Genomic DNA, 72,089 nt, shown 5'->3' on the forward strand with positions numbered 1-72,089 from the left:
ATTGTTAGGAATTAGGGGATACTCTTGCGGAGGATTTTATTAGGTTGATAGATGTTAGAACTGAGTTTTTGATGCATTAAAAACAACAAGATTACTATTACCCCAATCAGAGACATAAGCCAAGTCAGACATTAAGTATGCCATAGCCTCATCCGTTGCTTGTTGAAGTATCTGCTGAGATGGGCATTGTGGGAAGCGAATGGAAATGTGAGGGTTGATTCATCACCATATCAGTGGATAGGATTCGATGTACAGCTTAGACAGTCATTGGTGAATAGAAGGAAGAGAGTCATTGGACAGAACCCAGAGGAACACCACTACTGATAGCTCTAGGAGAAGATCGATGGCAGTGTACAACGGCAGCTAAAGAACGACCAGAAAGGATACTGGAGATGAAGGCATAGATAGAAAGATTGAAACCGTGAGAGGGCAGTTTAAAAATTAAAGATTTATGGCAAACTTGATCGAAAGCATTTGAGATGTTAAGTGCAACGACAAAACGTTTGCCAGACTCCTAAAGGATGACCAGGAGTCTGAAAGGTAGGTGTGAAGATCGCCAGTGGGGCGTCCCTGGGGAACCCATACTGATGACCGGAAAGAAGGTTGTGATGGGAAAAATGCTTGAAGAATATTTTGTTAAAAAAAGATTCAAGGACTTTTGAAACACAGGATGTTAAAGCAAATAGGCAACAGCTAGACTGGGAATGGTTACCCTTCATTGGGTGAGGCTGAATGACAGCAAACATCTGTTAAGAAGAAAAGGAACAAGTTGATCGACAAAGGGGAAAGAGTTTGCTCAAGTAGGGGATAATCAGAGAAGCACAGTTCTTGAGGACAACAGGAGGGACCCCATCAGGCCCGTGTGCCTTGTTCGTATTAAGGCCAGGGAAGGCAGAAAATGCATAAAGTGAAGAAACTCCATGGGGGAATCAGATGGGGGAAGTGATGGAGAAACAGCACAGAAACCATCCAAGGAAGAATTGGAAAAGAAAGTCTGAGTCGAGTTGTCTCATCAATAGAAGAAATAGCTGCAGAGCCATTTGGATGGAAAGGAGGAGGGTAGGATGATGAGGTAGAACTGTTAGAATGGTTGAAGGAAAGATGCCAGAAGGAGTGGGAGGAGTTTGAGCGGGAAAGTTCAGAGCATTTAATATGAATAAAATTATTTTTTTAGCAGAAGGAAGAACAAACTTAGCACGATTCTGGACAGAAACAAAAAAGTTATGAGATTCAGGGGTGGGTTGGCCCCGGTACCTTTTGTAGGCCATCTCTTTGTTGTGGACAGCATTCAGAGTAGCAGGGGTAGGCAGCCCCGCCCAGGGAAGTACTATCATCAAGGTAATGGGAGACTCAGGGAATAGCCTTTTTTTGTGTGTGTGTGCGAGGAAGAAGGAACCAAAGACCATGAGCCCGCAGTAACAGTTCCCTCCAAGAGAAAAACAAAATACAAGAGAGAGCCAAATTCAAGATCCATTCATTTCATTTCGAGATGCCTGGACACACTGTGTTTGAAAGACTGGAGATCATAGGCAGCAGGAAATACAGACAGAGGGAGACAGTTCCAGAGCTGACCTGTTGCATAAATTAAGGACTGGGAGTAATGGTTAACTCTTGCATTAAAGAGTTGGACAGAAAAGGGATGAGAGTTTGCTGCTAGGCGGGTGCTACGCGCCTGTCGTAGAGGTGGAGGAATGCATGCAGACAGTTCAGAGGAGCAGTGACCATTAAAGCAGCGATAGAAAAGAGATAAAGATGCAACAGTGCGGCGAAGAGACAGAGGTTGAAGGGAGTCAGTAAGGGGAGGAGAGTTAATGAGACGAAAAGCCTTTGACTCCACCCTATTGAGAAGAGCTGTATGTGGGGAGCCTTCCCACACATGAGAGTTGTACTCCACACAGGGGCGGATAAAACCCCTGTATAGAGTCAACAATTGTGCAGGGGTAAAGAAAGAACAGAGTCGGCTTAGCACACCCAATCTCTTGGAAGCAGATTTTACGGGAGATGTACTATGATCTTTCCAAGATAAGTTCCGAGTAAATGAAACCCCAAACATGTTCAAGGATGATGCAGGATTAAGCTGAATATCATTAAACATTAGTGGGTATACCTGTGGAAGATTTTGACGGGTTGATAGGTGTAAGAACTGAGTCTTAGATGCATTAAAAACAACAAGATTATTTTACCCCAGTCAGAGATACGAGCCAAGTCAGACATTAGGTGTGCCATAGCCTCATCCCTTGTTTGTTGAAGTAACTGCTGAGATGGGCGTTGCGGAAACCGAATGGAGAGGTGAAGGGTGGAGTCATCAGCGTATGAGTGGATAGGGTTAGATGTACAGCTTAGAAGGTCATTGATGAATAAAAGGAAGAGAGTTGGTGATAGGACAGAGCCCTGAGGAACACCACTGTTGATAGATCTAGGAGACGAACGATGGCTGTCTACAACAGCGGCTATAGAACGACCAGAAAGAAAGCTAGCAATGAAGGCAAAGATAGAAGGATAGAAACCGTAAGAGGGCAGTTTGGAAATTAAAGATTTATGCCAGACTCGATCGAAAGCCTTTGAGATGTGAAGTGCAATGGCAAAGCTTTTGCCAAAGTCCCGAAAGAAGGATGACCAAGAGTCTGAAAGGTAGGTGAAAAGATCACCAGTGGAGAATCCCCGACAGAACCCTTACTGACGATCAGAAAGAAGATTGTGATAGGAAAGATGCTTTAAAATTTTTCTATTGAGAACTGACTCGAAAAGTTTTGAAATACAGGACGTTAAAGCAATTGGACGATAGTTGGAGGGTTGGGAGTGGTCACCCTTCTTTGGGACTGACTGAATGAGAGCAAACTTCCAGCAAGAAGGAAAGGTACAAGTTGACAGACAAAGGCGAAAGAGTTTGCCTAGGCAGGGTGTGAGCACAGAAGCACAGTTTTGAGAACAACAGGATGGACTCCATCATGCCCATATGCCTTGTTAGTATTAAGGCCAGTGATGGCAGAAAATACATCAGCTGAAGAAATTTTAATGCCAGCCATGAGGAAGTCAGAGGCGTGAAGTAATGGAGGAACAGCACCGGATTCCTAGGCCTTGGTAGCTGGTTACACATCTTTTTGCCTTACATATCAGAGGGCATCAGGCTGCCCTCCTTACACAAGACACACATCCACATTATATCACATTGCCTTAAACTAGCTATCCTCTCTCCATAAAACACCAATCTTGTCATTACATATCATACGCATCCCACAACACATCCCTGCTCCCCCTTCCCATAAAAAGAATCATGGTTGCTGCAATACTGGGAATTAGTGCAGCGGTTTCTCGGATGACCACTACCGGCAGGGCTGGGTCGTTTGCACAGGGCCCTCCTGGTCGTCATCAAGCAACTGTGCCACCTTCAGTTTTGTGGCACCCCAAAACTGCTCATCAGTGCAGTAAATTTTTCTTCTGCATTAATAGGGGACTTCACTCCAACATCAACTGTGTTCACAATTTCCTCCAGTTTGAATCCCCAGATCTGCTATTTTTGACAAAGACTCAAGTAAGCTCCACCTCTGATTTACCTAGATTCAATTTTCCTGGTTATATCTTGATTTCAAATTTCAGAGCCAGGGAAGGTGTATGTTGCCTTGCTAAATCAGAAATTGCCCTGGAAGAGATTACTAAATTTAACTGTCCTTTTTTTTTTTTTTTTTACTGTTCTATATATAAATTAAATTCTTTGGGTAAAATTGAGTATTTTTGTTGTGTTTATCATTCCCCTAATGACCCTCCAGAGCCGAGTTTATTTGACTCTCTGTCTTCACAACTAAGTCTCCTCAACATTAATACTGCATCAGAAATTACTATCCTGCGTGATTTTAATGTCCATAATGTTGAATGGCTCACTTATTCAGCCAGAACTGATGACTGGTCTTGAATACGAGCTATATGCATACTCATTTAATCTCAGCCAGTTAGTCATTCAACCTACCCATGTACCAGACAACCCGATCAAAATCCCCACCTATTGGAATTGTTTCTAACAACCAATTCAGATAATTATAATGTCAAATTGAAGTCCCCTCCCGGATCCTCTGATCATTGTCTGATACAAACCACCAAATCAACACCTACCACCCCCTCCTACCATGAACCTGTCTTGGTGACTAAATGGCACTACGACAGGGCAGACTGGGAGGGTCTCTGAAATTTTTTCATGGATGTTTCTTGGACCTACTTTTTCTTTCAAGATGCAGACTTCTCATTGGGCCATATACAGGATCTCATTAAAGTCAGCATGGAAACATTCATTCCCCATCATAGTTACAGAAAAAGATGTAATTCACCTATGTGGTTTGACCACAGTTGTGCTAGAGTAAGAGAACATAAAACAATAGCCTATAGCATTTGTACAAGGACCAACACTAAAGAAGCCTTTAACTATTATAGAAATATCAGAAACCATGCCAAATGTATTATTAATCTTTCTAAATCAAACGTTTTTCATAGACAAGCCAACAAACCACTAAACAACCCAAATTATAACTAAATTTTTTGGTCTACCCTTAATTCATTTAAATCTAACTTCACTACCACCTCCTTCATTCCACCGTTACAATTCCCCAGTGGAAATCTAGTAAGTGACTCACGTGGAAAAGCCAATCTTGTTGATATTTTTTTCAACAAACTCAACCCTAGATACAGAAAATCACAGTATTCCTGTACTTCATTCTGATTCCCCTCATATACCTTCTTTCAAGATTCACACAAGATACGTACAGGCTGTATTAAAGAATCTCTTAGTAGACAAAGCTACTGGTCCAGATGAAATTCCTTCAATAGTACTTAAAAACTGCTCCCCAGTGTTGGCTCCTGTATTGGCAAATTTTTTCTGCTTATGCATCTGTACCTCAAGTTTTCCAGCTTCTTGGAAAGAAGCAAATATCCATCTTGTTCCTAAAAAGGGGGCCACTTCTGATCCAACAAACTATAGACCAATTGCTATAACTTCCGATCTCGGTAAAGTATTTGAGACATTAATAAACAAACACACAGTCAAGCACCTGGAAATCAGTAAGTTCATCAATGATGGGCAGTATGGATTTAGACAAGAACGTTCAACTGTAGACATTCTTTGCCTTCTTACCCATCAAATTAACAAAACAATATACCAACATGATGAAACACACACAATAGCACGTGATATTTCAAAAGCATTTGGCAGAGTATGGCACCAGGCCATATTGTCTAAGGTATCACACTATGGACTTGCATCACTGGTTCCTCTAATTTCTTCTTACCTTCATAATAGAAAAATACAGGTCATGGTAGATGGAATTTTTTCCCAATTTCATTCCATAAATGCTGGTGTACCTCAGGGATCAGTTGTGGCCCCAACCCTCTTTCTTTTTCATACAAATGACCCCCTATCTGTCACTCACAACCCAATACACTCTTATGCTGATGACTCGACACTTCATACTTCTTTCACATTTAGTACCTCCTTTACACAATCTGATATCATAAATTCCCAAATAAACACAGCAGTTTCACTGAACCAGGACCTTTCTAAAATTAATCAATGAGGACAAAGAAATCTGGTCCCGATGCTCAGAAAACAAAGTACATTAATTTCTCCAACAGAAAGAATCCCTCAGACTCCCACATAATTTTAAATGATGTCAGAGTTCCCATATCCACTACAATTGATGTCCTAGGTGTCACACGAAACACCAACCTAAGCTGGACAGCTTATGTTAAATCCTTTGCTAAAAATCTTTCTACCTATCTATCTATTGCCAGACGCCTCAATCCCGTACAGGATGGCCACAAACAAATCGCCTCTACGTCGCCCTGTCCCCCCCATTTCACTGTCCCGCTCCCAACTCACACCCACCTCTCTCATATACCTCTCCACTCCATCCCTCCATCTCATCCTCGGCCTCCCCCTCCCTCTCCCCCCTCAACCTCACTCACATACACTTTCTTCATCAGTTTCTTACCCTCCATCTTCTGCACATGGCCAAACCACCGCAGTGTGTTCTTCCTAACGCTTTCTATCACATCCACATCCACACCACAACACTCATTTATATCCTCATTTGTCAGCCTGTCTCTCCATGTAACTTCACAGGCTTCTCTGAAATAACTCATTTCCACTGTTCTCACTCTTGACTTGTGTCCTTCCAACAACGTCCAAGCTTCACTTCCGTATGTTAGAACTGGTATCAGAATACTGTCATGTAGAAACTTTTTCACTTCCATGCTCACTTCCCTGTTTCTTATCACTGCTTTAAAAAAAAAAAAAAAAAAAAAAAAAAAAAACAGCATCCTTTCTTCCATGTTGTACCCTTTCAAGCACTTCACCCTCCAAACTACCATCCTTACTCATTACACTCCCCAGATACATAAACGTACTCACATTTTCCATTTCCTTACCATCCAACCTCACTGTACATTCACTGACTTCACCACTCTCAAAGACGATCACCTTACTCTTCCCTACATTCACCTTTAGATTTCGTTTCCTACACACTCTCCCAAACTCATCCACCAAGCCTTGTAGCTCTCCTTCGTCTTCACTTAATAACACAGTATCATCTGCAAACAACAGTACAGGAAGTTTCCAAACACTGCTCTCTCTCACTAGGGCCACTCCAACATCCACTGCCCTACTTTGTATCTCTTTATTACCCCATCCATGTACAGATTGAACAACCATGGAGACATGACACATCCCTGTTTTTAACCCAACCTTCAAAGAGAAAAACTCACTCAGTTCACCATTCACAAACACTGCAGCCTTAGCACCATCATACATACTCTTCACAGCATTCAACAACTTCCCATCTACTCGATATATTCTTAATACCTTCCACAATCCTTGCCTATCCACCCTGTCATATGCTTTCTCCAAATCCATGAAGGCTGCATGCAACTTCTTTCCCTTCTCTAGAAGCATTTCCACTAAAGATCTAAGAATGAATATCTGATCTACACAACCTCTTCCCTTCCTAATGCCTCCCTGTTCTTCTCCAACTAATTCCTCTGTTATTTCCCTAACTCTGTCAATAAGTATCCTACCATACACTTTTCCTATTACACTATCTATCTATCTATATACCTAGGCTGCTTCCCCCAAGGAAAGGGGGACAAATGCCCCTATGATTATTACACACTTCTTTTTCCCCTTTTCCTTTGTACAAGGGAATAATAATACCTGACTTCCAATCCTCTGTGACTCTACCTTCCTCCCAGGCCAATCTGCACATCTTCCACATCCATTCTACTACTATCTCTCCCCCATACTTCAACATTTCACAACACACTCCATCAACTCCTGGATCTTTCTCCGGTTTGACTTTCTTCATTCCTTCCACAACTTCTATCCTACTGATTTCTTCCTGTCTTCTCCTCTCCCTCCTTCTGTCAGCCATTCCCCAGCCACTTATACTCGCATTAGTTCCATTCTCTATGTTCAGCAATTCCTTAACCCGCCCCATCCCGACGTTTTTGGACCTTTTTTTTCTTGGCTCAAACATCCGCTTTTGGTGAGAAACATCGAAAATTCATAGATAAATCGCTCACCTGAGGTTTAAAATACGCGAATTAGGTACGAGTACTTCCTTACCTGACTGGGTTTTCTAACAGACGACATCAAAGAAAACGAGTTCTATGGGAGGGTAACTATTTTATCCACTCATAAACAGTATTTATTTATTTACTTGGTACGAATTTATATGTAGTACAAGAGTATATTGATTTTCAAACAGTAATATAGGCATTATAAGCATTGTTTCACTCACTAACTCATCACCATGCATGACCTTTTTTTTCCCACATTACCTGATCATCATTTCTGACTGTTTCTTCCTCTAATGCTATGTAAACTTTGTCCTCCACATTGTCATTGATTGGGGAATTACTCTGGCCCTGAATGTCTTTATTGGCCAGGTCACTGGTAACAGGTGAATTGCCGAGACAGTGGCGTGCAGGGGGGGGGGAGAGGTTATGCGGTGTAAGGCATTGTTCCTGCTTGGCATCTCGTAGAGGAATAGAGGAAGGTGTCCTGTGTATACGTGCCAAATATCACTCGCGAAATCACTCGCGAAAATTGAAAATTGTGCAAATTAGGGACCTTGCAATCTTGCCGGGTTAATTCACGTCACCGCGATGGCGCGGGTTAAAGTGTTCTATCCATCTGCTCACTTTTTCTCCCTTCTCCACTATTAATCTACCATTTTTATCTTTCACTCCCCTACTAACTTCGCTGCCACCCTGTCTTACTCTCTTCACCTCTTTCCAGGACATTCTCTTACAGTCCCTCCACTTCACACTCAAAATCCTTCCAAATTCCTCATCCACTCTCTTCTTACTCTCCCTTGCTAATCTTTTCACCTCTCTCTTCCTTTCTACATATAACTCTCTCTTCCGCCTCTCAACTTTTTCCATGCCCGTATTTCTCATCCATTCATTGTATGCTTTCTTCATTTGTGCCACAGCCTGTCTCACCTCTTCATTCCACCATGCTGTTCCTTGCACCCCCTTCTGTCTTCTTTTTACCCCACATACCACATCACATGCTGCACATATTCCTTCTGTGAATATCTTGCACACACCTTCCACGCCCCCATCTGCTCCAGTTCATATATACCCAATCGTTCCTCCACTTCTCTCTTATATTCTGCCTTTTTCTCATCCTCTTGTAACCTTTCCTCTCTCCTTGCAGCTCCTTCCTCCCATCCTACCCTTCTTCTATTTCTCCATCTTACTTGGATCTTGATTCTGGCCACCACCAAGTAGTGGTCAGAAAGTCCACTCCTCCATCCTCTATAAGCTCTTGCATCCATCACACATCTTCGTATCCTTTCATCCACACACACCTAATTAATCATTGCCTTCCTTTCATTCAGTTCACCACCCACCCTTCTCATCACTCACCATGTATACCTGTGAATCATTTTGTGCCTGAAGAGGGTATTGGCTATCACCAACCCCCTCCTGGCACAAATGTCCACTAAAACACTGCCATTATCATCTATTTCAGCAGGCACACCCCACTCACCAACTATTCCATCCACCTTCACATTCCCTACTTTACCATTCATATCACCAATGAATAACACTCTCTCATTCTTTCCAAACTTTTCCATGCACACGTCCACATTTGTCCAGAACTATTCTCTCACTCTGCTTGCACGATCTTGCATCGCTGCATACACACACACAATCGCCCACATTTGTATTCCAACTTTCAATCTTACCCACACAATCCTTAAGCCAACTGATCCTTACTCTCTTATGTTTTTCTTCCATCTTTTACTCACAACAATACACACTCCTTCTTTTGCCCATTCTCACCTACCCCTATAAATATACCCCATCCATACTCCCATTCTCTCACACTCTATCCTCTCCAATTAATTTCAATTACTCCACATACATCCACTTTCGCACCCTCAAGCACCTGGACAATCCGTCTCTCTTTCACCTCATCATTCGCACCCCTTACATTCCATGTTGCGATCCGTGCCATGTCCTTTGTCCGGTCCTTGGTCATCATCTTTGGGTCAGTCCTTGTCCGAGGCTTCTTGTTCATCTTTTTAGTTAACTGTTTTCTGCAGAGGGGCACTAACCCTCTGCCAACCCTTTTAGTCGCTTCATACGACAAGCAGGGATACTGAGGGAGTATTCTTGAAAACCCCTCTACCCCCAGGGGGAGTAAAAATGCATCTAAAAAATTGGGTCTTCTGTACAGAGTTCGTGAATTCTTCTCTGACGAGCAGTTGGCCACATTATACAAAACTCACATGCGTCCTCAGATCGAATACTGTTTGCCACTGTGAAGTGGATGTGGAGCGGTTGCATTGAAGCAGCTGGACAAAATTCGAAAAAACATTAGATTAATCAATAATCCTGCCATTACCCAGGACCTTCCTCCATTATCAGTACAGAGAGATGTTGCTGCTTTAGCATTATTTTACTGATATTTTTACCGTAAGTGCTCTGAAGAACTTGCTTCAATTGTGCTTCCCCTTCACATGTTCTCCCGAAATACTTGGTCAGCTGGGAGTGCCGATGAACTCACACTCTTTCCCCCACAATACAGAACCTCTGCTTATCAAAAATTCATCCCCAAAACTACTATTCTCTGGAGTTTACTTCCTGGGTGTTGCTTCCCACAAACATTTAATCCACTTTTATTTAAATCCGGTTGTTATAAATATTTTATGAATGGAGGATGCCTTTAGGCACATGGACTTTTTTTTTTTTTTTTTCCTTTGAATTTTACTTCCTCCATTCATTCTCTTAAAAAAAAAAAAAAAAAAAGAAAGAACAAGCATGATTAAACCAAGGCTTTTTGTGCATTAGTCACAGGATAAGGGGAAGGAACGTATGCTTCCATGGCCAAGAGAATAACCTCCGTAGTGCACGAGGTTCACTCAGATGGCCAATGGCCATGGCAGCAATAATCATTCCAGGTAAAATCAAAGAAGTACTGCCTGAGGACCTCCCAAGTAACAGCTCCAAAGTGCCATATCTGCCACTTCCTGAGGGTCCATGTCATGAATTCGTGCGAGTGTATTCATACAAATTCGTGACAGTGTACTTTAGAGAGAAAACCACGAACTCTAGTGGAATTCCCACTGGCATCACTCAGTTCAACCATCCTCATATTCACTTTGATTGGGATGGTTTTCAGAACATTTGTCACTGTTTCACAAGTGACCATTCTTATCCACGACATTAGTGCTTTCACTGAGTGATTTATTGCATTTTTATATCGTTCGCCCTCTTTCTGTTGACCGTTGAAGTTAGGCCACGCCTATTTCCGGCGAACACGGCCATCTCTTGCATCATTTCGCAATTTGACCTCCATCAGCTCGGGATCGTCGCCAGGATAGGATCGTTTTGTGTCCAGCGTAGAGCAGCGTCTCCATTGTACAGCAAACTCCTGAATCTCCACCTAGACGGTGAATTGGCTAAGCGGGCTTGGAGCTAATAGCAGCGTTGGTGTTCATCACAGGAGCCCAGACTTTCATTTCGGCTCCCCTTCACTGACCAGTATTTCTGTTCGTTTTTCTAGGCTTAAGTTTAATTAGCTTTTGAATGGGTGAGTAAGTGTATTCTCTTGCTATTTGAATTCATGAGTCCCCTAGTGACCATGAAATTCCCATTTTGATTCATTTTGAGATTCATATAACATAAATTTATTTTATTGTAATCAATAAATTTACAGTTCTTTCCTTTGAGCATAACCCGCCCCGTCCCGACCACTTTTTCACCACTGGTACCCCCCAATCCCGACCATTTTTGGACCCAAATTTTTTTGGCTAAAACTTTCGCTTTTGGTCAGAAACAATGATCAATCACGCAGAAAGTGTTCACCGGGGTCCATAAGTTGCCTAAACAGGTATACCTTCGTCACACCTGGTACCACGTTCTCTGTAGGTGGTCTGAGGCTCTCACGTTTTCTATGCTATTATAAGTCTGGGAAACCAATGAAAGTAAGTAGATATGTATTTATTACAAACATAAAAACATGTGATAGAAGAGTAAATTGGATTTTATACAAAAATAGAGCTGAAATAAGCATTGTACCATTGTGCGAACCGAGCAAAATCGGGCAGACTGGTCACGATGAATCGCTAACATTCCTGAATCATGATACATATCATTTTTTCTACTTACATAATACATATCCAATAAAATGTAAAATTATTCCTGAATCATGATACATATCATTTTTTTTACTTACATAATACATATCCAATAAAATGTAAAATTATACCATTTTACATTTTATTGAACTGTTTTTACGTATTCACAGGCCTTTCGATAACATTTAGCATAATGTTAGCGCTTATTTACGTAGTGAGTGAACTCGCTGTGATTGTTGTTTCAACTCGTATTGTTTTTTTTCAACTTACATAATACTTTCCTAATAACATTATACACTTTTCCACTTTAGAGAACTGTTTTGAGATAGTTTCAGGCCTTACGATAATCTTTAGCGTAATAACAGCGCATAATAACATAGAGGGTGAAGCCGCTATGACTATTATTTCAACTTACAACCTATTTTTGTACTTATATAATACTTCTCCACTAACATTACACATGTTTCCACTTGATATAATTGCTATCACATAATTGGAGACCTTACTGTTTTACTGAGCGTCATATTATCGCATATTTACACAGTGAGTATTATCGCGATATCATTTGTTTCATCTGACACTAGTATTCAACTTATAAATTACTTTCCTACTAACATTACACGCTTTTCCACTTTATATAATTCCTATCACATACTTGCAGACCAGAATGTTCTACTGAGCATAATATTTTCGCAGATTTACACAGTGGGTGTACTCGTGACATCAATTGTTAAAACTTACACTATTTTTCAACTTATACATTACTTTCCTGCTAACATTACACCCGTTTCCACTTTATATTCTTGCTATCACATATTTACTGACCAGCGTGTTATACTGAGCGTCATATTTTCGCAGATTTATACAGTGGGTGTAGTTTTGATATCACTTCGTTCAACTTACACTATTTCTCAACTTATACATTACTTTCCTGCAAACATTACACCCGTTTCAAGTTTATATAAGACTTAGCACATACTGACTGGCCTTACCATTATACTGAGCGTCATATCGCCATCCCACACAGTTTCAGTAGTGTAGGAAGTTATGGTACTCTCTGAAACATGGCTGAAGGCACAACACAACATTGGTGGTGGTGGGGGAGGTGGAGAGCGGCGCCTTACATCACTCGCACTTCTCTTCCCTCACCCTTTTCCTTTACCCTTTCCCTTCGTATGGCGAAAGACGTGCTGGGGAGTGGCTCCACCTCCTCTCCCCTAGGCCTACGTGCACCACGTGCTCGTGCTGCCTCCCTCACACCACTTTCCCTTTCACCCCGCACTCCCGCCACACCACTTTCCATTTCACCCCTCGCTCCCGCCACACCACTTTCCCTTTCACCCCGCACTCCCACCACACCACTTTCGCCTTCCCCAGACAAAACACTAGGCCATACTTTATTTGCCTTCTCGCCCCACCTTCTGATCCTCAGGGTGAGATTTTTTCCTTCCCCAACCACGAGGCAACATCACATCCTAAGCCCCCGTCATCGTCATCGTCCTCATCCTCGTCCTCATCAGAATCTCTCTCTAGGGGATGGAGAGAGGTCCATGCAGGTGTTTTGGGTGCAGGCTGGCCTTCCCTTGCCTTACAATACGTGACATACCGCTTTTTCCGGGGCAAAGGGACCTCCTCATCACTGCTTGTTATTTCCTCCTCAGGCTGCACATAATCTCGATCCACCACATCATCATCAAGTGGAGAATCACTATCTCCAGTGAAGGCATCCAGGGCGGATTGTATTTCGTCGTCTGAGAGACCTTTACACGCCATGTCTGACCTGGGTCACTGCTAACAGGTGAGTGACCGAGACAAGGGCGAGCGCGGGTCACGCGGGGTCTGGGATGCTGCCCGCCTGGTGGCAGGTAGGGGAGGCTTGGGTAGGTGGGCGAATCGAAAATCTCGCGTGAATTTTGAAAATTGTGGAAATTATGAACCTTGCAATTGCAGGACGTTGAAGTACGTCAACGGGATTGGCAGTGACAAAACGTGAGGACGTGGAAGTACGTCGACGGGACGCCGCGGGTTAATGTAATTAGACTCGTGTTTTATTTCTCCACATTAAGCCTATTTTAGTTGCCACTCCTAGTTTCCACAAACTCTTTACAATATTCATAACTGGTACTATGGCCAGTTCTTATGTATCAAACTTAAATCGGTTGTGCCAACCAGGAGTTAAGCACTGGCAAGAACCTGCTTATTATTATTAGCAATAGCTATTGATTGTCAGGGGTGGAGTCACTTTCTCGAGAGGCTAACAGTACTACAAACAGCACTCGTGAGTAATTAGTCTCTGCTGTGTACTGTTGAGAAAGTTTATACATTCTCATCTTTAGAGAATTGGTGAAGTAAGCCGGAACAAAGTAAAACTTACTGCAAGATTTTCACAAGTTAATTCCTTGACTCTATTTTCAAGGAATATTTTCAATTACTTTTTAATCCATAAATCCACATCCCCCCCGTGACATCTGGCGACCTCGCCAGGATATTAACTCATAGCTCTAAAGTTATTAAGGAGATAATACTCACACCTAAGTATTTATCATTAAAGTCAATAGGCACTATCTTACTGGTGGTTATTGATTCATTTCCATTACTTTTACATAATAATTTTCCCAGTCAGTTACTTTTTTTTTTATTTTCTTTCTTTACCAGTTTAACTAGATAAAACTAGTCACCACCAACTTGTGCCTATATTCTTTACTTTTGATTATTGGCATTTCTCTGCAAAATAGCAGTCAGTACTCAGTCTTTAGTTTACTCAGCCTCAGCTCAGGTAGCATCATGGCCATTAATATATATATATAGGAAGCCAAGGATATGGGGCTTACCGATCCCCAACAAATAAAAGAATATATGCTCTCTCGGTTTAGTTACAAGCAACAACTTGAGAATGATGTCCGTGAAGAGCGTCAAATTCAGCGTGAATACAAGCAAGAACAACATGAGTACGAGCAAGAGCAACGTGAACACGGGCAAAAACAATGAGAACAACGTGAGAGAGAACGTGAATACGAGCGAGAACGAGAGAGAGAACACAAACATGAACAAGAACAACGAGAGAGAGAACGCGAACATGAGTGAGAACAACGAGAGAGAATGCGAACATGAGTGAGAACAACGAGAGAGAACGTGAATATGAGCGAGAACGAGAACACGAACATGCCGAGCGCGAGGCATGTGAGAAACATGAACTTGAGATGCTGAAGCTCAAGCAAGACTCCTTGGCTTCAGACACATCTGGTGCAGCTAACCAAAGCTCCACGAGCGCTCTCTCTGCACATGTCCTGGCGACCCCATGCATCAAGCTTCCTCCATACAAGGAAGGCGAGCGAATCAAGTCATTCATAGCTTGTTTCGAAGACATGGCTCAGCTGTAACAGCTGGATGAGGCAGCTAAGCAGCTCCAGTTTCTTAGCTTGTTTGAGGGCCCTGCCCTTGATATTCTCCACAGAATTCGTGGAGACAATCTCACGTATGAGATGATGAAGGCCGCACTCATCAAAGCGTACGGTCTCACAGTTGATGACGCCAAGAGTCAGTTTATGAGGGCGCGTTTACAAGAAAAGAGACTGCCGTTCAATTTCTTGATCGGCTTACTGCTTACTTAGATGAGTGGATGGAGAAAGATGAAACTCCTTCCATGCATGAGGGGATAATCGACCTTATGCTGTGCACGCAGCTAGAAAAGGTGTGGCCTGCTGAACTTATGGCTCAGCTTAAAATCTGCCAGGTAAGGGATGCCAGTCAAATGGTGAACAAGACTGATGCATTCTTCACTGCATACGGGTATCAAACTCGTAAGCAGCACACCAGGAACAGGAAAGCTGATAAATCTGGGAAACCATCTCAGACTGAACCCCAGCAACAAGGCTGTTCCCAGAATAATGGCCAAGGTCCAAACAAACCGCAGAAGAAGGACCAGGGGCAAAATACCCAGAAACCTGAGTGGAAGCGGTATGACAAGCAGAACCCTAACCAGCAGTAGTACCGGTATTTCAAGCAGCAGCAGGGCAAGGACAAACCACATAACCCTCAGTCAGGACAATTGACTTTAGTGTATCAGAGGCAGGATGCAAATGCAGCCTTCATTCCACAACAGGAGCACAGTGGTGCCAACCCCACCAGTACAGGTACTTCCCCACAGTTCACTAGCTTCCCAGCGACAGTGAACTCTCCATCACAGGTGGTCAATGCTCCAACTCCTCAGATAGTGAGCACGACCCCTCAGGCATCAATTTCTCAGGGCGCCACATTTGCTGCATCGTTCGTTCTGCAGTCTCACCAATGACTGGCTGCTACCTCCTCAGACCCTTCCACCAGTAACACTGCCTTTCTTGTTCAGCCAGGGTTTGTGGGAGGTGTTTCTGTAAATGTCCTGAGAGATAATGGTTCCTCAGGTTGCTCTGTCAAGCAAAGTTTAGTTCGGCCCGACAAGTACACGAGTAAGCAGACCCAAGTTAGATTATTGATGGATCATTGAAAATGTTCCCTGAGGCACGTATCCAGGTGGCAGCTGATAAATCTGGGAAACCATCTCAGACTGAACCCCAGCAACAAGGCTGTTCCCAGAATAATGGCCAAGGTCCAAACAAACCGCAGAAGAAGGACCAGGGGCAAAATACCCAGAAACCTGAGTGGAAGCGGTATGACAAGCAGAACCCTAACCAGCAGTAGTACCGGTATTTCAAGCAGCAGCAGGGCAAGGACAAACCACATAACCCTCAGTCAGGACAATTGACTTTAGTGTATCAGAGGCAGGATGCAAATGCAGCCTTCATTCCACAACAGGAGCACAGTGGTGCCAACCCCACCAGTACAGGTACTTCCCCACAGTTCACTAGCTTCCCAGTGACAGTGAACTCTCCATCACAGGTGGTCAATGCTCCAAGCAGCTGTCAAGCCAGTGTATCTACACTGGCTTGACAGCTGCTGTTGTCATGCCAGAACCTTTGTTTGACCTCATTATCGGCAACATACTGGGGGTCAAAAACAGTTGCGCTGTAGATGTTTCTACTCAGACTTCGGCTGTTGCAGTAACACGAGCCATGGCCAAGGCTCTGTATTGTGTCACCCTGTTGACTGTCGCAATGCCGCAAGATCTGATTCATAGTCAAGATGTTGTCCAAGAACAACAGTCTGACCCGACACTTGCCTTAGTGCATAAGAAGCTGGAGGGTAAAGTGATTAAGTATTCACGGGGAGGTCAAGCCAGGTTCCTTCGTAAGCGAGAACGGCTATACCGTGAGTCACAGACATCCCAGGGCGAGGTTCGACTGTAGTTTGTCATTCCCTCAAGTATCGTCGAGCAGTGTTTGAATTAGGTCATTGTTCAGTGATGGAGGGTCACATGGGCCAAAAGAAAACCTCTGACCGCATTCATGCTGAATTTTTCTGGCCAGGAATGAGACAGGAAATAACAAGGCTTGTGCGTTCCTGTGATGTGTGTCAGCGTACCACTGACCGGGGACGTGTCCATGCTGCGCCATTGAAACCAATGCCTATAGTCTCTGAACCGTTCAAGAGTAGCAGTTGACATTGTTGGGCCAATCTCTCCTAGGGCAAGTGATGGATCAAAGTATATCCTCACTATTGTTGATTTCAGCACATGGTGGCCTGAAGCCGTGGCCCTTAAGAATATAGAGGCCGTCACTGTTGCTGAGGCATTGATTGAAGTGTTCTGTTGTGTAGGTATCCCCAAGGAGGTTTTAAGCGACCGGGGTACGCAGTTCACCTCTGCAATGATGAACAAAGCATTCAGATTGTTGTCCATCCGAGGCTTGTGAACTACTCCTTATCATCCCATGTGTAACGGGTTGTGTGAGAGGTTCAGTGGGACTCTCAAGAAGATGTTAAAGCGCATGGCTGCCGAACAGCCAAAGGAATGGCCACAGTTCATTGCTCCTCTTCTATTTGCTTATCGAGAAGCCCCGCAGCATTCCTTGAAGTTCTCACCTTTCGAACTGGTGTATGGAAGGTCGGTCCGTGGACCACTTCAAGTCCCTTGCGAGTTATGGGATGATGAAGAACCAAACCCTGAAGTCAAGACCACCTACACCTACGTCCTTGATCTAGCTGACCTCCTCCAGTCGATGTACAAGTTAGCTAAGGAAGAATTGATCAAAGTGCACGAAGGTCAGAAAACCTATTATGATAAGAAGGCAAAGCTTTGGAAGTTTAGTCCAGCTAATAAGTGCTTGGTGTTACTCCCCATTGCCCAGAACAAGTTGTTGGCACAGTGGAAGGGTCCATTTGATGTAGTAGAGCACATTTCAGACCTCAACTACATAATTCAGATGGGGAATCTTTATAAAAGGTTCCACGTTAACATGTTGAAGGCTTCTCATGAGTCAAACACCGAAGAGACTGGCCTACGAGTAGCTGATGACAGTGACCAGCCACTGGAAGAAACCGGGGCAGCCGTGGTGATCCAAGCTGATGACCATGATGACGAGCCCTTAACCGTTCAGTCCCGTCAGGAGGAGACTGTCGGAGATGTTTTACTTAACACTGACTTAGCATTAGGTGACCAGAATGCCGTAAGGTCACTGCTCTGTCAGTATGGTAATGTCTTCTCTGACCAACCTAGAATCACAAAGGTTGATTGTCACAAAATTGAGTTGATCAGCAATACTCCCGTAAAGGTTAAGTCATATCCGATTCCCATGCGACTACTGGACACAGTAGACAATGAAATTGCTGACATGGAGACTGCGGGTATTATTGAAAAGTCCTCATCTCCTTACTGCAGTCCAATGGTAGTAGTCCGCAAGAAGGATGGTGGAGTCAGGATTTGTGGTGACTATAGGAGGCTAAATGGAATCACCAGAGTGGATGCTGAGTCAATGTGTGATCACATTGCCATCTTCTCCAAGCTGGCAAGGTCACAATATTTTGCAAAGCTCGATTTGGGGAAGGGATTCTTTCAGATTCCCCTTCACGCCGAGAGCCGTCAGTTCACTGCCTTTGCTACTCCTAGGGGGTTGTATCAGTATAAAGTCCTCCCATTTGGACTTACCAATCCCCCAGCAGTATTCAATCGTGCCATGAGATAAGTGCTCCATGGTATTGTAGGGGTAGAGATGTTCGTTGACGATGTCCTCGTTCATTCTGCCACATTGGAGGAGCACCTCAGACTCTTGGGAATTGTCTTCAGTAGACTCCAGAGTTTCAACATGACTGTGAAGCCTAGCAAGTGTAAAATTGCTTACAGTGAGGTGGAGTTCCTCGGACATATTGTTGGCAACAATCACTGCAGGTGTCAGGGTGACAAGATCAGAAAGGTTAGAGAAGCCCCGAGACCCATGACCAAGAAACAGGTTAGGGCATTCCTTGGCCTAGTGGGGTATTATAGGAGTTTTATCCCCAGCTTTGCTCTCAATGCCCAACCGTTGTACGAGGTGCTAAGGAAACATGCTCCAAACACCATCGAATGGGGAGAAGCACAAGAGAGATCTTTTGCCACCCTTAAGAATATGCTGTGTAAGGAGCCTATCTTGCAGTTACCTGATTCCAAGAAACCCTTCATACTGCACACTGATGCTTCACAAGATGGAGTAGGTGCCGTATTAATGCAAGAATCGGAAGGTGGAATCTTTCCAGTGGCATACCACAGCCGTAAGCTAAAACCCGCCGAGAGGAATTACAGTACTGTTGAGAAGGAACTCTTGGCCATGGTTGATGGTGTTAAGAAATATTACTATTATTTATATGGAGCACCATTCACTCTGGAAACTGATCATATGCCACTTACTGGTCTCAGCACGACTAAGATGGCTAATGCAAGATTGACACACTGGACACTATTTGCAGCAGTTTAACTTTCTTGTGAGATATATCAAGGGAAGTGAAAATGTAGGCGCAGACCTGATGTCTCGCCTGCTAACTGATAACTAACACGGGCAACTGTTGTATGTTGGGTTCCGTAAGACGGGCGTCCTCAGAAATTTACGCAATCCAAGGACTAGCTTGGTTCCCAGTTATTAATGTACCAGTAAGACCTGACGTCTCGCCTGTTGGCCCCACAGGACACATTATGTCCAGGGCCTGCACATACATGTATATCGTAGGTTAACCTGCCCCGTCACGTCGACGTATGAGTACGTTGCAACGTTTTGCATTTGCCAGTCCCGGCGACGTACCGGTACGTCGTGCAATTGCAAAGTGCATAGTTTCCACAATTTTCAAATTTCGCGCTTGATTTTCGGTATGTATCCTCGCTTGACCTTCCCCTACCTCCCACCAGGCGGGGACACTCGGCGACCCTGCGTTACCCGCGCTAACCCGCAGCTCGTTCACTCACCTGTTAACAACGGTCCTGCTCAGACATGGCTATGAGAGGTCTCTCAGAGGTCGAAATTCAAGCCGCCCTGGACACCTTTACAGGCGACAGTGATTCCCCACTGGACGACGAGGTTGTTGACAAAGATTATGTGCAGCCAGAGGAGGAGGAAACCACCAGCAGTGATGAAGAAGTCCTGTCCCCCAGGAAGCGGCAGTACATGACTTACCGTGCTGCTAGAGAGGGGCAGCCAGCCAAGAAACCACGTGCAACATCCTATGCCCAGTCCTAACGTCATGTGGAACCCGAATTTGATGACAAGGACGAGGATAAGGACGGAGTCGTGGGACGTGCTGCCACGTGGTATGGACGTGAGGTGATTACTCATCATGGCCCTGAGCGCACACCACATCGGACAAGCAGGTATGGGCCTAGTATTTTGTTTGGGGAGGTAGGAAGTGCCATGGAGGGAGTGGAGCCTAGGTAGTGTGAGGCGGCGGGGTGTATCACGTGGGCGAGTGCGGGTGCGTTCTGTATCACGTGGGGTTGTGATGGAGGGGGAAGGTGGGGAGGAACCACTCCCAAGCACATCTTATGCTCCCCAATATCCCCAAACACGTGGGTGAGTTAGGGTGCGTGAAAAATCACGTGGTGTTGTGATGGAGGGGAAAGGTGGGGAGGAACCACTCCCCAGCATGTCTTATGCTCCCCAATATTCCCAAACTTCATCCCCACAGACCCCTAATGTTCCTCAAGGCCATAAGGGTAAGGGAAAGGGAAAGGGTAAAGGCAGAGGGAAGAGGAGTGAGAGTGGGGAAGCCCTCCGCACTCCTTCTCCCCAACCTCCCCCACCAGCATCTCCTCCCCACCCAGACGAAGGCAGTGATGGGGATGATGGGGACGAGGGATTTGTGGGATGGAATTGGGAGGATGGGAGTGATTTTTGTCCCCTCATTCACCCCTTCACTGAGCAGGGGTGCGCTGGCTGCATTGCTCCCAGAATTCACCGTAATTCTACCAGGTTGGATTTTTTCCACCTGTTTTTTAGTGGTGCATTCGCGGAGCAGATTGTTTACCAAACCAACCTTTTTGCAAGCACCCAGTGCCTTGAGAGTGAAAGATTGGGAACAAGGAGTAGGCATTCTATCATATATAATTACCCTGTCTCCCTTTCAGAAATGTTCCTATTTTTCTCCCTGGTCCTTTTGATGGGTATTATATGAAAGAACAGAATTCCGGCTTACTGAACAAGGGACCCTGTTATGTTTACACCAATATTTGGGCAAGTCATGAGCCGTAATCGCTTTCAACAAATTCTAAGTCGCTTCCATTTCTATGATGCTCATGATCCTGCAAATGCAAACAACACAGATAAGATGAGGCGAATTAGGTTGGTCTTTGATCATCTGAGGCAAACCTTTCGTTTGTCATTTTATCCCTATAGAGACCTCGTCATAGACGAGAGTCTCGTGTTGTGGAGAGGTAATATTTCATTTAGGCAGTATATACCCAGCAAAAGGCACCGTTTTGGGTTCAAAATCTTTGTTATGTGCGACTGTAGGACTGGATACGTGCAAGACATAGTCTTGTACACCGGTGCACGGACAGACATAATAGAAGATTGGAGTATTGGACTGTCGGGAGCAGTGGTAAAGACAATGATAGAAAACTACCTTCATTGTGGTCACGTCCTCTACCTGGACAACTGGTACACTAGCCCTCTTCTCGCTCGTTATCTTCACATGCATGAAACGGGAATCTGCGGAACCATGAAGGTGAACCGGCGTCACATGGCCAAGGTAGGGCGGACAGGAATGAGGTTGTCTTCTTCAAAGCCAACAACATCCTTGCAACTGTGTGGAACCATAATAGAGAAATAAGCCTCTTGTCAACGGTTCACCACCCCTTGATGCACCGTACTGATTCCGTTGATTACCGGAGCGAGAACAGGCGTCACATTTGGAAACCTGAGTGTGTCATGGACTACAACATAAACATGTGCCTGGTGGACCAGTCAGACTCCATGATATCGACGGTAGAGTGTGCCAGGACCACAATGAAGTGGTATAAGAAACTGTTCTTTCACTTGCCAGACATCACTGCTCTGAAATGCCACCACCTTCACGGCATGAAAACAGGAGTTCAGGAAACCTTTGAAGGGTTTGTGAGGGAGCTCACAAGAGAGATGGCGGTATGCTGTTGAAAGGCCCCAACATCGCACCCGCACTGCCCCTATTGCCCAAACTCCCCTGAGAATATCCGGCCGCCATTTCCCCACTCCTATCCCTCCCCAGCCAAACAGACCTAGGCCCCAAAGCAGGTGTCACGTGTGTAGCAATTCCCGGGTGAGACTCACCACACAGAGGAAGGACACCCGCTATGAGTGCATCGAGTGTGACGTGGGTCTCTGTATTCACCCATATTTCAGCGAATATCACACCCTGATGCAATTCTAATATGGTGCGAATGCGATAGGACGCTGAAACTATGAAGTAAATGCGACAAACAGACTCTCAGTGAAATTATCAGTCATGTTGATCTGAAAATATTAGTATAAAGTGCATACGGGTATAACATAAGTGCAAAAATTGTAATTGTATAAATATGCTGTAAGTGGAAACATACTTAGCGAGGGTTTTTTTATGCGATATTCTGTCACTCAGTGCAATAAATAAGGCCCGTAAATATGTAAATATTATTATTGGAAATCCAAACGGGTATAAGTTCAAATTATTGTAAGTGCTGAAATATATTCTAAGTCATAATATTCCTAGTGTGTGTATAGAGATGCGATATCCTGATGCTCAGTGGAATGAATAAGGCCCGTAATTATGAAAATAGAAGTCAACAAGTGGGAAAGTGTGTAATATATGTGAGGAATTTGTATGTAAGTGTTTGAGTATTATGTTGGTCAAAACATTCATTGCGAGGGTATTTTCATGCGATATTCTGCTGCTCACTTGAATAAATAATGCCAGTAACTATGTATAGTGCAGTATAGGGGTGTAAACGTGTGTAATGTAAGTGAGAAAGTATAATTGGAGTGAAAAAATAAAGTAGAAGATAAAACACGAGTGTTTGAGATTGTGCTTGCTACGTGAATATGCGCTAGCATTTCGCTAAATGCCCTCGTAATGAATGTAAATAATTGAAAACATTTACAGTGGTGGAGGAAAGGTTCTATGTAAAGGAAAAAATAATAGGAAAGTGATAAAACAATTGGGTATGTTGAAATACGAGTCATAGCGAGTGTGCTTAGTAAGCTGATGTGCGCTAAACTTATGCTGCATGTCATCATAATGAATGAAAACATCTGAAAACATTTACAAACAGTAAAAATAGATAAAATGTCAATGAAACAGAAGTATACAAGTAGAAAAAACGATATGTTGACTGATACAAGAAACTTAGCACATAGCATGTTACCACTCGGACCTAACTCGCTATGCTCGCGCAATGGTACAATGCTTATTTTTCATATATATGTGTTTGAAATCCATTATATTGCTACTCTTATTGTTTATTAGTTCAAATTCAATAAATGTAGAGGTGTTGTTTGTTGTTTCTCCCAATATTTCGTACCATAGAAAACGTGAGCACCTCACACGTCAATGATAGAATTCGATACCTGGCGCAGGGGACCTCACCTGTTCCGACCACTTATGGACCACGGTAAGCCCTTTCTTGGTGATTTTCCTTTGTTTCTCAACCAAAGCGGAAGTTTTAGTTAAAATTTTTTTTTTCCAAAATAGCTCGGGATTGGGGGATGTCGGAGGTGCAGAAAACCTCGGGATGTGACAGGTTAAGGGGGAAGTTCGAGAACCCTGCAGAAACAATCCGGGGCTGTGTTTGAATTACCTTGTGGTGTCTCGAGCTGTGGGCCTCTCTGAGGATTCCCGGAGAATGCACATTATCCACATGAATGTTCACATCCACGGTGGGTGTTAAAATGTGACCTGCCTGAGATTGCGTAGGGATTCTCAGCTTGCCAATGTTAATTGTAAGTGTAGAGTAGGGTTTAACCAGTAAACTGGGTCCTAGCGAATTGCAGCGTTTGATGTCCTTCACAGGCGCCCAGTCTTTTTGCTCAATTTGACCACGTTTCCTGGTTAATAAATGTAGGTTTAGGGTTTAACTAGTAAACTGGGCCTTTGGCTTAGCGAATTGCAGCATTTGATGTCCTGCACAGATGCCCAGTCGTTTTGCTCGGTTCCCCGTCCTGGGACCACGTTTTCTGGTTAATAATGTATCCAATACGAAAATAATGGCGACCTTGAATGTACAAAGCTTGGCTGTCACTTACAATTTTCCGCAGGGCGTACTTTTTGTAGCGTAAATACTGACTGTTTGGCAGAGAAATTCTAATTTAGTAAAGATTGTTTGTCGTACTGATATATTTTGATGCTCCACTTTGATTGCTTTAGCAGGTGCAGCTGGCGGGTGTAGCAGTTTTGTTGTGAAGACCTGCTGGTTGTCTCTGCTGCATGATGCCGCCTCTTCTCTTCTGCCTCATTGCCATTATTTACTATTGATTTGTATTATATCATTTTACACATAGGTACAGTTACACTACAACTGTCACAACTACACCGTGTATTACATACATCACACTACATAACAATTAGTTGTTAATGTAAATGTAGTGAACTTTTTGCTCAGTTTGACCTGAGTACAGAATTTTTCACCGTCGTCACGGAGTTTTTTTTTCCCTCAAGCTTGCTTCTATTAACGTAAATACGAGGTTTTTATGCTCATGGGCAACTGTGGTTTCCTCCTGTAGCAAGATAGTAAACATACCACAGTCTGAATCTTGTGTGACTGAGTTAAGATTTATATGTATGTATATCACAAAATTTTTCTGAAGAAAAATTTGATTTTGATGGGACGTAATGCCACGAATTCGCGCGAGTGTATTCCCCTGGGGATAGGGAGGTTTCAAGAATACTTCCCCAGTATCCCTGCTTGTCGTACAAGGTGACTAAAAGGGTTGGCGGTGGGTTAGTGCCCTACCCCGTAAAAAGAACTAACTAAAAAAGCGAATAAAGTGCCTTGGACCCGGACAGATCATACGTTGACGACTAAGGAACGGACAAAGGACATTCTTAGGGTGGGAACATGGAATGTGAGAGGAGTGAATGATGAAGCGAAAGAGAGAGATTGTTCAGGTGCTTTAGGATGCAAAAGTGGATATATATGGATTGACTGAAATTAAATGGAAAGGTGAAAGGGTGAGAGAATGGGAATATGGTTTAGGTATATGTGTGGGAGTCAATGAGAATGAGAGGGCAAGAGAGGGAATATGTCTGATGATAAGCAAGAAGTGGAAGGAGAATATAAGAGAGTATGGAACAGTGGGTGCAAGGATTGTATGGGTGAGGATGAAAGGAAGTATGCAAGTGTGGGCAATTGTATGTGTGTATGCCCCAACAGAGGATCAAGTGGCAAGAGTGAAAGATGAGTTTTGGGCGAGAGCAGAAGCATGTATGGACAAGTCTGAGAGGAGCGAGAGAGTGCTGTTGACAGGAGACATGAATGGCAAAGTTGGGAATGTACGAGTTTTTTTTTTTTTTTTATGTGTCCGACTCTGGGCATAGGCTTCACAGCCTGCTCTCAAGGCCCAGTAATCCTCCTACATACCATACATCTCTCTACATGTCACCACTTCGGCGCTAACACCCACCGTCCATATTGAATACATGCTAGGGCTGTCTCATACAGGACTAGTGTATTGATATTAGCAGGGGTACTTTTATGACGTGTCGGCGGGTCATCTGATAGATCAGGAAGTCTGCTTTTATGAAATTCAAATCCTTAAACTGTTCCCTGCCCCAACCGGGATTCGAACCTGGGTCCATCAGGACTGCATGCTGCCTCTCTACCGATTCAGCCAGCTGAAGTAGATGGGAATGGTAGTGCTTTGGTGGACATCTGTGCCTGTAAAGGGTTGGCAAATAGCCAACACCTACTTTCATCATAAGATGATCCACCGGTATACATGGAGAGTAATGAGAAGGATGGATAGTGAACTTGTTGATCGAAAGGCATGTGTGTGGATGAGCGAATGAGATGACAAGTGTTGGATGCAAGAGTGTGGAGAAGGTAGCGGAATGGAGTCTCGGACCATCACTTAGTGATGGCCAAGCCAGAGCTGCAAAGAAAGTGGTTGAGGAGATGAAGGGGAAGACAGGAGGAAGCAGCTCCTGTGAGAAGAGTGGAGAAATTGCAAGATAGTGAGAAAATGACAGAGTATAAGCGCACAGTGGAAGAAAGATTGGGAAGGTATGAGCTAGAGCAGATGGAAGGGGTGGAAGACGTATGTAAGATATTCACGGAAGAGATAGGTGCAGCATGTGAGGCTGTTTGTGGAGTGAGGAGGAGATGCAAGGGTGTGCAAGGGACAGCATGGTGGAATGATGAGGTGAAACGAGCTGTGGAACAAAAGAAGAAGGCTTATAGTGAATGGTTAGCGAGTAGAGGTAAGGGAGAAGATGAGAGTGAGAAGAGAGAGGTATATGTGAGCAGCAGAAGCGATGTTAAGAGACTGGTGAAGGAGAGTAAGAAGAAAGTGGATGAAGAGTTTGGGAGGAATCTGAGTGTGAAATGGAGGGAGAGTAAGAAATTGTTTTGGAAGGAGGTAAAGAAAGTAAGGCAGTGTGAAAGGAGAAATAGTAGGGGAGTGAAAGATAGGAATAATAGATTGTTGGTGGAGAAGAGAGAAAAATTGAGGAGATGGAAGGAGCACTTTGAGGATTTGTTGAATGTAGAGAGTGAGAGCAGTGTGAGTATAAGTGGTTGGGGAATGACTGGGAGAAGAAGAGATGAGAGGAGGGAGGAAGAGATCAGTAGGGCGGAAGTAGAGGAAGCGATGAAGAAGATTAAGTTGGGAGAGGCCCCAGGAATTGATGGAGTGTGTGGTGAAATGCTTAGGTATGGGGGTGAGATTGTTGTGGAATGGATATGGAAGTTGTGTAGATTGGCTTGGGAAGAGGGAAGGGTTCCAGAGGACTGGAAATCAGGTATAATTGTTCCTTTATACAAAGGAAACGGGGAGAGAGAGAGAAGTATGTGGTAACCATAGGGGTATTTGCCTTCTTAGTGTGACTGGTAAAATATATGGTAGTATACTCATTGATAGGGTTAGGCATATGACAGAGGAGCTAGTTGGAGAAGAACAAGGGGGATTTAGGAAGGGAGAAGGGTGTGTAGATCAGATATTTGTTCTAAGATGTTTAGTGGAGAAGTATCTAGAGAAGGGAAGGAAAGTGTATGCTGCTTTCATGGACTTGGAGAAAGCTTATGACAGAACAGATAGGCAAGGTATGTGGAAGGTATTAAGAATATATGGAGTGGAGGGGAAATTGATGAGTGCTGTGAAGAGTATGTATGAGGGAGATAGGGCTACGGTGTGAGTGGATGGTGAGCTGAGTGAGTTCTTTGATCTCAGTGTGGGACTGAAACAGGGTTGTGATGTCTCCATGGCTGTTTAATATATACATGGATGGGGTTGTAAAGGAGGTGCAAGGTAGGGCAGTGGATGTGGGGGTGGCTCTAATGAATAAGGGTGAGATTTGGAAGATTCAGGTGTTGCTGTTTGCTGATGATACAGTGTTGTTGAGTGAAGATGAATGTGAGTTGCAAGGTTTGGTGAATGAATTTGGGACAATGTGTAGGAGGAGGAATCTGAAAGTTAATGTAAACAAAAGTAAAGTTATGGTGTTTGATAGGAATGAAGTCACAGAGTGTGCAGTGAGGTTGGATGGTGAGGATATGGAGAATGTGAGTGCATTCAATTACTTGGGTAGTGTGATGAGTAAGGATGGAACTTTGGGGGATGAAGTGGGTGAAAGGGTACAGCAGGGAAGGAAGGTTGTTGGTACACTGAAAGCAGTGATGAGAAATAGGGAGGTGAGTATGAAAGATAAGAAGTCACTGTATGATAGTATTGTAATCCCTACCCTGACGTATGGAAGTGAGGCGTGGACCTTGCAAGAGGGGAACAAGTCAAGAGTGAGAGCAGTGGAAATGAGTTACTTAAGAGGGCATGTGGAGTGACGTGGAGGGACAGGTTGATGAATGAAGAAGTGAAGGAACGTTGTGGGGTGGATGTGGATGTGGTTGAGAAAATTAGGAGAAATACACTGAGGTGGTTTGGACATGTGAAGAGAATGGAGAATGAAAGACTGACTAAGAGGGTATATGTAGGTGAGGTGGAGGGAGGGAGAGGGAGGGGTAGACCGAGGATGAGGTGGAGGGATGGAGTTGAAAGGTATATGAGGGAGGGGGGGGTGAGTTGGAGGGAGGAAAGTGAAATGGTGGGTGACAGAGTGACTTGGAGGCGTTTTGCCTGTGGCCACCCTTTGCGGGATTAGGGCATCGGGCTATAGATAGATAGATAAGTAGATAATATTCATACAAATTCGTGACAGTGCACTTTAGTGAGAAAACCACAAACTCTAGTGGAATTCCCACTGGGCATCACTCAGTTCAACCGCCCTCATATTCACTTTGATCGGGATGGTTTTCAGAACATTTGTTACTCTTTCACAAGTGACCATTCTTATCCACGACATTGGTGCTTTCACTGAGTGATTTATTGCAATTTTATATCGTTTGCCCTCTTTCCATTGTCCGTTGAAGTTAGGCCACGCCTATTTCCGGTGAACACGACTATCTCTTGCCCCCTTTCGCAATTTGACCTCAGTCAGCTCGGGATCATCGCAAGGATAGGATCGTTTTGTGCCCAGCGTAGAGCAGCGTCTCTGTTGTACAGCGAATTCCTCAATCTCCACCTAGACGGTGAATTGGTGATGCGGGGTTGGAGCAAAGAGCAGCGTTGGTGTTCATCACAGGCACCCAGACTTTCGTTTCAGCTCCCCTCCACTGACAAGTATTTCTGTTCGTTTTTCTAGGCTTAAGTTTGATTAGCTTTTGAATGAGCGAGTGAGTGTATTCTCTTGTTATTTGAATTCATGAGTCCCCTAGTGACCACGAAATTCCCCTTTTGAATTCATTTTGAGATTCATATAAAGTAAATATTTTTTTTATTGTCATCAATAAATTTACAGTTCTTTTCTTTGAGCTTAATGTAATTAGATTCGTGTTTTATTTCTCCACATTAAGCTTATTTTAGTTGCCGCTCCTAGTTTGCACAAACTCTTTACAATATTCATAACTGGTACTTAGGCCAGTTCTTTTGTATCAAACTTAAATCCGTTGTGCCAGCTAGGAGTTAAGCACCGGCAAGAACCTGTTTATTATTATTAGCATTAGTTATTGACTGTCAGGGGTGGAGTCACTTTCTCGAGAGGCTAACAGTACTACAAACAGCACTCGTGAGTAATTAGTCTCTGCTGTGTACTGTTGAGAAAGTTTATAAATTCTCGTCTTTAGAGAATCAGCGAAGTAAGGCGGCACAAAGTAAAACTTACTGCAAGATTTTCACAAGTTAATTCCTTGTCTTTATTTTCAAGGACTATTTTCAAGTACTTTTTAGTCCATAAATCCACATCCCCCCGTGACAGTCCACTGGCCTTACTGGAGTGAAAGGACAGATAAAGGTGATAAGGATGTGACTGGAGGAGCCCAACAGAGATATAAGATTAACAACACAAGCAGAAGGATTTGTTGTAAACAAGAGGTCACAAAAATTGGAACTTTCTCCATGGAAGGGTGATGTACAAGTTGCTTTATATCATTAAAAATAGAAAAGATAAAGGCTTGTTCACCACGTGGATCAGTGAAAGGAGACGAGAGCCAAAGGTGGTGGTGAACCTGGAAATCACTTAGAATGGAGATTGCATTGAAAGGAGAAACTGATAGGATGCGATCCATCTTAGAAGTAAGATAGTCAGAGAATTTTTCATAATCAGTAGAATTAGGGGATAAGTAAACAGCACAGATATATTAAGTCAGAAAATGACAGGATAGCCGAAGCCAGAGAGTAGAGAATCCAAAAGATTCAAGTTCAGGAACATGAGAGCAAGATATGTTGTTGCATACATATACACAACAGCCACTTTTGATTTTGAAATGAGTATACAGAAAGTATGCAAATACAGAGATAGATTTTCTGTCGGTCATTTCAGATAGTTAAGTCTTTGAGGAAGAGGTGTGGTTTAGAGGTTAGGTGGTGTTTAACAGAGAGAAAGGTAGAGAGCAGGCCGCGATTGTTGTAGAAATGAAGTTAGTTAGACAGTAGCTCCAGGCATCTCGTTTGGTCGTCACCGACACAGGGGCGGATGGTGAGGGGCTTTTATGGTCCCCCTCCTCCCTAGGGACTCTGAGGCTTGGTGCTGAGACGCCATTTTTTAACAATTGTCAATAGGAAGTGTGTGTGTGTAATGTGCATGTAGTTTGGTGCTTAAAGGTAGAGGAACTTGTACTGGAGTGCATGTTGGGCTACTCTATTACTGTTACAAAGAAATAGTTCAGTAATGGGGGATAGTCAGAAGTTAGTCCTGAGGGCTGATGAAACTGTAGCTCCAGGTCTCCCTGATGTCAGCTTTCCACCCATTGGGAGTACCGCCCTGTTCGATTGGAGCTACAGTCTACTCCCTGCATGTAACCGCTAAGTTCAGTTTCTTCTTGCTTTTGTTTTTAACATGCTTTCCATTCTACGCTTGTAGATCTCCTCGGATCTATATATATATATATATATATATATATATATATATATATATATATATATATATATATATATATATATATATATATATATATATATATATATATATATATATATATATATATATATATATATATATGTATACATATAATACATTTCTTTTTTTTTCCCACCCATGCCATACATTGCCTCTCCTATTTTTCCTTCTCTTTCTTTTGCTGGAGTTATCCAATCTGTCTTAGTGAATGGTTTTCGTCTTTTTGCCAGTAGCCAAATTTTTTTCTACTTCCACTTATTTTCAGCCCTGAAACCCATTGCTTCGATTCGTCTGTGTCCTTTCATTCAGAAGGTTTTACCCCTGCAGTGTTTTTCAATTCTTCCTTCCTTTTTTTTTTTCTCCATATCAAATAATAATCTTTTTCATCTATTTTTCTTCACCCAAAGCCTAGCTATTTTTCCAAAGCTAACCTCTCTCTCTCTCTCTCTCTCTCTCTCTCTCTCTCTCTCTCTCACACACACACACACACACACACACACACACACACACACATACAGTTCTAGTCACACAACAGGTTTTCATTTCTCAGTTTCGTAAACTTTCAATTTTTGGCCCATGGTTGCTTTCCTGTTCCATGTGTCAGTCTTGCCTCCTTTCATTTCATTGTTTTATATCCTTATTTATTTCATCACTGTCCCACTCATTTCATGCCCCCCCCCCACTCTCTTTCCTTCCATCATTCATTTCCTCAATGTCCACTCATCTTTAAGTGCCTAATCCTGCAATCTCTCCTTCTTCCTTCTTTGTTGGTTTCTCGTGCTTCCTTATTTCCTCTCTTACTCGACTAGTACTTACACTCCTGCATTCGTCTCTCACCCCCTACTCCAATACTTTTCCTCTCTTTCGTTGCCTCGTTCTTCTGTAGACCGTACGAGGAACACAGGAAACATAAGAGCGATAGCAAGTGTGTGTGTGTGTGTGTGTGTGTGTGTGTGTGTGTGTGTGTGATAGGGCAGTTAAGGAGGAAGACTACCGTTTTGATGCAGAAAAATCGACCATCCTGCAATTTAGGGATATTGATCTTGGAATACTCGTTCTTTAGGTTTCTGCCATCACAGACGCGAAGATTTTTACCCTCCAGAAGCAGAAAATATCTTTCCAGAATATTTTCCGGTCACAACTGCACAATATTTGTCTGTGTGTACGTTTGTTCTCAATGCACGGCCACATTGTATGACCTAGGAAAACAAAATTTGGTAATGTGTTGAACCTCACCCTTCCCGTGATGACGTAGGTGAGGTCCCGAGCAATGAATTGATATTTTGCTGTGGCAGACTTGCATTCGCATCTGTTTTTGGGCAGGGTGTGATCCCTGGGTTCCATCTATCATGATGGTTGTTCCCGGGGGTCCTGTGTAATGCTGGTATGCACACCTCTATTCTTTTCTTTTCTTCTTCTTCTTTTTTTTACCTACAGTAGGAAGCCGTAATTTTAGTAGCAGCTGTGGCTCAGTGGGTTAGAGCGCTCCACTCTGACCGAAGGGTCGGAGGATCGAATCCACCCAAGGGTCACTGGTAGACATCAGGAAGGGCATCTGGTCATAAAATGCTATACGCTCCAATCCAAAAGTCCTCTACCCAGGGGCATCGCCTTAGCCCTTCGGGGATACCTGGCGTAAAACCACACACACACACACACAGACACACACACACGCAAAAAAAAAAAAAAAAAAAAAAAGGAAGACGTAATTTTACACAGGTAAAAATCCACCTGGTCAATGTACTTGACAGAGAAAGCCCCTGGGTGATGCCCAGAGGGTGACCTCCAGGGATCCTGGCTAGCGCAAAGTAAGCTAAGACCTGTGAAAAAGAAAATAAACACACACACACACACACACACACACACACACACACACACACACACAAATGACCCTCATTTAATGAATCACAAGGTTTTTTGTACTATTAATGAACATATATCGGTTGATTATGTACAAAATTTTGCCCATAAGGTCGCGTTGTAATTAGAAAATTGAAAACAACAAACTGGTCTGTGGATTTTTAACTGGATAGTGTAAAATTTACACACTTGTTTATTTTTTTCCCTCAGTTGTCTTGTAAAAAAAAGATACCTCATTGAATAAAGATACGGTGACATTTACCTTTGCTAAATTAGTATTCACGGATCAGAGACTAGTATTCAGGCCATAGAATAAGGAGAAAGAAATTACGGCTACGTCCTTTCACTGATTTACTCAGCATGACGGCAAAATTTACCAAAGTGTAAGTTTCTAAAATAAGAACAAAATATAACACACTTATACACCATATCACATTTTTACAATTTTCTATGTTTTATGGTACCGGTATGAGTCTTAATAGAGCTAACCAACAAAAAGTAATATATCCCCTTAACGAGTGCAGAGAATAGGTAAACTTGGTTGGGCGGAATGGTAAGACTATCATTCTGCCCCTATACTCCCCTTCTTCTGGTTATTTTCCCTCTCTGTCTCAATTGGAGAAAAATAAAAATGTTCATCCTTGCAAACTGTGAAGGAAATATTCTTCAGATAAATGGCAACATTGAAAGCTGGTATGCGTCCAGATCATGTGGGTTCAACTTATTGGTGAAAGGTCTCAGGACTCAAATGTGATATCTCCTGCAAGGCCAGACAGTTAAGTACCATCCTTCGAACCTAGTAAGATGGCTTAAGTATGGGTTAAGTTTGTTCCAGAACGGGAGGAACAACTCTTAAGTGGCAACCAAACAAAGGAGAAAATGTTGCATAAATAATTAGTAGTGAGGAAAAGCAGAAACTTGCTGACAGGAGAGAGTAAAGAAGAGAAGTTACTGGAAATGACAGAACAGGTGGAAATGAACACACACACACACACACACACACACACACAGTCTGGAGACGTCGTATTGCCGACACACACACACGGAGTCTGGAGACGTCGTATTGCCGGAGGTAAAGACATCAAAGCTTATCTCTAATATTCTGCCTGATGCCATTCCGGTCTTTACGACCCGTGGCATAACATACGACACAATGGCCAGACTGACTTTTGACTGACTCGTAATGGCTGACACAGAGAGAGAGAGAGAAAGAGAGAGAACAGGAGGAAGGTTTGCGAGCCGGGAATCGAGTTATGGTGTGTGGTAACACAGTTATGGTAAATGTATTGACGTAACAGATTAATAAGTGATAATGGCAGAGATGGAACCAGGAAACATTTATATGAAAGCTCACTTTGATCAGAAAACGCATTGTAATGATGGGTGAAAGAGTCATATCAGAAGAAATTTCAATGTTTCTTCATGATATAAGGTATATACATTCATATATAATAGATATATAGACAGATAGATAGATAGATAGATAGATAGATAGATAGACATATGTAATATAACAGTTTATCTACCTCACGTACTCATTTTTTTTTTTACCCCTCCACCATTACAATTCCTTATATCTCACTCTGTTACTGACCACTCCTTTCACATCCCATTTTTTTATTTTTTGTTTTTTCTGTCGTACGAGTGGATGGTAGTACACATGAACTACAGATAACAGGAGGCAAATAGGTTAATGATGAAGTTATCTGTTGGAGAAAAAGCCAGTTCTGTTAAGATGAAACCAACTTTTAAGACAAAAGGAACAGAAAAGAGAAAGGCTCTTCACCACCCACCATACCGTTTAGTAAAGAAGGGGAAAGAAAACGCAGAAGAAACACCATGCTATATAGAAAGAACAAGCAAAAACATTGTTATACGAGAAACAGAAAGGGAACAACTACGCATTATATATTATGTAATTTACAAATCTAACAGAATGGGTATGCATAACAGAATGTTCTCATAACTAAACAAACGTCTCACTGTCGTCTGCATGTAATTCAACCTGTAAATAAAGAACACTCAGTTAGTTATAGCCTCTAGTCTCGAAGTGTGTGGTTGTCGAATTTTGAATTAATCAATAGTTTTTGTTTTAACTATTTTTTGCTGGTAGACCAAAATACTCACTGATCCTTCGTTACGCCCATGCATGTGTGTCCATGTGGATGCATTTTAGTGCGCGGAAGTGAAGAAGAGTAGTCACCTTCGAAGCAGCATCGAGGCTGAGTTCGGATGAGCAGAGAGGCTGTGGCTTGGGGTGGCTGGCTGTGCAGGACAGGGGGGCTGGGTCGGGACGAAGCTGCAAAACCATGTCTCTCCCTTTGGCACATTCACGTAACCCTTTCCTTGCATGAATGGCCGGCTTGGTGGGGCAGAGGTGGCAAGAATAGAGTTACAATGCAATGCATGAAGAAAAAGGTGATGCTAAAGAGCATAGAAGGAGGGAGAGAATGAATCTCGATAACAATACAAGGGAAAAAGATGGCCCAGAACGGATGGAAAGATGAAGGGGGGTGATGGGTGACTAGCAAAAAAAAGGAAAAAAAAAAAAAAAAGACAATTGGACACAAAGAGGCAAAAAGAGGATAAAAGAAGTGGATGACAAAACGTTCAGGAAGAAGGTAATGGGAAGAAGAAGAAGAAGAAGGGAAAAAAGGTGTAAAGTGGGAATAACACGAGCAGTACTTAAAAGAGAAGAGAGCTAACAAATGCTAAGAGAAATTAGTCATTCGCAGATCAAAAACAGAAAAGAATGGCAAGAGAAAAGTAGAGATACGTAAGAAAGAAACTTAACCCTATATAGGTAACGTGGGATATCAGAAACCCCAGTCCCCGAAATTTAATTTTTAAAAATATGAGCATAAGGTCTACAGATCTGTCCGTCTCATTACCTTCCTGCCTAGTGATGCTCTTCATGGGGATGATGGGGTCATAGCTGTACCTGGCTCTGATTTTGCTCTATAGAGCCACTGGGGTATGTCATACCCCAGGTTACCTACTGTATAATGTAACATCAGTTGAGCCCTCTTGTGATTTTTTTTAGTTTAATTTGCTGTCTTTCTCCTTTTGCATACAGAAGGTCCCAACATCGGTCTACTGCAGGCCACCGAAGGAATCATGATATTACTTTTCAGTTTTGCAAGATTTAATTATAAAATTTGTATACTTAAAATTTAATCATTTTTGTATAAACTTTAAAAAAATATATATATATTTTTTTCAGTTAAACTTTTTTTCTGGCCCATTCAAAGATAACGGGTTGAATTATTTGTGTATTGAAGCATTCTGAAATATCTCAAATGGAAGTATTTTTGTTTAATTTTTTTCCGTGGGGTACGTCATACCCTTACCTAATATAGTACCAAAAAAATGATTACCTATCCAGGGTTAAGTAAAGGTGACAGAGAATCAATGATAGGATTAACAAGAGCAGGTGAAAATCGTTAAGAAAATGGGAGGTAGCAAAAAGCGATGTGTGTGTGTGTGTGTGTGTGTGTGTGTGTGTGTGTGTGTGTGTGTGTGTGTGTGTGTGTGTGTGTGTGTGTGTGTGTGTTCTTACCTAATTGTTCTTACCTAATTGTACCTTTACAGGAATGAGTCAAGCTCGTACTGTCCCGTGTCTTAAACCATATTTATCGTACATATCCTTAGATTTGTGAATTGTTTTGCCACACACTATTTCATTCGGTGGTGCATTCCACTGATCAATTGCTCTATTTGGGAAACTAAATTTCCTTACGTCTTTATCACCTCTCTTTATATGCAGTTTTTTGCAGTGTCCTCTTGCTGATGCTTCCCCATACGTTAAGTAATTTATGTCTATTTTCTCTTTCCCTGATATGCATTTATATAGCATAATCAAGTCACCTCTTTTCTTTCTCTCCTGTAGTGTTGGTAGATTCAGTTTATTTAGTCTTTCTTCGTAGCTTAGATCCCTTAAGCTTGGTACCCATCTTGTAGCGGCCCTTTGAACTTTTTCAATCTTGTCTATGTGTTTTTTGAGATAAGGACTTCAGACTACTGATGCATACTCCAGGGATGGTCTGATGAATGATATTATCTTTCTTAGAATGTTTTCATTTATGTATGTAAACGCTATTCTCATATTGGCAAGCAGTGTATACATGTTCCGTACCTTCTCATTGATGTGGTTAGCCGGACATAGTCTGTTATTGACAATCACACCTAGGTCCTTCTCTGTTTCTGATGTGTGTAGGGTTTTATTTCCTAATTTTTAATCCCAATCAGGTCTTTTTCCACTTTTACCAAACTTGATTACATGACACTTGTCCTCACTGAATTCCATTTGCCATGTATTACTCCATTCATGAAGTTTTTTTAATTCTTCTTGTAACTCTTTACAGGAGTCTGTGTTAGTAATTCTCCTTTGTATTTTTGCATCATCTGCAAACATATTTAGATAGCGTTCATTTCCAGTGTTACTGTCTATATAATTTATATGCACTAAAAACATGATTGGTGCCAGCACTGAGCTCTATGGTACTCCACTAGTCACTTCTTTCCAAGATGAGTAATTTCCCCTTAGTACTGTTCTCAATATTCTTTTCATGAGAAAATCTTGCATCCAACAATACAGTTTGCCTCGAATTCCTCCTTGATGGTACAGTTTTCATAAAAGTCTTTGGTGTGATACTCTGTCAAATGCTTTCTTGAAATCTAAATAGATACTGTCCACCCATCCTTCTCTTTCCTGTAATGTGTCTGTTACTCTGTCATAGTAGCTCAACAGATTACTAACACATGATTTTCCTTTTCTGAAACCAAACTTTCTTTCTGTTATCATACTGTGTTCTTCTAGGTGATTTACCCAAGCTTTTCTTATAATCTTTTCTAATACCTTGCTTACAACACTGGTTAGTGATACTGGTCGGTAGTTAAGTGGATTTTGTCTATTCCCTTTCTTGAATAATGGAACAATGTTTGCTTTCTTCCAAATATTAGGTAGTTTACCTTGACTCAAGGATTTCTTGAAAATTTAAAATAATGGTTTACTTAACTCCTTTGCACATTCACGTAGCACCCAACATGAAATTTCATCAGGACCATTTGCTTTTCCTTTGTCTAATTTACTTAGCTCCTCCTGTATTACTTTTTCTGATGTTTGTATATCTGGTAGTATGTGTGGGCATGCATGTTCCACATAATCCCTCTCGAATTTTATTTCCTCTGTAAAAACTGATTGGAAATTCTTGTTTAGTGCTTCACAAATATCCTTCTCTTGTGTATAGGTGATTCCATCGTCCGTAATGGATTGTACTTTATCTTTTACTTTGGTTTTGCTTCTGATGTAGCTGTAAAATAGCTTTGGCTGATCACTATTTTTATTTATGATATCGTCTTCAAACTGTTTTTGGGCTTCCCTCCTTATTCTTGTATAATTGTTTCTTGCATGTTTGTAATTATTATATGCCCTTTCACTATTGTGTCTTCTGTATCTATTCCACAACAAATCTCTTTTTTCTTTTGATTTTTTACATTCTGTATTGAACCATTTCTTTATTTTCTTTTCTGCTTCTTTGTGCTGTGGGATGTACTTCTGGACTCCTATTTCATAAAGTTCACAGAATTTTTCATATATAGCATTTAAATCTTGCCCTCCAAGCTCCTTTCCCCAAGCAGTTTCTAAGAAGAACTACTTTAGGTCATGATACTTTCCCTTTTTATACTTTAGGCTATTTTTGTAACTTTCATTGCTGTTGTCTATATCATATGCAATCCTGAAATTGCAATTTAGTACTGCATGGTCACTTTTGCCGAATGGAGGGTGATATATCAAATTGTCAATATCGTTTTCTTGCCTAGTAAATATGAGATCTAGCACTGAGGGCACATCGAGTCCTCTTTTTCTGGTGTTTTCCCTTACATGTTGCGTTAGGAAAAACCCTTGCACAAGATCCGGAGCTTTTGGTCCCAACAGCTTTCTTGGCTAATTATATCTAGAGTATTCCAATTTATATTTGTTTTAAAATCTCCAGTTAATATAATTCTTTTCGATTTCTCTTCCATTTTATGTAGTATTGCTCTTAAACTCTGAATTGTACTCTCTGCCAGGTCCTCATATTCGTCTCTTTCCCATGTGTTTGATCTGGGTGGCATGTACAAATTGGCTACAATTACTTGCCCTTCAGATGTATTTATCTCTACTGCAATCAGTTCTACTTGCGAGGGTATATCTAATTCTATTTCTTTGAGTTTTAGATTTTTTTTAGTTAATATTATAAATCCTCCTCCTTTTTTAAAGTTCCTATCTCTTCTCCATATATTTTATTCCTCTAAGTTTAGGATGTCATTCGATATCCTTGGTGTTAATTTTATTTCAGTTAGGCATATTATATGTGGTTCATTTTCTCTGACATAATCATTCATCTCTAATAATCTAGATACCATTCCATCCACATTTAAGTACATCAACTTAACCATCTTGTTTATATACTTGTCATGATTTGGTTCTACTACCTTCCTTCTTTTTATTCCCTCCTGTTTATGTACCACTTTCGTACCTGCAATCCAATTACTTTGTAAAAAAAAAAATGTATTCTTCTCCTCCTCTGATCTTCCCTCATTTTTTTTTTTTTTTTGCTTCCTCTCTCTTCTCTTTCAGTAATTGCAGGTCCTCTTGTGTTAGGCATCGTTTTATCCATACATTTTTGAACTCTTGTTTTTCCATAAGATTCTTTGCATTTTTTAGTATCTCTTCCACAGTGTTTACACTCTGGAAGGTTACCTTTAGGGGTCTTGACTTGTTTTTCTCGTATTTCCCTAACCTTTTGTGTTCCTCTATGTCTTTATTACAGATTTCCTCTGATACTTCTTTCAATATGCCCATTACATTTGCCATCTCCTTTTTGTCTCCTGAGATCTTGTTTCTTCCTCTTCTATACCAGTGATTACTATAGATTTGTTAATATCTACTGAATCTCTGACTAATTTAGGGTTGTTTTGGATTATTGTTATCACTTCCTTTTTAATGCTTTTTTCTTCCACCCTTGTTTCCAGGTCTTTCTTTACATTCACCATTTCAGCATAAGTGGTTTCCACATCATTTTTGTAGCTTTCCACAGCTTCATTCACCTGTGTTATCTTCTCCTCAATATCACTGCTCTGATCTATCAGACTGCTTACTTGCCTAATTGTCTCTGTATCATTTTTGAACTCTTCCATTAATACTCTCGTGGTTGACTACTGTACTTGCCATTTCACTAATTTTCCTCCTAAGTGTACTCACTTCCACTGTTAGTTCATCTATGGTTGTGTCTTTCTTGTTGACTTCCTTTCCTAATTTTTCTATTTCTTCCTTTTGGAAGTGCATCTGTTTCTTAATTTCATCAATCTCATTTTGAAAAGCCGGCTCTAACCTGTGTACTCGCTCAACCAGATTGTTGTGAGTCTCCATTTCAACCAGTTTTTAGTAGAAATCATCATCCTGCTTTCTACCTTTATCCCTTTTCTTTTCCAAATTTGCTTTACTAAAGTATGTGGTCATTTTGTAGTACTAAAAGCGCATATAATACTTACATTCCCTGGGGCAGATTGTAGACTAAACAACGGTCAGCAGATTGTGTGCATTCTTGCACTGCTTGTTTACTTTTGCTTGACCAAGTCTTACTTAAAACTTCTTCTTTTTTTATATTAGAACACCATTTAGTCTAACCTTGTACTGAGCTTGACTCATATAAAGATATTTATGTAAGGCCGCTGGCCAAGTTGGCCAGGTATAGAGCAGTGTCAACCTGCGTCTGCTCTTTCTCGGTGTGTGTGTGTGTGTGTTTTGAGGTTTTAAAGAAGATAAGTTTCATGAGAGAGAGAGAGAGAGAGAGAGAGAGAGAGAGAGAGAGAGAGAGAGAGAGAGAGAGAGATGACAAATGAAGATAAATACTGGCATGAAATAACTGAAAGGTGGAGTTATTTGGACTAGTAGTGGCAGGAAAAATAAGAGTAAAAAAATGGAGGAACAGGAAGATCATATATGAATGCAAGGAATGAACTAAAGTATAATAAATATAGATATTTAGAGATACTGTGCAAGAAGCAAAATAAAGGGAAGGTTAAGACTATAGATGGCCAAGGAAAGTGGAAAAGCAAAGAACGAGATGAAGGGAAAATATAGTCGAAAAATGAAATACCGGAGAGGTAGAAAAATATTTAATACTTGGAAATAAAAATTAGGTAGAAAGTAATGCAAAGATAATATGTAGAAAAAAGTTATAAACGAGAATCAAAATGATAATAAATCTCATGACTGAGTCAGTCTAATGAAATGAGTAGAGCATCAGATTTACATATGATAGAAAATACAATACGCTTAACCGTGTAGAAAGAAAGTAATTATTATGAAAATTAGAAACTTGTGTAGCTATGAGCGTAAGGAACACACACACACACACACACACACACACACACACACACACACACACACACACACACACACACACACACACACACACACACACGCTCGCTGGTGCAGTGGTAACATTCCCGCTTGCCAATTGGTGGACGGGAGTTCGCGCCTCGCTCAGGTTGCGAAAAGTTTCACTGACGAAGTGGGTGGTTACTGTCCCCCTTGAGCAAGGGGACGGGTGTGTGCGTATGTGAAGGTCACAGCCTTGCCCTTAGATCGGACTATATGAGCTCTCAGCTCCCTTCCGGGAGGGTAAAAGCTGACCATCACGACCGTCAAGTGATCCTGACCGACCCGGTGAATTGCACACACACACACACACACACACACACACACACACACACAGGGGGGGGGTAGGCTGTGGCTCAATCTGTAGAGAGGTTGCCTGCAATTCTACCGGACCCAGGTTCAAATCCCCGCTGGGGCAGGGAACAGTTTAAGGATTTGGATTTCATAAAAGCAGACTTTACTGATCTACCAGAAGACCCGCCGACATATCGTAAAAATACCCGCTAATACGAATACACCAGTCCTGCACGAGACAGCCCTAGCATGTATTCAATATGGGCGGTGGGTATTAGCGCCGAAGTGGTGACATGTAAAGGTGTATGGTATGATGGAGGACTACTGGGCCTTGGGAGCAGGCTGTGAAGCCTATGCCCAGAGTCGGACACATAAAAAAAAAAAAAAAAAAAAAAACATAGATAAATAGATATTTAGAGAGAGAGAGAGAGAGAGAGAGAGAGAGAGAGAGAGAGAGAGAGAGAGAGAGAAAGAGAGACTGGGATTTAGAGAACAAGAATGCAGTGTCGGTCGTTATGGAGAGTATCAACGGAGTAAACGGAAAAAATGTGGGTCGATTACAATCCCTAATAAGACATGAGTGAAATTAGGTGAAGACAAAACAGTGGAGGTCGAGAAGGAAGAGGGGAGCAGAGAGTGAGAAGAAAAGTGCTCGATAATGAAGGAAAACTAAACATATATTAGAGAGAGAGAGAGAGAGAGAGAGAGAGAGAGAGAGAGAGAGAGAGAGAATTTGAAATGAAAAATTATGATACAGAATAGTGAACAGAAGAGCGGAAAGTAATTGAGGGAACAAAGGAAAGTGAAGAAGGAGAATAGAAACGGACGAATAATGTAACACTGATTAATAAAACTGCTATGTTACGGTGGGTGAAAAGGAAAGAAAACTGGAGAAAAATGAGCACTTAGCGCCTGAAAAAGAATTCACACCGAGAAAATAAGCATGGAGAGTAGCAAAGAATGAGAAATACTAACCATGGAAAGGGAAGGAGGAGGGCGAGGAAGAGGAAGAAAGACGAAGAAGAGAGTAAGAAAACTAATGTGGTCATAAATATTGGGAAGCAATAAATTTATGCAATACATAAAACTGAACTCATGGCTGCAGGAAGGAGAGGGAGAAGACAGGGATGACAAGTAAAAATAATATAAAGTTATAAAATAAAATAGGGTACAGTAAGAAATGAGAATTATAGTCAGTCAGTTAATTTTACTACCTTAATCTACTCTGTAACTGAATCTCAGCGATGGGATACCTACGCCGACGCAGGTGAAATGTACGACCTACTACTGCATCCGGATCCGGATCCTCCTCACAATCCAATCAGCTCTTCCTTGACCTACTGTCCACTTATCCAACAGATCTCATTGAAATCTGATAACAGTTTTTGGAGATATCTTGTACACAAACCGACACACATACAGAAGACATGGATGATTTCATAACCTCTTCAAGCATTCTTGGCGGAAGTAATGAGGCCAGAGAAAGACGAACGTATATTAGGGAAGAAAAGAATAAAATGCGGTGCTCAGAAAACTTGCCGAAACGAAAGATGGTTATGGAAAATGCAAATGAAATGAATGAGAGAGAGAGAGAGAGAGAGAGAGAGAGAGAGAGAGAGAGAGAGAAACAAAGCGGGTGGGGGGTGGGGCTGAAGTATCCAGAGGATTGAGTTAATATAGAAATGCTTGAAATACTTAAGCACTAAGATGAAGCATCAGAAGAGAAAGCATGAGTAACGGGTGGATATTGGAATGCCTATGAGAGGAGACTGACATCAGGTGCAGATGAAAGAATGGAAGATGGAAACGAATAGGGTAAGAATGCGTGAAAAATTGTATGATAATGAACTAAATTTCGGCATGCAAGTATTACAGAATTATGAGAGAGAGAGAGAGAGAGAGAGAGAGAGAGAGAGAGAGAGAGAGAGAGAGAGAGAGAGAGATCGTGTTAGTATCAAGTACTGAAAAATCTTTGTCAAACCTCTACTCCTGTTCCTAAATATGGATGGACAAAAAGTGCTTGGATCTTATGTATTTGGCTGTATTTTGGCTGTATATATTTGTATTTGTATTTGTGTTTAGATTATGTATCCTGTCCTGCATCATTTAGCGTTCTGGACGGTATATCTAAATCTCTCTACAACAGTTTCTGTTTTATATCGGTACCGGTAGGTATTTACCTGTTAACCCATTCACACAGGACATACTCTGCATTTTTTATTGCTATTTCCCATGGTCTATTCAGCGTATAAAAGACTTTTTCAAATTGAGAGCTTGGATAAATGCGTAATTAATATTTTTCACTGCTACTTTGCTCTCATGAGCATAAATTCGTCTAGAGAATATGGACAAAAAAAAAAAATAAATAATTGGGCTGAATTAGTCGGTACGGTTAGTTTCAATTTGTTTGTCTAATTCACTGGTTACGGATATATTTGCGATCATATCTAATAATTTGTGTCCGTCTCCATGTGTGCCTTTTTTGCACTTTTATAGATTTGTGGTAGGTGGGGGCGTTCACCATCCACTCACTCGATGTAATGCTGCTGTCGGGTGTGTGCCCTTTCCTCTCCTCCCTCCTTCTTTCCTTCCATCCTCTTCTGTCTTTCTTTCCTTCAGTTTTCCTCGTCCTTCTGCCTACGGGTGACTTTACACTCCCTCTGCCGTCTTTCTTTCCTTCATTCTTTCCTCTTCCTTCTGCCTGTGGGTGACTCTACACTGAGTGACAAGCCAAATGGTTTCCTGTACACCAGGAAACCATTAACTACTCTGGGTGGTAACCATATAGCCAAATTTTGGCGCCTGGTGGTTCAGTGGGTAATTATTGTGTTCCAGTCGGATTGAACCGGTGAAGGTTTATATCAAGGGGTGGCTGGGATTTATTGCTCACGTAATGCCACTCAGCGATGAGTAAGGCTGGTCACTCTCATCTTAAATGTCAGGACCAACTGCCTAGCCCCGGAGCTACATTGCTCCTCATAGGGGCAATCCTACATTGCTCCTCATGGGGCAATGTAGGATTGGATGATGGATGGATGGATGGATTTTAGATGTGGTTGCTTACCTTATGTTAAACCAACCCTAGAAAAGGACTGGTCACTGTAAAAACTATGTTTTGTTTCTTAGTTTCATCTTTTCTGCTAAGGTTTGGGTTTATCAAAAAAGAATTGTTTGCAAAAATATTCGAAGTATGAGATACGAAGTCACTCTTTTGAACACCCTAGTCATTTAGAAGATGACTAGGTTACGACTTCTTTCTTTTGTTTGTTTGTTTGTTTGCGTATTTATTTTCTTGAGTAATTAATTTACTGCTAATGGTAACTTGCAATAGGCATACAAGCCAGACAAGTGTTCTCCATAGTCTAGCAGTAACTGTGCGTTATGATAATTTGGTTGTTCTTGGAAAAGGGTCAAGGCAGTTGAAGGTTGATGCTCCACCATTATTCTTAGTTTGTTTGTCTCAGTCATACTTATTGATTCAGGCACATAGAATGAAAATTTAGACAATGACATTCAGTATAGTGGCCCATGTATTCATCAGTTCTATATAATACGACACTTATATAAAGATATGAAATTTATTGATATACATCGAGACGCACAAACATGCACACATAAAACACACATTCACACAAGTACACTTAGGAGGACACACAAATACTCATACATATGCATATACACGCACTTATTATCCACACACACACACACACACACACACACACACACACACACACACACACACACACACACACACACACACACACAATAATACGACCTAAACAAACCTACTGTAACATATACCACCACCAAAGGTGGCCACACTTGCCCTCGAACATTGTCAGAAACATGGCTGGTGACATAGTACATTCATGCCTCGAACGTGTTAGTAACATGTCACAGACATGTTACGGGCAGTGTCACGAGCATGGTTTTCGAGAAAGTCACTGATATGTTCGAACCAAAGGTGAAGTAGTCGTGTGGTCCAGACTTGCTCCTGACAATCACCCTTTGCTTACATGAAATGTAACTTAGCATACCCTCGCAGACGCATTTCTATAACTGTCTTTTGTACATTAAAGTACGTTCCATGCTATTTACACACCACACAGGTGGTAAGGGTTGGCAACCTTCATCTGCTCAATAGATACGGTGCTGTGTATATCGTCTAATCTTTACTATTCGTTCTCCGTATTTGCCTTCATCTCTTCCTTTTTCTTCCATCCTCCCTGTAACTTTTTATTACTCTTCATTTCATTTATGGTGGCTGTATATTGAATGACAGGCCTAATGGTTTCCTGTAACCCAAAAAACAGTTCATATCCCTGGGTTGTAACCATAACCAAATAACTTTGACGTGGAGACTACTATGTTGACCCTGTAAACTGTCTGGAGAAACACAAATATTGCGTCCATCTGGAATCAAATGTTCGCACCCTTCCCGGCGCCTTGTTGTAGCAAGGTGCTGTGTACCGCAAGGAAACATCGGTTCACTGCCCTTCTAGGTTTGTTTGGCCATAAAAACCGAGTTTACTCAGCACAACTAAGAACAGCAATAACAAGAATAGCCCCCCCAAAAAATATATATATATACATATATGCTAAGACATGTACTTGTATCTGCTATGTGGTATTTGTATTTGCACTGGTATTTAACATGAGTTTATTTGTGAGAACCTGCTTGTGTAAGCATATCAGTATCAACAGAATAGCTTTCTTATAGGGGACTCGCGAATTTATATTTTAGATTTTTAAGTTTACTTTTTTAAAGTGTCCAGATACAATTAATCGGTTTGCGTACTTTCGCATACATAATTTGTGGATAGTAGTTGTACGCGCTCGCGCGCGTGCGTGTGTGTTTGGGGGGGCAGCTAGTCCGGTTGTCGCCACCAAAATTAAAACTTTCGACAACGATAACGTAGTTCATCTCCATTGCCTCATTCCCTGTCCACTTCATTCCTGCAGACCCTCATTGCTTTTCCAGTAATATTTCCATTTTATGTACCTTCCAAGTCTCTCTTACAATCTCATTCCTTTCTCTTTTTTAACTGTCATCCTGATTCCTCGTCTGCTCACATCTTTTCAAATTCTAATCCTGTAAGTTTGTATGTACAGTCTCCAGCAAAAATAGAGCAACCGGCTCAACGAGCAGGTTGGTATATGTGTCACCGCCGCACCCCTAGTTTCACCCGCCCCCCCTCCCTTATTTCCATTCATTTGTCTACTCTCCACCCTCCCCACATCCAAGGGCAGGAGAGTAAGGCCTACCTGCATTGTCCCAACCACTCCTCCATCATCCTGTTGTCCTGCAAAATAATAGCTTTGTTATGATAATGGAAAAAATATACATAGTGTTTTACTCCATAGCATAGTTTTTTATACACCACGATCTGAACGCAGACTGATGTAAGATAGTAATATAATCGTATGATAGGGAGGTCTGTAATCACAATTTATCATTTTGACGGTTGTATCCAGTCAGTGTCTAACATTAAACAATCGGAAACTATAACCAGATGTTTGTAGTGGTCGGTGATGTGCTCGTTCCTTTACTCGACATAATCACTTACTTTACAAACTCAGTTATTGGTCAATACCATTAGTTACTACTAATAACCCATGTGTGATAATGGCAAAGGGTTGCCGATAAATAAACCACGGGATAACGTTGGGCAACAAGGAATGGATGACAGCATGTCTGATGGTTAAACTGCCAAAGCTGGTTAAGCTGAGGCCATGACGTAGTTGCTGGCATTACCAAAAGTAATTCACTATTTAGACACCACACAGTTAACATCTGCTCAGAAAATGAACTCGACACAAGAGAGACTTGCTCAGCGAGGCCAGATCATCGGACTAAGGCGAGCAGGTCTCTAGGTTTCAGCCATAACGAGGGAGTTAGGGTGCCATCGAACAACAGTTATCTGGTGGCTGCAGAGGTGTAGGACATAGGGTAATATCCTAGCTCTGCCTAGACCAGGGAGGCCAAAGTGCATGACCCCAGAACAAGACAGGAGGATCCAGGGAGAGGTTATTAGAAAGCCAATCACATATGCAGTGGCCATCCGAGACCAACTCCATCTGGACGTATCAGCGGACACTGTGAGGAGAAGGTTACGCACTGCAGGTCATCACCAAAGGACGCCAGCCAAGAAGGAAAAACTCCTTGAACGACATAAGGCAGGAAGATTGCAGTTTGCCCTGCAGTATGTTAATGAAGACCTGACATTCTGGGGCAGTTATATTTTCTGATGAAAAAACATTTTCATCCACTGCACAGGGACGTTCTCGTTGTTGGCAACCAAACAATACAAGGTATGCACCCGAACACATAGTAGAAGTGCCAAGAAGAGGACATGTGACCTGCAACGTTTGGGGATGGACCCACTTATATGGCATTGGAGAACTGGCAGAAATTACTGGACGTACTACATCCAGGCACATTCATAGACCCAATCTTCAGGGTACGGGGATAACTCAATCCCCGATCCCTCTCTCTGGCCTGTCTTACCATCCTTAAAAACCGCTCGCCCGTCACTACCTCCTCCTTCAATGCCCTACTTTCATTCCTTCCCTTTATCCTTCACCATCCTTCCTCTCTCCTCCCACGCCTAAATATTTCTGTTCGTATCTCTCCTTCACTTGACCTCTGGCTATCTGATCAAAAATTTTCTAGACATCATTCTCTCCCTCTCGTTTCTGTCACCTATCCCTCTCCTTCCTTTCTATGGCACCTACATTCTCTCCTTCCCTCTTACCTCACCTACCTTCTCTTCCTTTCCCTTCCTTCATCCACCTTCTCACCTTGGCTACTCTTCATTGTAACATTTCCACCATATACAGTTTAGTCTTTAACGAAATGTCTGACTTCCTCTTCTCCTCCATAACTTTAATCGCAGTTCTCCTATTCCCATTTTCGCCTTCAGCCTCGTTCTTTTCTTTCCTCCATTCCTTCTCTGCCTCTTTATTCTTATTTTTATCTCTTACACTTTCATTTCTATATCTGAACATTGTATCTGATTCTTTGTTGCCTACTTATTTTTCTCCACCATCTACTTCCCCTTATTTCTTCTCTTCTTTTCCTTCTCTTGATACGATATGAAGTGAAGAATAAAAAAAAAAAAAAGTTGCCAATACTGAGCATCAAAATCAAACTACAGTTATTGTAATGTTTTGTATGGCTCATCATTTCGACATTTCTCTTCTACTCATCTCTTCCCAGAGCATCCTCCATCCTCTCTCTCACCTCATTTGGGCGATCCTTTAGAAAAAAAAATGACGAAATTAAACTAGGACAAAGATATCAGAGTGAAAAAGAAATGGTGATTAGTTATCCAAGTGGTCGATAACACCCTCCCCTTTTCCCCACATGTTTTCCTTCTGTCGGGCTGAGGGAGATGAATCAGTGTCAGCTCTTCCTTTCTGTGTAGCCTACCATTTTTGCACCGTAATTTATACAAGAACGTCTAGGTGAGGTGAGGTTTGTTTCCTTTATATCAGGTAAGGTTAGTTTGTTAGTCAGGGCAGCATTTAAGGTTAGGTTTGGGAATGGTATGATAGGTTTGCTTAGTGTAAAAAATGAAGAATGTATATGCTAGTAAAAGCAAACATATCACACAGATCAATAAATGATATACAAAATAGAAATCTTCCTCCCCGGTTTGGTGTTTGAGGGGGAAAGGGGGGAAGACTGGGATTTCAGGGGGATTGGTGCTGAGTTCATCCCAGGTCACTTAACTCCTAATCAGTTCTACTGATCCATGACTGACTCCATCGTAACTCTCTCCTCTCTCTCTCTCTCTCTCTCTCTCTCTCTCTCTCTCTCTCTCTCTCTCTCTCTCTCTCTCTCTCTCTCTCTCTCGTAGAATAATATTTTTCTTATTCCTAGGTGTTATTCTACTATGAACAGAAATCATCCGTGTTTATTAAAATGAGAAAAAACGAGAATAAAATGTGCTTAAAGTAATTCTTCAACAACTTAAGATTCAAAAATATAAAAATAGATGGCAAAACAACAAAAAACATTCTTATAATCTACGCTGACAAAGTTGAGAAATGAAAAATTTTACCCCACAGAGTAAACAATGGTAGAGTAAGCACACCATTAATTGATAATTATGCAACCTTTGTAGTAGAAGTAAAAGTAATGCAGGAAAAAACAAGAGAAAAAATGAAAATAAGTAAAAAGCACACTTCATAAATGTATCATGACAAAAGGAGAGGAAAAGAAATCAAAGAAACTTCAAGGAAATAGATATTATGCAATATTATAATGGACGTAAAGAATGTACAAACTTCAATTTTGTCATCAAAGAGAGAGAGAGAGAGAGAGAGAGAGAGGAGTGTTTATCAAAACTGACAATACTCCTCTCTGGCTCCCTCAGTGAGTCCTCTTCACCCCTCACTTCCAAGCAGTACTCACCTGTCTCTATTTGTCTTATGACTGTCATAGTCTTATTATTGTACCAATATTTTCAATAACGATATGAAACTGCAACGAACATCATTACTAGTAGTTTGTGTGGATGACTGTAACTTAAGAGCAAAAACAATCAATTTTCCTTCTTTAATTTTATATTTTTATGTACCTTTATGTGTCATTCTGCAGATGGGACATAAGAAAATCTGTAGTCCCATGAAAATACTGTAACCACAGTGGACAGTCAGTTTTCTATTTCTTTGCTAGAACCATCAGGATTGTATTCTGCATGTTCTGTACGTTAGAACTCTGGAAATAAGCTTATGAGCCTAATTTCGCAGTTTAAACACACACACACACACACACACACACACACACACACACACACACACACACACACACACACACACACGTCAGGACTCCATATTATAATAATAAAACTCATAGATAGATAGATAGATTGAAGCACCAAGCCAGGGGGTGAGATAGGAAGTGTATTAGCGAGAATCAAGCAAAAGGAAACTAGCTTGCAACTCTTAAGTGAAGGAATGCTAGAAGTGCACCGGAAGCAGTACATACACACAGACATACAGAGTTCTAGAAGCTTCCAGGGCAGTATAGCCCACGTGACACAACCCCTGCTAAACGAGAATGTAGGAATCAGAGATCAGAAAGGGGCTAGCAATAGAACCGACAGGTAGTTGAGAAAGCAAATAAGAAGAGGGGTCCGACGAGACTTAGTAAATTAAGTCCCTGTGTAATACATACGCTGCTCAACTTAGACTTTCTTTGAAGATAATAAATCAAGAGCAACTCCCTGTATTCATCTTTAACTTCTCCTGCTCTTCGATTAGCACCATACCTTTAACTAAAACTCAAGACTTACATAATACAAGACCAAAGAGTAACATATATATAAATGGTGGCAGCGATGGGATAGAGTGAGACAGTGGGAGGTAACAGCGGGACTCTATACTTCACTCGTGTGTGAAAGACTTTGTTAATATTTCCATGACAAATAAAAATAATCCCATACTAATCTTTACCTCTCTTATCATTGCATGACAAAGGGAACGAAGATTATCTACTTACAAAACTACTCATGTATAACAACCGCTCGTCCACGAGTCTAATATGTGTATGACTGATCTACAAAACACACTACAAGAAGCTACAAAGTGTCTACAAGATATGGTGGCAGCGGTGGGATCCGCACCCATGCCGCTGATGTGACTCTTTGGTCTTGTAATATGTAAGTCTTGAGTTTTGGTTAAAGGTATGGTGCTAATCGAAGAGCAGGAGGAGTTAAAGATGAATTCTGGCAATTGATCTTGATTTATTATCTTCAAAGAAAGTCTAAGTTGAGCAGCATATGTATTACATAAAGACTTAATTTACTAAGTCTCGTCAGACCCCTCTTCTTATTTGCTCTCTCAACTACCTGTTGGTTCTATGGCTAGCCCCTTTCTGATCTCTGATTCCTACATTCTCATTTGGCAGTGGTCGTGTCACGTGGGCTATACTGTCCTGGAAGCTTCTAGAACTCTGTATGTCTGTGTGTATGTACTGCTTCTGGTGCACTTCTAGCATTCCTTCACTTAAGAGTTGCAAGCTAGTTTCCTTTTGCTTGATTCTTGCTGATACATTTCCTGTCTCACCCCTTGGCTTGTTGCTTCTATCTATCTATCTATCTATCTATGAGATGCATTATTTTAATATGGAGTCCTGACATCGCTCGGTCACGCCAGCTGGCGGTCCTCCGACACCAATCATCATTGACATATGCTAATCTATCAATACATAATATTGATTATAATATTGTATAGACATAATATTCATGTTAATATTGCAGTGATCCAGTAATATTACATTTTAAACATGTTGTATACATAATTGAACAAATGCAATATAGTTAAATTGGTTATTGTATGACATAATGTAAGATGTGTATGTATAACAGTCATATGCATATATGCAAAAAAAAAAAAAAAACAGCTCAGAGTTAAGATTATGGTAAGAGCTATTAATATTTCATATAGAGATAATGATACTGGTATATTTCTATATCACGTGTCATTCTTTTTTTTTTTTTTTAAATTAATGTTATATACAAAATATGTACAGTTCTTTCATGGGGGTTTACTTGAATTCGCACCTTACCCCCACTAAATACTGACTCCAAGTTTTCAGTTCTTGCATGCATTCTGTGCATTGCGAACAGCACTACTGCAAATACAATACAGAAAATTATAAAGACAGTAGGTGCTGGGCTATACACATAATATGGGTTGAACATACTCAAACTCAAATCTTCCCAGGGCTTTATTGTTTCATTGATCAGTTGCATATTTTCAAACTTAGGTGAAGTCAACTTAGTACTTGTGCTCATGTTCAAGTCCATATTAGGTAGTGGTTGGAAATGTCTGTGTGTATGACTGAGTATGGCGCAGTGATTGATGGTGGATAAAGTGGACATGGATGGTGTAAATACCGCACAGTAGTCTGGTGCTAGGTAAAATCCTGATGCTGAAGTATGAGATGGTGGTATATCTGGACAGACTATGTAAACTGATGTGCTATGAGTGAAATAAAAAAAACTGTGAGTGCCTGATGCATTGCTGGTGTACAAGCTTATCTGGAGCAAAAGTGAAGTTTGCAGTGCTTATGAATGTCGTGATTTCTTATGATAGCCATTTCACAAAGGACTGTTTCAGTAGGCTGAAACGTGAAAAAGTATGCAGGACAAAGGTGAACAGCATGAAAGGATGTACTACATTTTCGTTCAATCGTTGATTCACTTGCGAAAGTGACAGTGTTCCGTCTCTTGGAGACCATGATGAGTTTGGTGTCTCTGTTGATGTTGATGATGACCAAAGTGTTATCATTCTTAGAAGGGAAGGGGTGTATTTGGTATGTTGTGAACAGATCGTCAGTTATGAATGGTACATGAACTACTACTGATGTTGGTGTTAGTGTTGCTTCTAAATATGGATAAGATTGCATGAAATCCCCACTTCGGAACAAAGGCTTCAATTTATGTTTATGTATGCCTTGACTAATTATCTGACGTAGCTCATGCACTGGAAGTAAGTCAATTGTGATCTTGCCATTACCGGTATTAGAAATTCTTTGCATAAGTGCCCTGTAACGAACTCTAGTGTTGTCTAATTGGACTTACAAAACTACTCATGTATAACAAACGCTCGTCCACGAGTCTAATATATGTATAACTGATCTACAAAACACACTACAAGAAGCTACAAAGTTTCTACACACACACACACACACACACACACACACACACACACACACACACACACACACACACACACTTACCCATAAACTGTACATACGCCAGCCTCTACAAGTATTTGTATGAATTATTCGGCATATGCAAATAAACATGAATTTATTAAAGCAGCAAAGCCTGTCCCCATAAATAAATATTTTTATTTAAAACAGTTCACTACATTACCAGAGATTTACGATAAACAAAAGGGGAGATGGTTATCATCTTGAGAGAGAGAGAGAGAGAGAGAGAGAGAGAGAGAGAGAGAGAGAGAGAGACAGAGACAGAGACAGAGACAGACAGACAGACAGACAGGGAGACAGACAGACAGAATGTGTGTATTTTATACATGTTGTATGGTACTTAATTCCTCATGAAGGGGTATAATGCATGCCTGGACGCACCTATCTACCTGTGTATGGAACGTATGCCTTTCTATGTACCTTTCTGCTCAGACGATTGTGAAAGTCTCTGTCTCTTGTTATACATGATGAAATATAATGTTCTTTCAGCACGCACGATCAATATTTTTACTAGTACCGTTCTGGTTCTTCATCTCTAGAAGATTGTTTATCCTTTATGAAAGTAGTTTGTATAACTGGGTATGCTTCTGTGACATATTCTGTACATCTTCGTCTGACTGTGTCTGTACGGTTTTATACCTCTAGACAAATGAGCATAAGTGTGTGTGTGTGTGTGTGTGTGTGTGTGTGTGTGTGTGTGTGTGTGTGTGTGTGTGTGTGTGAGGACTGGGTTACCCATGCTATAGGGGCCGTCAGTGAGGGGTCAGACGAACTGTTCCTAGGCCCACTGCCTTGTGGATTGCTCGTATGAATTAAGGCTGCAGGAGTAAACCCCGAGAGAAAAATCCGTGAATGGGGTTCCACGTAAGACAGGGCTGGACAGGCAGAGCTCCAGGCAGACTACCGCAACCCTGCTCAGTAACTGATCATCGTGAATCTTCATGCCACCATCATAGGTTTAGCAGGGCCAAGTAATGTGGAGGTAAGGACTGCTCACCCTCTCTATCACGCCAAATCCATTCATTTTGCAAGTCCACTGATATACTCACATCACATGTTCATCATTTCTTCAAAATCAAAAGACCTATGGCGACAGGATAGGGTGACGGTGACAGGTCAAGGAAGAAACTGGAAGTCGCTACCTCAAGTCCTGCACATAGGCATCACTGGCTCAGTGGTGGCTGGCATGATGGCATTGGAGCAGTAGGGTGTGTCAATTATGGCAAAATCCTAAATTTACTGAGTACTAGTTATAAAATGGGTTCTTTTTATCCAGAAAACCAAAGTATATACTTGGTTTTTGTTTTAAAGGGTATTTACCTACATATATTTTGTCTTTAAGTGTTGAAAGATCTATCCAATAAAATTACATAATCGTTAAATGCAGGTACCCAATATTTTTGTCTCAAGTGATGTATTTACCATCAAATTATAAAAAAAGATGGATGTATGATTGTATATTATTGTGTGTAGACTGCAGTATAGAATATTTTTGCTTTTAATGATGATGAAAAATCAGATCATGATTTCATAATACCTTTTTGGACATATATTACATACGGATAAAGACAATCCTTTAAAAATTACTGTGACAACAAGTTAAATTTTGCTTGGCTGTTGTCAATCTACAAATTACCTTGTTTCTAACAAACTGGACATCTGATAAAGGATTTGCCTATTCACAGTTAAATTACAGTGCTTTTAACTTGGATTCTGGGCTGGTGGCAGAGACATATTCGCATGAGTTACAAACTGTTTCACAGTAGTTAGTGTTCTGAAAATGAGTCAGAGAACAGTTAAAACCCGTGCAAAGTCAACCTGTCATCTCAGTCTTTTGGTGGGATGTGGAGAAGTTCTACCCGTAGCTGAACTCCCAACAGCAAGAGATCTGCTCAGGTATGGCCTGCTTAGGAGAGAGCAGATGGAAGAGGAGAGACGTATTTATCCTATCAGATCAGGATGTTGATGTTTCTTTCCCAGAAGCTTCAACATCAGCCTCTCCAGTGACAAAAAGAAAGAAATACAATGCAGAAGACATCCCCAGTATAGCTATGCTCAGTCTTAAGCACCACACAGGGCTCTGGGAGACTGCTGAAATTGCGACTGCTGCATGGGTTGATGCTGGTATTATCACAGAGACAGACACAACAATGGTGAATGATCACAACAAAGTGAGAGGGGCCCAGGGGGGACCAGCTAGGGGTTTTATTAAAAATGCAGGGAAGAATATGATAGAAAATGGAATCACCTGTATCTTCTTTGCAGGGAGAAGAAATGACACCAGAATAAAGTTGGAAGCTGAGGGCAGTAACAGGCTTTTTCTGGCCTTATCAAAGAAGAACACTGTACAGTATGTAGTGAACCAGGTAGCAGATACTTGTGGCATTTTGTCCAAGAAGAGGCAACGGAAAATAGGAGCCATCTATCTATCTATATATCTATTGCCAGACGCCTTAATCCATTATACGGGGTGGCCACAAACAAATCGCCTCCACGTCAACCCGTCCCCTGCCATTTCACTGCCCTGCTCCCAACTCACACCCCCCTCTCTCATATACCTCTCCACTCCATCCCTACATCTCATCCTTGGCCTTCCCCTCCCTCTCTCCCCCTCCACCTCACTCACATACACTCTCCTCGTCAGTCTCTCACTCTGCATCCTCTCCACATGGCCAAACCACCTTAGTGTGTTTCTCCTAATGTTTCCTATCACATCCACATCCACACCACAATGCTCCTTCATCTCCTCATTTGTCACGCTGTCTCTCCATGTGACTCCACAGGCTCCTCTCAAATAACTCATTTCCACTGCTCTCACTCTTGACTTGTGTCCATTCAACAACGTCCAAACTTCACCTCCATACGTCAGAGTTGGTATCACAATACTGTCATATAATAACATTTTCACTTCCATGTTCACTTCCCTGTTTCTTATCACTGCCTTCAAGGAACCGGCAACCTTTCCTCCTTGCTGTACCCTTTCAAGCACTTCACCCTCCAAACTTCCATCCTTACTCATCACACTACCCACGTACTTAAACGTATTCACATTTTCCATTACCTCCTCATCAAACCTCACTGTACATTCACTGACTTCAGTTCTCTCGAAGACCATAACTTTACTCTTCCCTACATTCACCCTTAAATTCAGAGTCTTACACACACTCCAAAACTCATCCACCGAGCCTTGCTGCTCCCCTTCGTCTTCATTTAACAACACAGTATCATCTGCAAACAACAGTATAGGGAGTTTCCAACCACTGTCCTCTCTCATTAGGGCCACTCCATCATCCACTGCCCTACCTTGTATCTCTTTTATAACCCCATCCATATACAGATTGAACAACCAGGGAGACATGACACAGTTTCAACCCAACCTTCAAATAGAAAAACTCACTCAATTCACTATCCTCACGCACTGCAGCCTTAGCACCCTCATACATACTCTTCACAGCATTCAGCATCTTCCCTTCTACTCAATATATTCTTATTATTTTCCACAATCCTTGTCTATCCACCCTGTCATATGCTTTCTCCAAATCCATGAAGGCCGCATACAACTTCTTTCCTTTCTCTAGACACTTTTCCACTAAAAACCTAAGAATGAATATCTGATCTACACAACCTCTTCCTTTCCTAAAGCCTCCATGTTCTTCTCCAACTAATTCCTCTGTTATTTCCCTAACTCTGTCGTAAGTATCCTATCGTATACTTTTCCTATTACACTAAGAAAACAAATGCGGCCATAATTACCACACACTTCTTTTTCCCTTTTCCCTTTGTACAAGGGAATAAGTATACCTGACTTCCAATCATCCGGGACTTTACCTTCCTCTCATGCCAATCTGGACATCTTCCACATCCATTGTACTACTATCTCTCCCCCACGCTTCAGCATTTCACCGCACACTCCATCAATTCCTGGGGCTTTCCCCATTTTGACTTTCTTCATTGCTTCCACAACTTCCATCCTACTGATTCCTTTCCATCTTCTCACCTCCCTCCTTCTCTTAGCCATTCCGCAGCCACTTATACTCGTATTACTTTCATTCTCCCTGTTCAATAATTCATTAAAATTTTCTCTCCATCTGCTTACTTTTTCTCATTTCTCAATAAGTAATCTACTATTTTTATCTTTCACTTCGCTATTAACTTCATTCCCACCCTGTCTGACTCTCCTTTCCAGAACATTTTCTTACATTCTCTGCACTTTACACTCAAATTTCTTCCAAATTCCTCATCCACTCTCTTCTTAAGGCCCTCTCCCACTTCGGCGAAAGTGTGGAAGATAAAGCCACGATGTGTCAAAAATCCCTAATCGTGGGTAATCGTCATCAAAATCTTGTCCATTCGTGGCATGGCGCCGATACGTCGCACGAGGTGGAAAATTGTTGTGGGGGACCACGACGTTTTCATGCTGCATGAAAACGTCGTGGCCCTCCACGATTTTGTAAAATTTCGCAGATTAGTCGTAAACAACAAGGCGACGCCTTGGTGACGTCGGCGATTACCCTGCGTATAAACCGCGTATGATCACCGACATCGGCGAGGCGTCGGCGGTGAAAAAAAACGTTGAGATGTCATACGGTCATACGGCGAAGCGTCGGCAATGTATCGGCGATGCATCGGTGAGGTTAATACGACATAGCCTACGTAAACCGTATGATATGTACTGGGTTGTGCGACAGTAATATTTCATCTTATGAATGTCGGTGATATATCGCCGACATTTCGCGGATGAACCGTCGATTAATCGCCTTTACACCGATGACGGCGAGGCACCTGCAATGGCCTCCGCGTTTTGTCTGCGAGGTGCGTGCGATGCATTCGCCGACACATCGACGATACATCGTCGACAGCACGCCGCCGTTGTACCTTTATCGCCATTGAGTCGCCATAAAAAAAAACGTTAAAATTTGAATTTAGAATAATGCTTGTGCATTACGCCGAAATATCAGCGATATGTTGGCTACTAGTCGCCAGTTATATCGTATACTCCGCCGAGGTTTCGGCGTTTTGTCGTACTGGTGTCGCCGGTATTACGCCGACACCACGATTCTTGGTCAGAATCGTCGACACATCACCGACTTCAGCCACGATTTTCATCATGGCTTCATCGTGCCTATTTACGCCGAAGTGGGAGAGGGCCTTTACTTTCTCTTACTAATCTTTTCAACTCTCCCTTCCTCTCTACATATATCTCTCTCTTCCGTCTCTCAACTTCTTTCACACCCCTATTTCTCATCCATTCATTACATGCTTTCTTCTCTTCTGGCACAGCCTGTCTTACCTCTTCAATCCACCCTGCTATTCCTTGCACCCTCTTCCGTCTTCTGTTCACCCCACACACCATCTCACATGCTGCACATATTTCCTCTGTGAATATCTTGCACACACCTTCCACGTCCCCCATCTGCTCCAGTTCATATTTACCCAATCGTTCCTCCACTTCTCTCTTATATTCTGCCTTTTTCTCATCCTCTTGTAACCTTTCCACTCTCCTTGCAACTACTCCTTCCTCCCGTCCTTCCCTTCTTCTATTTCTCCATTTTACTTGGACCTTGATTCTGACCACCACCAGGTGGTGGTCAGAAAGTCCACTCCCCCAACCTCTATATGCTCTTGCATCCATTACACATCTTCGCATCCTTTGATCCACACACCTAATCAATCATTGCCTTCCTTTCATTCACTTCACCATCCACCCTTCTCATCACTCGCCATGTATACCTGTGGATCATGTTGTGCCTGAAGAAGGTATTGGCTATCACCAACCTCCTCCCGGCACACATGTCCACTAAAGCACTGCCATTCTCATCTATCTCAGCAGGCACACCCCACTCACCAACTACTCCATCCACCTTCATATTCCTTGCACAAATGTCTACTAAAGCACTGCCATTCTCATCTATCTTAGCAGGCACACCCCACTCATCAACTACTCCATCCACCTTCATATTCCCTACTTTACCATTCTACCATTCATAACACCAATCAAAAACACTCTCTTATTCCTTTCAAACTTTTCCATGCACACTTCCACATTTGTCGATAACTTTTCTCTCACTGTGCTTGCACGATCTTGCATTGGCACATACACGCACACAATCACCCACATTTGTAGTCCCAACTTTCAGTCTTACCCATACAATCCTTGAACCAACTGATCCATACTCTCTTATATTCTCCTTCCATCTGATACTCACAACAATACACACTCCTTCTTTTGCCCTCTCATTCTCACCTACTCCCACACATATCCCCCAACCATACTCCCATTCTCTCACAATTTCACCTCTCCATTTACTTTCAGATAATCCACATACATCCACTTTTGCACCAACAAGCACCTGGACAATGTCTCTCTCTTTCACCTCATCATTCGCACCCCTTACATTCCAAGTCGCCATCTGTATCATGTCCTTTGTATGGTCCTTAGACGTCATCTTTTGGTCAGTCCTGGTCCGAGGCTTCTTGTTCATATTTTTAGTTAGTTGTTTTCCAGGGAGGGGCACTAACCCTCCGCCAACCCAGTTGCTGTCACGTAGGGAACACGTGTTGGTTGGTTATAAGGTTGCCACCCAGCGGTGTAAATAATTTTCTGGTTTACAGGAAACCATTTGGCTTGCCACTCGATATAGAGCTTACCTAAAAACATGGTACCACTACACTAAGTGGGTGGATGATGGGCGCCCCCACCTACCACATGCTAAGGTAATTGCTGATCATCTGGTGGAATGGCTGAAAAAGAAAGGGGCAGATAAAACCCTGGTGACTACTGAGGATGACAGTAGGAATGTCAGCACTGGCTGGTCAGAAGGAGTCATGCATGAAGTGGAAGTAAACTTGGGTAAAAGGTTGGTTTGGACTGTTTGTGATCTGCATACAGGAGAGCTGAGCCTAAGACATCTGGTGACAGCCCTAGATGTCAAGGCCCTGAGCAACAGTAGGTGGTCTGGGATTCTAGGATCTATGTTAGACACTGCCACGGAGTTGGAAATCAATCATATTATTCACTAGGATAACTGTAAGATCCCCGTTGCCCGACCTCAGTCAAGAGGTCATCAAAGACCGCAGCACCAATCAGTCATATGGCTACAGGATTGTCACTGCCATCAGATCAGGAAATCTGCCCAAGGATCTTGCTCTCCTGGAGATTGGACCAGTGTCTCACGGCAGGTGGCTTACCATGGCTTTGAGATTTTGTGGACTGTGGATATCCAAATATGGCTTGAAAGGAGCAAGCCTAAAAAAAACTAAGAATGATAGTGGAATTCATTGTAGGGGTCTACATACCTAACTGGTTTAATATTAAGGTAAATCCTAGTTGGGTGGATGGTCCGAGGCATGTGTTATACCAACTACAACTTCTAAGGAATCAGAAAAAGCAAGTGGTAGACATAGTGATGCCAATAGTGAAGCGTTCTGCCTGGTATGCGCATTGTGAAGCTGTACTTTAGGCTATGTTGTGTGGTAATGAACCAGAACAGAGGGAGGCAGTTGAAAGAACATGTGCAATTAGAGATGAAGAAGACACAGGTTGAAGACTGCAGTATCAGACCCAGAAAGACTATCTATTGCCAGACGCCTTAATCCCAAACAAGGTGGCCACAAACAAATCGCCTCCACGTCGCCCTGTCTCCCACCATTTCACTGCCCTGCCCCCAACTCACACCCTCCTCTCTCATATACCTATCCACTCCATCCCTACAGCTCATCCATGGCCTCCCCCTCCCCTTCCACCTCACTCACATACAATCTCCTTGGCAATCTTTCACTCTCCATCCTCTCCACATGGCCAAACCACCTCAATGTGTTTCTCCTAATGCTTCCTATCACATTCACATCCACACAACAACGCTCCTTAACATCCTCAATCGTCATTCTCTCTTCATGTGACTACACATGCCCCTCTAAAAGAACTCATTTCCACAGCTCTCACTCTTGACTTCTGCCCCTCCAACAACGCCCAAGCTTCACTTCCATACGTTAGAGTTAGTATCACAATACAGTCATGTAGTAACTTTTTCACTTCCATGCTCACTTCCCTGTTTCTTATCACTGATTTCAAGGAACGAGTAAGCTTACTTCATTGCTGTACCCTTTCAAGCACTTCACCCTCCAAACTTCCATCCTTACTCATCACACTACCCACGTACTTAAACGTACTCACACTTTCCATTTCCTCCCCATCCAGTCTCACTGTACATTCACTGACTTCTCTTCTCTCGAAGACCATAACTTTACTCTTCCCAACATTCACCTTTAAATTCCGTTTCTTACACACTCTCCCAAACTCATCCACCAAGCCTTGCAGCTCCCCTTCATCTTCACTTAATATCACAGTATTATCTGCAAACAACAGTACAGGAAGTTTCCAAACACTGCCCACTCTCTCATTAAGGCCGCTTCAACATCCACTGCCCTACTTTGTATCTCTTTTGTAACCTCATCCATATACAGATTGAACAACCATGGAGACATGACACATCCCTGTTTCAACCCAACCTTCAAATAGAAAAACTCACTCAGTTCACTATCCACAAGCACTGCAGCCTTAGCACCCTCATACATACTCTTCACAGCATTCAGCAACTTCCCATCTACTCCATATATTCTGAATACTTTCCACAATCCATGTCTATTCACCCTGTCATATGGTTTCTCGAAATCAATGAAGGCCGCATACACTTTCTTTCCCTTCTCTAGAAACTCTTCCAATAAAGATCTAAGACTGAATATCTGATCTACACAACCTCTTCCCTTCCTAGATCCTCCCTGTTCTTCTCCAACTAATTCCTCTGTTATTTCCCTAACTCTGTTAACAAGTATCCTATGTATGTTTTTCCTGCTACACTAAGAAGACAAATGTCCCTATGATTATCACACACTTCTTTTTCTCCTTTCCCTTTATACAAGGGAATAATTATACCTGACCTCCAATCCTCCGGGACTCTACTTTGCTCCCAGGCCAATCTGCACATTTTCCACATCCATTCTACTACTATCCCCCATACTTCAGCATTTCACCACACACTCCATCAATTCCGGGGGCTTTCCCCATTTCGACTTTCTTCATTGCTTCCACAACTTCCACCCTACTCATTTCTTCCTGTTTTCTCACCTTTCACCTTCTCTCAGCCAGTTATACTCACATTAGTTCCATTCTTTCTGTTCAACAATTCCTTCAAGTGTTCTATCCATCTGCTCAATTTTTCTCCCTTCGCCACTAGTAATCTACCATTTTTATCTTTCATTCCCCTACTAATTTCATTGCCACCCTGTCCAACTCTCTTTACCTCTTTCCAGAACATTTTCTAACAGTCCCTCCACTTTACACTCAAATTCCTTCCAAATTCCTCATCCACTCTCTTCTTACTCTCTCTCACTAATCTTTTCACCTCTCTCTTCCTTTCTACTTATAACTCTCTCTTCTGTATCTCAACTTCTTCCACACCCCTATTTATCATCCACTCATTATGTGCTTTCTTCTTTTCTGCCACAGCCTGTCTCACCTCTTCATTCCACCCTGCTGTTCCTTGCACCCCTTTTCGCCTTCTCTTCACCCCACACACCATCTCACATGCTGCACATATTTCTTCTGTGAATATATTACACACACCTTCCACATTCCCCATATGCTCCAATTCATATTTACCCAATCGTTCCCCCACTTCTCTCTTATATTCTGCCTTTTTCTCATCCTCTTGTAACCTTTCCACTCTCCTTGCATGTACTCCTTCCTCCCGTCCTTCCCTTCTTCTATTTCTCCATTTTACTTGGACCTTGATTCTAACCACCACCAAGTGGTGGTCAGACAGTCCACTCCCTCAGCCTTTATATGCTCTTGCATCGATTACACACCTTCGCATCCTTTCATCCACACACACCTAATCAATCATTGCCTTCCTATCATTCAGTTCACCACCCACCCTTGTCATCGCTCGCCATGTATACATGTGGATCATTTGGTGCCTAAAGTGGGTATTGGCTATCACCAACCCCCTCCTGACACAAATGTCCACTAAAGCACTGCCATTCTCATCTATCTCAGCAGGCACACCCCACTCACAACAACGCCACCAACTACTCCACCTTCATATTCCTTACTTTACCATTCATATCTCCAATCAAAAACACTCTCTCATTCCTTTCAAACTTTTCCATGCACACTTCCACAATTGTCCAGAACTCTTCTCTCACTCTGCTTGCACGATCATGCACTGGTGGATACACGTGCACAATCACCCACATTTGTAGTCCAACTTTCAATCTTACCCACACCATCCATAAGCCAACTGATCCATACTTTCTTATATTCTCCTTCCATCTGTTACTCACAACAATACACACTCCTTCTTTTGCCCTCTCATTCTCACCTAATCCTACACATATACCCTATCCATACTCCCATTCTCTCACACTCTTTCCTCTCCAATTAGTTTCAGTTAATCCATATACATCCACTTTTGCACCCTCAAGCCCCTGGACAATCTCTCTCTCTTTCACCTCATCATTTGCACCTCTTACATTCCACGTCGCCATCCGTATCATGTTCTTTGTTCGGTCCTTAGTTGGTCAGTCCTCGTTCGAGGCTTCTTGTTCGTATTTTTAGTTAGTTGTTTTCCGGGGAGGGGCACTATCTCCACCAACCCACCTGCTGTCACGTAGGGAACACGTGTTGGTTGGTTAGAAGGTTACCACCCAGCACTGTAAATGCTTTCCTAGTTTACAGGAAATCATTTGGCTTGCCACTTGATGTGAAACTACCCTAAAACAGAGTACCACTACAGTAAATGGGTGGATGATGGGCGCCCCCATTTACCAGAAATCACCAAACATTAATGCTGATGCCACTAAACTTGTTGAGCTCATTGACTGGAACACTTACATAACTGAGCCACCTTTGACAGGAAGGCTTACCACTGCAGCATTCAGAGAGTTACTGGAGAAACCCATGGAAGTTCCAGCCTGGCCATCACACACCCAGCCAGTCGGAAGGTGTGTTAAAGTGACACCAAAGCAGCCCAGCATGTCTTCTCTCAACATAAGAGGGAGATGTATATCAGAAGCCAAAAGATCAGCAGGGAACTGATGTCAAGGAACAAGAGCAAAGGTGATCTGGCAGCTCTCACTAGATTCAAATACTGACTTAACTATGAACTTGAATTTTGATGAATAAGCTACTGATAGTAGGCAATGACACGGATTTTATTTGGTAAATGTTTCTAGACAGTGTTTATGTTATGTTCAAAAATGCAAAATTTTATAGCTATTATTCATCCGGATTTAACCTCCTTTAATAAGATTTGAAATTAAAGTTCAGCTTAGTGAAGAACATGGTTGTCATTTGTATGTCCTGGAGTCAGTTTAAACCTTACAGATTTTTTAATGTTATACGTTTCTGCTTTATATGTGACAACTGTGACATTATGTGTACTTGATGTTCGTCATGTTACATTTTGAAAAGCATAAATAGCTAAAACAGTATTATACAGTTAATATACAATGTTATAAGTTTTGAAATTAAAGTCTAACTCACTGGAAACCTTTATTAAAAGCAATGTAATAGTCCAAGTGGGGACATGAAACTACTACATAAAAACCATGTATCCCGCCCTTGTTTTAACTTGAAATATATGTAGGTAGAAATGATCTGATATGTTAGTTTTTGCCATATTTGAGGTCAGCACACCAAAATGTACTATTTGGACACTAGTACCTTCGAAATATTTGTAGGTTTAATTTTTTATCAAAATTTGACACACCCTGTTGGAGCAGGTCATGCCTGCAGCAGCATCCAATGCGACAAAGCTACCGGAAATGGACGCCGAACTGCTTACCCCTGATGGGGAGGGTATATAGAAAAGGTAACCTAAACATTTGTTGCTCTGCACCAGCTGGGCTGATAACCGCTTCTGGCAAAGCAGCCCATACTGCAGTCGAAAAACAAGACGAATCCGTCTGACCCCTGCTACCTGAAATACATGAACCTTGCTTGATACTGACCATGACACATGACCACGCAATAGAACTGCCGTTATTGCCAATGACCCAAAATATACAGATCTGCCTGTCCGAAACTTACCTTTCAAGAGATGACAACCCAAAGAAGAAGCAGGAAGGCATACCTATTTCTGGAGGGTATACCCACACAATGTAAAATGAAACCACGGTATTGTCTATGCAATCCGATCCATCCAACTATAGATGACCCAAGAAACGCCTGTGGGTATATCAGAGAGACTGATGTCCTGGTGCATACCAGTCTCTAAAGGCAAATATGAAACACTCATCAAGTGTCTATGACCGACATCTTCATTCTGATTACTACCATCAATTTCTTTCTGGATGCTACAGTTCGCTCAATATCACCTAATGACAAACTCATCCTGCTTGGATATTTTAATGCCAGAGGGGGAAAAGATAGTCACCTCTGGCAGGACATTATGTGCTGCCATGGTGTAGATAACATGAACAATGAAAGAAAAGCTTTGGGGAGCCGAATGCTAATCGCCTGCCAAAATATCCTGTTGGCCAAGTCCAAGATTTAGCCCATCACTTGATACCCTGAAGGTTTCATGTTGATAGCTCAAGCAGTTCATGAGATATAATAGTGATGAATGCAGGCGATAAAAACTAGTTGACTTTTGACAGCCATTATTGTGACCTTGACCTTGTCCTCAAGTGCCCATTTTCGAACTCTTACAAAGATTTTGGCCATATCTTGTTACCCTAAAGGTTTCATGTTGATAGCTCAGGCCATTCATATAATATAATGGGAACACACACACACACACACACACACACACACACACACACACACACACACACACACACACACACACACACACACACACACACACACACACACACACACACACACACACACACACACACACACACACACACACACACACACACACACACACACACACACACACACACACACACACACACACTGAGGCAGGCAAAAATATCATCGCTCTACCTTCTAAAGTCGGGCAATAACAATGGTTGTAGTCGGTTTTCCTTATACTCGGAACACAGACTGGCCTTCACCAACAGCATTTTTCAACTTAAGAAAAAACACTAAACCACATTAATGCACCCACGATCTTGACAATGGCACACATGTGACTATGTGACTGTTATTGGCACCTGTGTGATTATACATCAATGTAAGTCAGTGAGCTCAAAGAGAAGTTCTTATAACCGGAGCTATGAAAGGTGCTGATAGCACTACAGACCATAATCTTATACTCACCAAACTGCAACCGGTCATGCGCCTACTAATGTGCTGTAGACCATGCACCAGGAAACTAAACTGTAGTATTTAAAAGATTGCAGCAACTTATAGCACCTTCCACAGCACTATTACAGACAAGGTCTCTCAATGCCCACAACTTGACTCAAACTACAATGTAACAAACCTAGATGGAGAGTGGCTGAATATTAAGACACTGCTGATTCAAAGAGCTGCAGAAGAAACCTAAGGGTTCTCCACTCGCCATCATAAACACTGGTTTGATGAAAATGCTAAGGGCATACATGACCTTCTTGCAATGAAGAAGAGCACAAAACATGTAGGTGGCTCATCCTAGCTTTTTAGCCCTAAAAACTTAATTCCAGAATATCAGAGATGAAACCTAGAGAAAACTGAGTGGCACTGAGAACAAATGATGGACTGAGTATGCAAAATAATTGCAAAGACTGGCTGATATTATTGACCAACATGGGTTCTACAAATCCACGAAAACCATCTTTGGGCCAACCAAAGCAGCATAACCCGTATTCGATCAGCCAAGAGAAAGTTAATGAAAGACAAGAAATGATGAGTGTAACATTTTAGTAGTTACTGAATCGTAGAAACTTGGTGGAGCACAATATCCTCGATAACATCAAAAATGCATCTCAAATGGCAGCTCTTGATGTCCCATCTTCACTTGCAAAAATTGTACAAGTCACCCGATCTCTTAAAAATAACAAAAGACCTGGCCCTGATGTCATACAATCTGAGCTAATCAAAGAGGGTGGCCATTTAATCCATCAGTGCCTCCATAATATCATACTGACTATCTGGAACCAAGAACAAAGTCTATCTGAATGGCTTATTTCTGATAGTGTGACCATCCACAAGAAGAAAGGGGACTGCTCAAATTATGACAACAGCAGAGGTATCTCTCTCCTTGCGAAGGCTAGCAAAGCACTAGCCAAGATACTGCTTTCCAGACTGGCAAACCATCTGACTAAGTCAACACAACCCGAAACACAATGCAAAATTCGGAAGGAACGAAGTACCTGTGATATGATTTTTGTTGCCTGACAGATACAAGAGAAATGCCATGAGGAGAACAGTGATTTAATTCTTGCATTCGTGGATACTGCAAATGCATTTGACACTGTCAACAGAGAACTTTTATGGAACGCTTTTTCAAACTTTGGAGTATCATAAAATTTTCTTACCATCCTCAAGTGCCTGCATGATAGCATGAAAGTTTGTGTGTCCATAGGTAGGAGCAAATCCGAGCCCTTCAGTTTGGATAAGCCCTTCAATTTGGATGAGGGTGTAAAGCGATGATGTGTCCTAGCTCCTGTCCTTTTCAATATCTATCTAACTGCAGTCACCTTTTAAGTCACCAACAAATGAATCCTAATGATGGAATAAAAATCCAGTACTATCTAGATGGTAAATTATTTAGCCTTAGCCGTCTTCAAGCACAACCAAAGACTAACATGGCTGCTTTACTAGAGCTACAATACTTTGATGACTATGCTGTCCATGGACATACCACAGAAGCTCTACAACAAAGTCTCACCATCTTTTCCAACAGATACCGTGCAATGGGTTTTCAAATAAATCTCAGTAAACAGAAATAATATCTCAGAGAAACAACCCAGCAGAGCGCTTTGCATTTCAGATAAATGGCGAAAATCGAAAGTAGGTGATTTTTACCTTCCTTGGAAGTGTGGTCACAGATTAACATCACAATGATACAGAAGTTCTTGCACTAATCAACCACGCCTCAGACATTAAAAGATCCAGAATCTTTGAAACTACCAACTTGAGAATCAAGAAAAAGGTATCAGTATATACAACTGTATGCCTCTCCACCCTCTGATATGGTGCAGAATCCTGGGCTACTTTCGAGCATTACATCAAAGAGCTTGAGTCACTTTATACCGGATGCTTACAACACATTTTAGGACTCACACGGGATGGCAGGACAAAGTCCCTCACTCATAAATTCTCCAATGGACAAAGTCAACCAGCATAGAAACCATGCTGGCTACCAAAAATAAACAGCTGAGATGGGCTGGATACTTCTTTCGCATGGCTGAACCGTCCCTGCCAGGTTATGTATGGCAAGCTCCCTGCAGCACGTCACAGCCCAAGGGTACAGACGAAGAGACAAAAATATCATATCAGGACAATTTAAAAGAAATGCAACATCATACCAAAAGATCTTGAAACCAGTGGCTCTGACATAAGACAGTGATGAGCCCTTTCCAGGGAAGGAACCAATAATCTCGAAGTCTGAAACCTGGCCAGAGTTGAGTGTAGACAACAGAGGTACAACCAAAACAGAGTTATCCCAGCAAACCTGGAATTAACATGCCGACTGTGTTACAAAGTTTGTGGATCCAAAATTGGTCTGCAGAGTCACACACGTTGGCACCAAAGACTGAGAAACACACCATTTTATTGGACATATTCATCGTCTTCTGAAGCAGAAGGACGGCTTTATGTGAAAGAAAGTCCGAATGAACAAAATGACTTGGCTTTTATCCTATATAAACCAATCTGAGTGGAGGGCTTGATGGTTGGGTAACAGGCTAACCTATTGTTCTGAAAATGTTAGGTCGCTTGTGAAGGTGACTGACAGGTCTGGGTGAAAGTCTGACATACTGTAGCAAAGCTAAGTTAAACAGTTTATATCGTATTTATACAAAACTTAGAAGGTTTAAGAGAAAGTCAAGAATGAAATATCTTGATTCTGAATACAGTCAGTTAAAGCTCAAGGTCATCGTTCAAATCCAAAGTTCGACCCGCGTGTCTGACAAAAGAAAAGGGTTGAAGATCATACGATGGGTTGCCTTAATAATTCTGAAAACAATAGATCAAAAATTCAAGGCTATGTGGCAAGGAATTTTTTTTCCAATTTAGAATAAACATGGCAGAAGCCCTTAAGGCATATCAAGGAAGAAAATATTTTTACAAAGAACAATCAATGAAAGTTCAACGTCCCGTGGCAAGGTCAAATTTCGGCCCTAGTTCTTGTGAGTGAACAAAGTAAATGAAAAAGCTCTGATCTGGCTGGACCAAATTTGGTGAAAATGTTGTGGATCACCCAAGGGAATGACTTATTTTTCTTTTTTTCTTTTTTTGAACAAGAAGTCAAAGGTCAAAGTAACATTGCCAAATCAATTTAAACTTTTCCACCTGATTTAGACCAAACTTTGCAGAATGACTCACGTTACAGCAAAGATAAAGGCATTTGTTATTTTTAAAAAAATCAGTGATAAGTCAAGGACACAAGGCAAAGTAAAATTTTGACTGTTGGATCTGTGTGCAAACCAAATCATTTGAAAGCACTGAGGTAGGGGATGACCTAAAATTGTGAATAACAGGCGAAAGAATAAAGTCATACGGTTAACTTAAATGTATTTTATCCAGTTTAGATCAAAGTTCAAGGAAAGGTTCTGGATATGTCTTTAGTAATGGAATTTGATTTTCAAGACAGAATAATTAAATGCCAGTCACTACGAAAGATCAAATGTCAAGGATATAGGGCCAGATCAATTCAAATAATTTAGATTTTATTTGGGCCAAACTTGGTGAATGTCTTAGAGGTAAGGTAAGGATGAATTAATTCCATTTTGGGAGCAAACGACAGGAAATCAAAGTCGTATGACAAGCTCAAACGTTTGACTCTTAGAGCAGTTGGTGGATGCAGGTGTTGCCATGTCTGAGTGTTCCTCTGTTGTTGTTGTTGTTGTTGTTATGAGTGATATTTGTGTTTCAGCGACCTTTACATAGTATTCAGACCAGCACAAATCCTGGGGTCGCAAAAGTAGCAGCAAAAACCACCGGGTGCACTCCAACAACATCAAATTTTTGTGCTAAGATTTATGAGTTACCATTCAATTGGGTATGTCCTTAGTGTATTTTTTGCCATTTTCTAAGATGATTTTGCAGTGGCAAATATCAAAATAACATTAGATATGAAATTCAAGAAATCTTAATCTTGACGTACAAAAATATTAAAATAAGAATCCGCACATATTCACTACCACAGCTGCTGGTAAACAAAGATGCCAAGTGCAATGGAAAAGACCAAAGAAATTGTTGCCCATTGGACCTGCGGCTGGCTCCTCACAAATGAACCGGCCATGATGTACAAAGCCATAGCAGGAAGTAAAACAAGAATACCGCAGGGATGTGGTAGTTACCAGAAAAAATAATACACTGCAAGTAAAATGGCCTGAATTCTGTGATACAGAATGAACACCAGAAACCATATTGCTTGTTGACGTGACAGCATGAATTGTGTAAACTGATTTGCCTCATTCATATTATCATTGTCATGAAATGTATCACACTTGTACTTGTGAATTTCAGGAATATCTGTGATTGTGAATACTATTGTTTATAAAGTCTGTATTCATAAATGGGGTGCATATGTTGGGTGCTGTGAAGATAATGAGTTTTTATACTCAGCTTTCACTTCTGCAGTCCATGATTTGTGTTATATCTTTCTGAAGGTGGGTCGGTCCTTGTCTGAGTCAGACTGACCTGTGTGGTATATTGTGAAATTGCATTATTTTCCTATTAATTACGCTGCATCTCTTGTATATCAGTTTCCCTCATGAACTGTTAATCCAATTCACAGAATGATGGCAGTTGTCCAAGGTGTAAGATGCTTAATCATAAACTATCTTCAGAAGTAGAAACATTCACAAGTAAGTCCTCACTTGGCAACCAAAGTGTAGAATTAAAAGTAAAACAGCTTCATCATCGTTCACATCTGGTAAAGCATATTTTTATATTGGAATGCATAGTCTTTTATCGCTGTCACCAGTGCAAGAGACAGGACAAAATTAGCCAATATATATATATATATATATATATATATATATATATATATATATATATATATATATATATATATATATATATATATATATATATGCTTGAGGTAACACCAGACGAAGTAAATATTTCTCTTAAATATATGAAAAGAGGGAAGGCTCCGGGAGAAGATGGAATAGTAGCAGATTTACTGTTGGATGCAGGAGCAGAAGTACAAAATAGGCTTGCCCACTTATTTACCCAATGTACAAAACAGAAAAAAAAATCCCAAAACATGGTGTAATGCAATTGTTATTCTACTTTATAGAAAAGGCGACTCAAAAGACGTTAGTAACTATAGACCCATTTGCTTGCTTTCAGTCATTTACAAACTTTACACTAAAGTCCTTACAAACAGAATAGCTACAAATTTGGAGGAAAACCAACCTCGTGAACAGGCAGGATTCCGAAGCGGGTACTCGATTACTGATCATCTGCACAGAATGAATCAGCTAATTGAGAAAACTACAGAATATAATAAACCACTATGCTTAGGTTTTGTTGATTACGAAAAGGCTTTCGACTCAGTGGAGCACATAGCAATTATAAATTCATTGTGAGAAGAAGGAGTGAATGAGAACATTGTAAACCTGCTCAGAGAAAGGACTCAGAGAAAATTATGATTGAGAAGGGCGTGCGTCAGGGCGATACAATTTCACCAAAGTTACAGCATGCCTAGAAAGAATTTTCAGAAAGCTAGACTGGGAAAACAAAGGAGTAAACATAGATGGAGAAAAGCTAAATCATTTAAGATTTGCAGATGACATTGTCCTAATCTCAGAAAAAGCAGAGACATTGCAAGAAATGTTAAATGACCTGAACAGAGAAAGTCTCAAAGTAGGGCTAAAGATGAAACGGAGTAAAACTAAAGTAATGTTTAATCCTCAAACACCAAAAAGCGTCGTCAGGATAAGTGGAGAAATTCTTGAAGAAGTTGAGGAGTACAATTACCTGGGACAAATACTAAAATTAACGAAAGATAATGATAGCAAAATAAAAAGACGCATTACAATTGGATGGAAAGCTTTCGGTAAACATAGAGACATTATGAAAAATAGCTTGCCAGTTTGT

This window comes from Coenobita brevimanus, chromosome 38 (assembly GCF_032717465.1).
Source record: "Coenobita brevimanus isolate Jiangsu-jjx chromosome 38, ASM3271746v2, whole genome shotgun sequence".
NCBI lineage: Eukaryota > Metazoa > Arthropoda > Malacostraca > Decapoda > Coenobitidae > Coenobita > Coenobita brevimanus.